Source organism: Tripterygium wilfordii, chromosome 9 (assembly GCF_013401445.1).
Source record: "Tripterygium wilfordii isolate XIE 37 chromosome 9, ASM1340144v1, whole genome shotgun sequence".
Taxonomy (NCBI): Eukaryota; Viridiplantae; Streptophyta; class Magnoliopsida; order Celastrales; family Celastraceae; genus Tripterygium; species Tripterygium wilfordii.
In genome coordinates this window covers 9,429,935-9,502,023 of record NC_052240.1, presented here as the reverse complement: position 1 = coordinate 9,502,023, position 72,089 = coordinate 9,429,935, and the positions used below count along the sequence as shown (strand labels likewise).

The 72,089-nt window shown below is 38.0% G+C and overlaps 5 protein-coding genes, 1 long non-coding RNA gene and 1 other non-coding gene across 13 annotated transcripts; 4 read left to right on the top strand and 3 right to left on the bottom strand.

Moving 5' to 3' along the window:
* The first annotated feature begins 357 nt into the window (after positions 1–357).
* LOC120006550 lies at positions 358–1,723 on the top strand. Its single transcript, XR_005470033.1, has 4 exons — positions 358–488; positions 664–738; positions 940–1,001; positions 1,680–1,723. It is a non-coding gene; the product is annotated as an uncharacterized LOC120006550 (long non-coding RNA).
* Positions 1,724–12,859: 11,136 nt separating this feature from the next.
* Positions 12,860–16,371, top strand: LOC120005365 (serine/threonine-protein kinase-like protein ACR4). Its single transcript, XM_038854964.1, has one exon. It carries the CDS (start codon positions 13,572–13,574, stop codon positions 16,335–16,337), a length of 2,766 nt encoding a protein of 921 aa, XP_038710892.1. The 5' UTR covers positions 12,860–13,571; the 3' UTR covers positions 16,338–16,371.
* A 6,831-nt stretch (positions 16,372–23,202) lies between these two features.
* On the top strand, positions 23,203–24,522 carry LOC120005995 (uncharacterized mitochondrial protein AtMg00810-like). The gene is made up of 2 exons (XM_038855872.1): positions 23,203–23,290; positions 23,891–24,522. Exons 1-2 carry the CDS (start codon positions 23,203–23,205, stop codon positions 24,520–24,522), a joined length of 720 nt encoding a protein of 239 aa, XP_038711800.1.
* A 3,973-nt stretch (positions 24,523–28,495) lies between these two features.
* LOC120005993 lies at positions 28,496–29,011 on the bottom strand. The gene has a single exon (XM_038855871.1). It carries the CDS (start codon positions 29,009–29,011, stop codon positions 28,496–28,498), a length of 516 nt encoding a protein of 171 aa, XP_038711799.1.
* A 4,521-nt stretch (positions 29,012–33,532) lies between these two features.
* Positions 33,533–50,504, bottom strand: LOC120005887. Of its 7 annotated transcripts, none has more exons than XM_038855765.1 (10): positions 50,297–50,504; positions 48,150–48,684; positions 47,710–47,860; positions 45,211–45,321; positions 42,461–42,848; positions 41,078–41,311; positions 40,182–40,251; positions 35,698–35,861; positions 34,966–35,035; positions 33,533–33,979 (listed from the first exon to the last, which is right to left on the bottom strand). In XM_038855765.1, the coding sequence occupies exons 1-10, from the start codon at positions 50,441–50,443 to the stop codon at positions 33,834–33,836; spliced, it is 2,016 nt and encodes a 671-aa protein (XP_038711693.1). In that variant the 5' UTR covers positions 50,444–50,504; the 3' UTR covers positions 33,533–33,833. The 7 variants fall into 7 exon arrangements, with proteins under 7 accessions (XP_038711693.1, XP_038711695.1, XP_038711694.1 ...); XM_038855767.1 differs by having other exon boundaries at positions 33,533–33,950; XM_038855766.1 differs by having other exon boundaries at positions 34,966–35,032.
* A 9,089-nt stretch (positions 50,505–59,593) lies between these two features.
* LOC120006740 lies at positions 59,594–59,700 on the top strand. Its single transcript, XR_005470083.1, has one exon. It is a non-coding gene; the product is annotated as a small nucleolar RNA R71 (small nucleolar RNA).
* Positions 59,701–63,277: 3,577 nt separating this feature from the next.
* Positions 63,278–67,645, bottom strand: LOC120005992. Its single transcript, XM_038855870.1, has 12 exons — positions 67,547–67,645; positions 67,090–67,178; positions 66,889–67,012; positions 66,549–66,807; positions 66,284–66,363; positions 65,939–66,229; positions 65,740–65,835; positions 64,599–64,831; positions 64,176–64,357; positions 63,565–63,596; positions 63,411–63,466; positions 63,278–63,314 (listed from the first exon to the last, which is right to left on the bottom strand). Exons 1-12 carry the CDS (start codon positions 67,643–67,645, stop codon positions 63,278–63,280), a joined length of 1,578 nt encoding a protein of 525 aa, XP_038711798.1.
* Between the last annotated feature and the right edge of the window lie 4,444 nt (positions 67,646–72,089).

The window sequence follows — 72,089 nt, the reverse complement described above, 5'->3', positions numbered from 1 at the left end:
TGTTCGGACGGGTGTCCGGACAGGTGTCCGGACACTTCATGCATCCATCAACTTTGAAGCCTCTGCCTCAATTTGTGAAGAAAGCGTGTCCGGACACTTTCTGAATCCCAGCTTCTTCTTTCAGCTCCAAAGGTGATCAATTCAGTCATTTACGCCCGATTTCCTGCAAAACCAACGGGAAACATGTATAAGAGTAAAATTACTTTATTTTAACACAAATGCATTACTATAAGCACTAGGACCTCCTAATTAGATGATATTAGGACCTCAAACTAGAGGTCCGATCAGTAGCACCCCATTTTCACAAATAAAAAAAAAAAGAAAGAAAGATTTGTTTTATAAAAAAAATAAAATAGAAGAGAAAAGGGTGGAGTAGCACCCGATTCTCATTTTCACAAAAAGACTAAAGGGTTGTCTCTTCCTTTTCTCTCCACCACCTCCAGCCAGCTGCTTTCGGCGACGTTCCGGCGAGTCTTCTGGCCGGCAAGGTACTCTCCTCTCTAAGACCACACACATGCTTCAATTTCTTACAAGAAAATAGAAGATTAAGATAATTTTTGAACTTAGGGTTGTGGGTACAAATGGGTTTTGGGGATTTTGATTCTTTGGGAGTTTTCTTTGTTCAATAGCTAAAATTAGACTCTAATCATATTGTATTACTAGATTCAAGTGTGGGTTTTGAATCAACTCTAGAGAAGAGTTTGATTTCTTGAATTGAAGACACTAACAAGCTTTAAGGTAAGTGTTATTAATTTTAATTGTTCTATTTAAGGTTGGGTTGACATGAGAAATAATATATGGTGGGATTAGATTGTTTAACCTTTGAATTTAAGGTAGAATGTGGATTTCTAAGAAATGGGTTGAATTTTAAAGTATGGAATGTGAGACTTGAGTGATTGGTGAATATGGAAATTTAATAAAGTTTATTTTATTGAATAGGTTAGTGAACTTACGTGGAGTATACGTTGCGTTTGTGGTAAGAATTTACAATTCGCTTTGAGGTAGGGAAATTTCACCCTTTGCTATTCTCTTTGAATATGTCTCCTATTAAGAACGTTATCTTTTCTCATTGTTCATTATGATTCGTTCTCGCCTTAATTGCACCTAAGGGAGAGCAACCCCACTTTGTGATTTCTTCGTTGTATGATTTGAGTTATATTGCATACCCTACTTGTTCAATCTTCCATTGAGTATGAATTATTCTTGAACATGCATCGTGTAGTATATATATATGTAGGTTGTATGTATATCCTATTGCATCGCCATGTTGGACACGCATTGTAGTTGCATGGTAGATGTCAGGTATGGACCCGTATATCTCCTAGGTTTGAGTGATGTGAAATGTGGAATGTCTGTGGGCCGTTCAGGGTTCCTATGAGTACGGGAATGCTGGTGGGCCGAGTCAGGATTCCATATGTGCTCGAAGCACCATGCGATGATGTCGTTGGTGGGTTGTTCAGGATCCCGATATGTATAGGGATGTTGGTGGGCCAAGTTAGGATCTCGTATGGTGTGGTTATCTACTTGTGTTGGTGTACATGATGTTAGCTATCATATTGTTGCATTTGTGCCTTTCTTTATTATTTCAGCCTTATATTATTCACTTACTCTTTATTATTCCCTACTGGGCCTTTTACTCACCCTTTTCCTTTTTCATTTTCGTTATTCCCTCCTCACAGGTGAGTCTAGTTCCAGTACCAAGGTTACGGATTAGGAGGAGCGTACGTGACATGGATAGGCCCCTAGAGAGTAATAGGACTAGATGGTTCTAGAATTTGATTATGTTACTAGTATTTTGTCATACTTGTTTTTTCTTGTTTGAGACATGTTGTGTGATACCTCAATTCGATGGTTGGATGGACGATTGGGAGGGTGCTCCGTGTGATCGGGACTCCCGAACCGGGTTTGTGGACTTCGTGTCCTGATAATTGATTGTGCATGCAGGATTGCTCTTTACATTGGTTGTTTGATTATACATGTTATTGTGTGTGAAAATTTATATGTGATTGTTAGGTGGCCTGAGGCCCCGCTTAGATTTGAGAACTTATTTGTGATATGAATTGTTAGATGGCCTAAGGCCCTGCATAGGATTGGGAATGCAATTGTGATATTTGCTGCGCATTGACTCCAGGTTGGCATCCTCCGTAATAGGAGAGGTGCTGCCAAAATTTTCGGTGACTTAATGATTGAATTAATTAGGAGATTGATTAAGATGATATCAAAAGTAACGTATTCCGGGTCGGGACGTTACAACCTTAGTCTTCCAGAAGATCTTATTAGTTGTCGCCTCTGTGAAAACTTTTGATTGTACCATAACTCCATAGGATTTGGTGTCTGCTTGGATGTCTGGCCTTCTGAACATCTTCCAGATTCACCTTCTATCTTAGGTTGATCAATGCATGTGGCCTATGTTGATTGAAACCATGTGAGCTCCCATCTCTATCCTTGCTCATTCCTGAAAGCTAAAATCTTCTATCTCTATCCTTGCTCATTCCTGAAAGCTAAACAATCATTGGTAAAGTAGCTCCAAGAATTCTGATACTTATAATAAATTGTCATTTGGATTTCTTTTGGAGGAGGAATTGTATGCCTAGGAGGTACCTTGATCATCTTGTCTGCTAGGAGGCAATCAAAGATATTCTTTGTTTTGGATATGTCATAAGCATAGAATTTGGCGTAGTGGGAAGATCCTGCAGCTCGTTGATTAGGAGGGTCTGACTTGACATTATGTTTACAAATTTTGGACTTCTTGCTCAGAATTTCTGCTACAGCCACCTCCTGGTCAAGATCATCATCAACATTGGCCATCATATAGTTTGAATCCATGTAGTAAGTTCCTTTGGATGAATTGGTCATGTCTTGTTCGTCCTTGATAACTCTTTCATAGCGAATAGATCTGGCAGTCAAGTGATAAAAGTCTTGAAAGTCTAAGTAGTCAAACTTCTTCCTGAATTGAACGAGCATCCCTTTCACTACCAATGCCACTACTTCTCCTTTTGGATTCTCAATGTTGGATCAAAGTCTAGCTTATTTGAATCTGGTAAGGAATGACTCAATTGGCTCTATTGGAAACTGAGTGATTTTTTACAACTCCGCTACTGTGACTTCTAGTTCTTCTTGTAGAATTGCTTATGGAAAGCCTCCTCCATTTCTGCCCATGTATCAATAGAGTTAGCAGGTAACTTGATATACCAAGAGAAGGCTATACCCGTGAGAAAGTTCCTAAATAATTTCAGTTTGTAATCATCCTCTGAGCCAACTTCACCACACTAAATAGTAAAGCGAGCTATATGCTCCACGATTGATTGGGTGTCTTTTTCGAAGAACAAAGAGAAATCATGAGGCCAAAATCCTCTAGAAAATAGAATATGGTCTACTCTCTCAGTAAAAGGTCTAGGGCCTAGCATGTCCTGAACTATGTTCATGACTTGATCCCTGTTCACCACCTACTGAGATCGCTGAGTCATCTACGACTGACGGTGATGGAGTAATGCTGTTGAAAGCCAAATGAACCCTGCCCCCAAGCTCTAAGGTTGGTGTTGCTGCTATTGTGGTTGAAAGTAATGCTCTCTCCAAGGATCTACAAAAGTTGTCACCTGAGGAGGCCTCTGGTTGTTCACATCCATCTGCTCATTCACAATTGTTCCCAACTACCAATGATAGGAATGGTAGTAAGTGGAGTTAAGTAGAGCCTGAAGGCATAACCTGAAAACTCCTATCTTGTATTACAAGATTCGAAATATTCTACATTGGAGCTAGAGGAATAGCTACAAAAACTAGATCTGAGTTGTTCACAACAAGGTGGTCATTGCTGCTACTGGAATTTGATGACGATTGACTGACCTTCAACATGGTGGCTAGCTCTGTTAAGAATTGTTACGATGATTGAGGTAGAGTTGACTACTGAATGGTTTGCGTCGATTGCTGAGGAATAGGTGCTGAAAACGTAACTTGTTGTGAGCCTTGTTGCATTAATTGAAGAACTTGTCGAAACTCCTGAGAATTTTGTTGAAGACTCTCATGATTCTGCAGGAGAGTCTACTAACAAGCTTGCTGCATGTTCTTGGCTATCTGCTCCATGGTCTCCATCAAACTGTGCTTTACCAATGAAATTTCCCGACTTAGGAGTTTGACGAGTACAGGGCTCATATTACCTTCTTATTCACCTTCGTCGGAATGAGTAGGCTGGAAGTTGTTGTGTGATTCCCTTGGTGAAGGTGGTAGAGATGGGTCTCCATCTAGTTCATCTATTTTAGCTTTTCTCGCTCTCTTTGTCATGACTGCAAGTAACTGACACATCAGGTCCCACTGCGTGTGCCAAAATTTTTGGCTGTTATGGTAACTGTTACCGTTACCAAACACGGAATACCGTTACCATACCGATACATTCAGTAAATGAAAGAATGATACCGTTACCATTATCAGTGGAGTTGGTAAACTGGTGGTCGGTATACCGATCAATTGGTAACGGTCACCGGTAATGGATAAATTTACCAATTCTTAAAACAATGGTTGATCATCTTTCAAAAACAAAATTTGGTATATCCAAATGACCAAATCAGTACCCTCAATAGGGTTTAGGACACCCAGAAACACTCAAACAACAGTATTATAGCACAACATCTATACACAACACAGTTGCTACATTCCATGAAAAAAAATGAAAATCCAAACCCACACTTGCAAATCTAAACAAATTGATAACCTATAAACATAAACACAAAAAAAAATTCGAACTGTCATCCTCGTACCTCAAACAAATTCGAATTGTCATCCATAAACAAACCCAATTAGATTTTAATAAATACGATCTAAGAAGAGAAAGAAGAGATCCAACTATCAAACAAGGAGGCACGGGAGAGGCGAAGCAGTGTAGTCGCAAAGGTTGCGGAGGCGCGGGAGAGGCGAAGCTTTGGAGTCGTCGAGGCGTAGCAGTGGAGAATGCGGAGGTCGGAACTGAGAAAGAAGGCAATGGGCTACGCACAGACCAAAGAGACGTGAGAGTGAAATCAGTGAATAAGTGAAAACCCTAAAATATCAATGGTGTAGATCTTATTACCAATAGATCTAATGGTTATCATTAAAGAAATTAAAAATAAAAATAATATTAAGTTATTAATATATATATGTTGGTAATCAGTAAAAATACCGGTGTTGAAATTTCATTACCATTACTAGTATCGATGTTATCGGTAAAAATACCATACCGACGTATTGGTAACTGTATACCAATATAAAGTGTCATTTTCGGTAACCAAAAGCTCGGTAACGGTACGATATTGGATAATTTACCGCTACCATAACAGCCCTAGCCAAAAATATGTTGATTATCTTCTGCTCTAGAGAGAAGGTCTCACAATTCTGGTTGTTAGGAATAGGAGTTTTGTGGATTTGGATGATGGATTTGTAGGTGTGTCAGAACTTGCTATCAGCCCAAAGGATTTGATAGGATTATTGTAGGATTTTGCATTGAATCTGACATCTGCACCAACGGGAATGTGCGCAGTTAGAGAACACAAGGTTGCTGGCTAGAGGTTTTGCTTCTGAAAAAAGGACTTAAAATGCCTGAAGTGTCAATATGGAGAAAAACAAGAAAACAGAAGACTATCATCGGAATGAAATGAATTTCTATTGGAATGAAATGAAAAACAACGCATTGCTGGAATGCATCAGGATTTTCATTAAGAAATGGATACATCTTGGGATGTAGACGTGTTTTACAAGCTTAAACTAAAATATAGCCGCGGAGGTTGGAAAGATAAATATAAGTACTAGTTGGTGCGGAGTCATGCTAAATAAAAGATAAGTGACTGGAGTCATGCCTATGAAAGCAATAAAGGATTGAAGACGTTGGGTCTGTGTTTGACGCGGGGTAGTTTACTGTTTCTTCTTCTTCTTCTTTTATAGTGCCAAGTGATGGACACTTCTTCTGTTCTTCTTCAAGTATCTGTCGTGACACATCATGGGGATCGTGGTAAAACACTTTCTTGCTCTTGGACGAAGTGACCAAGTTAGTGGGCTTCATAACTATAACCTTCTCTTGAACATGGGAATGATGACAGCCTTTATCTGGTCGTGCTTATTCTCTAAATAGGAAATGAACTCTTTTGAAAGTCGTGGTAGTCTCTGCTTCACGAGTCTTCAGGCTTCATGATCGAAAATATGGGAACATGACTCATGGCGATCATTTCATTGATGCTTCTGCACGAAATATTATGTAAAAATGTAACCTTCTAAGTTGTGCAGGATGAACGTGGTTTGAGTCTCGTGGAGTTGTGCTTCAATTGGAAACTAATTTTAGAGAAACTAGGACGTTTAGCTAACAGACTTTTGTTTCTCTAGGACTCTTTTTGATATAATCCTGCTAAAATCTCGATAGTTATCCAACAGAACATGCTTGAAAAAAATTTATCTGTTAAGACCAAGACTCCTTGTATTGTAGCTTTTTGGACAATGAATCTTGGATAGCCATGATTTATGGGAACTAATCCCTGAATTTCATGCCATCAACCAATCAGAAACTTGCAAAATGAACATCGGTTAGTAAAAAATTTTCCTTGTCTCCGTCACGTGTCACCAGGAGATTGGCCGCTTTTTGTGCGTTGTGTGACCTGTCTTGCCACGTGTCAGCTGACTTTAAGGATTTGATTTTGGTACAAACACAATTATAATTGGCTTCAACAAATAACAGATCTAAGACTGAATATAACAGTTGTTTCCACAAATTTTTAGTTTAGGTTTTTATTTTCCAGCAATCAACTAAAGATGAAGAAAAAGTTCGACTGATAACCCGGGAATCGAGTCTTTTCTTTTGGGTTGTGTCTCGAATCTCTAAGTTATTAATAAAATTTTGTGACAATGGATAAAGAGAAGCATTGTTGTATCTCGTACACAAATTGAGCTTTACTATGATATTTTAATTAAACCAATTATTAAACTACATTATAATCCAAAATGACATGTAAGTCATCAATTTGATAGTGTATGAGAGTCCAATATGTTTATTCCATTAATTTAATCAAAGGAATAGTTTTATTTTCACCCTTTTATCTCAGAATTCATTGTTCAAAATTTTTATTTTAATATAGATTCTATTGTTTTTTAAAGTACAACGTAAAATTCATTATTTTAGTTCTGAATTAATTTGTTTTTGAAATTCCATTGAATTTTTTCAATGGAATTAAGATTTATTCGTTTGAGAGACTTGAGCTATCACTAAATGGACTACCTAGCACTACTGCATTATAATACTAGAGGAGGGTCAACTATTTTATTTTAAAAAATTAGAAGGCAAAAAAACAAAAAAAGAGGATAGAGACATTTGTCCCCATTTTCATCTCATATTGTTGTGTTTTTTTAATGACAACTTGAACTTGCAAACATATCCCAGTTCTGTGAAACAAAGTAGGATCATTGAATAAAAAATAAGTTTATATGAAGTAGTTTAAATAGATTGTTCTTGAAGTGGCAGTTTTTGTTCCATATAGATGGACTAATACACATGATACCTATAAAGGTTTGTGGGGCTCAAGGTTAGTTATCCTTCTATCACTTGGCAATACATTTATGATATCTACCTATTACAACCAGATTAAACAATCACTAATTCGATCATGAATGAACCTGAAACCGCGTGCAACGTCATGATTTCATGGATTCTTTTCATCTGCAACAAAAAAAAAAAGAAGAAAACAAAAAAGAGATTTTTGGAACAACACAGCTGGTTATCAGCTTCGACTAAAAGCATATGTTTGTGGGGGGGTTTTTGTGGTTGAATCTCCGGTGAGAACTATTCTCGTTTGGTTTCGTGATGGATATTGGAGAACATATTGGCCCAATTTATCTATCAATAGATTGTGTGTGCAGCTTATTAGGACCGAGTTTAGGCCCAACTTGACTGCTCAAAAATAGATAAATCTATTAATACCATCGCTCTCTAGTTGAAAAAAATCACATTATTTTATTTTGCAATTTTAAGCTAGAAGCAGAAAAAAAAAACATTTATATCAATTGAGCATTTGATTTCATAATAATTAGTTTTTCCCAAAAAATGGAAAACAACAAAAGGCCCAACACAAATCATCACATTCGAAGAGGACCAGACAACTAGACAAGGAAAACAACGAGAGGTGGCTCAGTTGGTAATCGACTGGGTTAGACATATGTGTATCATAGTTTCGATTTCAATGTTAAGCATATTTCTCAGTGATATTTCAATATATATATATAGATATATAAATATAATAGTGTTTAAATTATTGACAACAAGTATATCACAATATGTCATGTGTGATAAACACTCTCTCATCTATTTTTTTAAACTTAAGATACACATCTTTCTCAAATTTCAAGGCTCTCATTAATATTTTTCATTATACAAATACAATATATTAGTATGCCTTTACGATTTTTTTTCCTTAATGAAAACACATCGAGAGAGGCAGCCCACCCCAAAACCCTCCTTGAATGATAAAATCAGGAGCAACAGGGCAAGACATCCTCGGTGAGTTATTATCATACAATTTTTATTTTACTTGCTTAATGACACAACTTTTTATTATATGTTTAATATTGTACCAAAGTCAACCCAAATTTTAATGTTTAATCCCCCAACAAGTACAAGTTGCGCACATAGACCACTTTCAATCTTGTTTTCTTGTGCAATAATTTTTTATGTCCAAAAAATAAAACAATATTTGACTTTGAAAATAGTGACCCAATTTTAAAAAATGCAAAACGCATAGATTGCACCAAAATAAAATAAATAAACATAATAAATAAACACTAAATATAGAATTACCATCTAAAACAATCCAAAATTTATAACAAAGATATGAATTAATTAATACAGCTTAGTAAAATGGGCTAGTCAAACACCCAATTACCATAGTAAAGGTAGGTGATTAAAATATTACTAAATGAAATATAATGATGAATTGAAAATTTTAAACTCAACCTCATTTTAAAAATTTGGAATTATAATTAAAATTATTGTGGTTCTTCCATTAAAGTCGGATAATTTTTCGTTATTTGGATTGCTTCACTCTCTCTAAGTTTTTTTTTTAAAAAAAAAGAGTCCAAACCTGAAAATTTGAACTTTTGAAAGAAGTTATTGTTAGCCTAACTTGACCATTCTGCTTATATTACGATTCTTTTTGATGATATCAAAATAACCTCCATGAAAATCTTTACATGTGGCACCCAAGCCCAAAATACATTAAGTCATCTTAGCTTCCTTGGATACCGAACAAGATAGAATCGAGAAAGTTAATGAGAAGAAGAGCTCACATAAAACACGATATTCGATGAGAGAATCTCAACGGGACCAAAAGGCTCCCCTCATAACAATACTGACCATGTCTCTTCGATAACTCGTAGTGACGAAATATCACAATCATCCCCCTTATCTCTAAGAAAATAATACTTGATAGGGCCTAGACCGCCCTCTCCATAGCCTCCCAGAAGAAACTCTCCTAGTGCCTCATCGACAATAGAGCTAGACTCGGGACCCAAGAGGACGAGCCCGAGGTTGAGAGGCCTGAAGCCATAGATGAAGAAGAAGAAGAAGACATAAATGTACCTGAGAATAGAAGAAGTTGTTTGATCAAGAACAAGTGTGCTCGGATGAGAGATTGCAAGATTATTAAAAGGTGAAATTGATGGCACCCCTATTTGTAAGGAGCGATCAAAACAATCAACCATCAGATTCGAGGTGACTCTTCCATCCCTTCATTTATGCCTTTGATCTTAGCGGTCAACAAGATGCCATCATACTAAATGTGAGGAATGATGACATCTTCAGCCTAGCCAAATAGGCAACTATGGCAAAAGGTGTAGAGGCATATGATGATATCAAAATAACCTCTATTAGAATCTTGACACGTGGCATCCAAGGCCAAATTTTCACCAGTTTAGAAGTCTTCTCAGATACCAAACAAGATAGAACCGAGAGAGTCAACCAAAGAAGAGCCTAGATAGGACACAATATTTGATAAAGGAATCTCGACAGGACTGAAAGGCTCCATCAAAAGAATACTGAGCATGTCTTTTCGGTAATTATCAAATACCACAAGAAAACTAAGAGTCCAATAAGAGATCGACTCCCTATAGAAAATAAATCATAATATTATTCACCTTCCTATAAACTCGCCTGATATCATGAAGAGGAGATATACTCCTACCAAAACTAGAACTCATCTTACTTATATTAAAGGGGATCACTGCTATAGGTTAATGATTTCAACTTTTGCACTCCTACATTATTATTAGCTACTTTTGAGAGAGCTTTGAGCACTGAGAACTCTTGTTTGATAGTTACTAACTTGAGCATCAGAGAGGCACCCCTGAGCTTCTCTTTGGGCACCCTATAGCTTACATGTTCTCTTGTGTAGGCCATCTTCATCAGCTCCAAAGATAACATCTGACATCAAATCTACCGCCTGATATGTGATAGAAACCAAAGATAGTTTGACCATCATCACTTTTTTTTTCACTCTTTTGAATATACTTGATGACATCCACCACTTTCTTTAGTCTTGGTACATATCAGACGATAGGATTGACGTCAGATGATATCCTCAGTACTGTTGAGGATAGCCTCTATATTAGAACATGTAAGCTTAAAGGGGCCCAAGGGTGTGCTCAATGATCTCTCCGATGCTCAAGTTAGTAAGCTATCACCTAGGGAGTGTTCGGTATTCAAAACTCTCTCTCCTTCTATAGCAAGCAAAAGTGCAGGGTTCAATATCATTTATCTATAGCGGTAAAGCCCTTTTATATGAGTAGAGAGAGTCCTAACTTTGTTAAGAATAGATCTCTTCCCCTTGATTTCAGGTGGATTTTTAGGAAAGTAAATCCAATTTGGATTCTCTTTCTAAATGGAGTTGACCTACTTCAAGACTCTAGATTTTCAAGGGTCTCTGAGGATAATGCTTGATTAGTATCGAAGGGTATCCTGCTCTTGTCGAGATGCCCGCTTCTTGGTTGTTGTGCATTGCATGGGCTCTTCAGGTGCCTTCTTCTTTGTTAAAGTTCTCATATCTACCTTGGTCGGTAGCCGAGGAGACTCCTCAGTTGAGGTGTTAGCTCGGTATATCTCGCCCCATATGTTTTTCTTTTTACAAAAAATTGTATCCACTACTTTGAGATCTATATGTTCGATCAATACACAACAGAAGGGTAATGGTTGGAGGTTCCCATGTTAGTAAAAAAAATGATTAATGTATTTTTGCATATTAGTCCAACCTTTATAGTTAGAGGATTAGTTGCACCCTTTACTTAACTAAGCATACCACATTCTAAATAAATCCAAGCAAAAACATACCATTTATGAGTACACCCCAATTTTAGTTTTTTTTTGAAATTTAACAATTTGCGCCCCATAATTTCAGTTGTTGGATCTCACCAATGGTCGAGATTAAAGAAAATTAAAAAAAAAAGTAAAATTAGACAATTCAACTTCTTCATTTAAACCCTAAATTCTCAAGCATCCTCAAACGAGCTACTTAAGCTTAAGCAATGCTTTCCTCTCGACATTGAAGAGATCGCACACTTTGTTGCTCTCCTCCTTGAATGAAATCAGAGTTTGAGGAACATTTTTCTCCTGAATATGCGTCTCTTCATCTTTATCGTTCTCAACGTCCACCACAACCTCTTCCTTGCCATCAAAAGACTTTTCCACTTCTGCTGTGGACAAATGGCAGCAATGCAGAGCCATCTCTCTACATCACATCTGCAAGTGATCTAGACTCTTTCGTAGCTATTGGTGTTGGAGGCGGCTCTTCGATCACTTTAGAATTAGAGTCCAGAACTTTTGATGCTTTTGGTGCTGGTGACTAATCCTTTTGCGTAATTGACAACAAAGGCTTGTCTTCATGTAAAGGAAGGAGGAGAACGAGAGAAGGAGAAGGAGAAGAAGGAGAAGAGAAGGAGAATCGGAGAAATGAAAGAATTTGGTAGGATCAATTGAAGTGTTATTAAATTGAGGGTTTTTTTTTTAAATTTTTAGGGTGTATTTAATTAGCTTGGGGGTGCAACTAGTCCCATTCATTATACATCTCCTACTAGTGCTTCATAGAGAACAGACCCAGGCCACCATGGCTTTCTCATCTTTTATCAATGCAGAGTCTCTAACGCTCGACTAACTGACACATCAGCAAGACCGACAAAATTTTGGACGTCATCTGATATAATTACTTAAAAAAGTAAAATAACATAATTATGGAACTAAGTTGCGAATGATGCAGATGTTTTTAATATCTTCGATGTGACAAAAGGATTAGAATGAAAATAATTGTAGTAACAATGCAAAAGAGAAATTGTAAATCTTTCAGTCACATCAAAGATATTAAAAGCATGTGCATCAGTGCGTCATTCTTGAAACACCATTATAATCTCTTTTTGTCAAATTTCAAAGAGTAAATTATCATTTTTGAAACACCATTCTAATCTCTATTTGTGGACTGGGGTTTATAAGTCTATTGATGTTGGATTTATTATCAATTACGAGATCAAAACTGTGAAGTCTTCATCCTCTAATTAGAATCAACCAGGGAAAAGAGTAATTTACTAGTGACGAAGATGATATTAAACAAGAATTTTCAAAACTGTAAAGTCTTCATCCTCTAATAGGGTTTTTATTGAGAGAGAGAAATATATATAAGAATTATGATCCAAATAAAACAATGTAAAAGAGAAATAATTTGAAACTGGTGATAAAAGTAATGCAGTAATGCAGGCACGAAAAGATCAAAGGCATTAACTTTCTCATTTAATGTCTTTCACCTACAATTGCCCTTCTTGAGAAGCTGCTGTTTGAGTATTAAATGCCATCACCCGCTCTCTCTCTCCCCCTCCGCAAGAAAAACAGCCATCAAGAAATATCTCTCACAGATTTCTCCTCTATACATTTCGTCTAAATCAACCCAACAAGAATCCTCTAAAGCTACTTGACATGAAAAGGGAAAGAAATGAACAAGCTCTTACACGATACCCATTATGTTTTTTTAACATGAAGTATAAAGAACCTCAAGTTTGCGTCTTCCTTCTTCTTTGCCAGATGTAGATTTCAAGAGACAAATGTTTGAGCAGTTTCACTGGGAAACTTTTTTTTAGAGCAGAAGCTTAGTAGGTTGATGACAAGGGGTGCACTCACGAATAGCTACCAAAGGCGGAATCTTTTTTCACTTTAAGAGGTAGGGTTCTTGAGATTGCAGGTAGTTTAATGATCTGGGTTGTGGATGAGATAAGCTCAATCATAGCTTCTTGCATGCTATCTTGGTAGCATTTTATCCTTGAAATTGCTGTTACTTTATGAGAAACTATTCTGCTGTTTGTTTTCTTTCTTCTCTGCAAAAATGGGTGCAAGGGGGCATAATGGGGTTTCTTGTGGTCGTTGATATGTAGTTTACTAAGTAGTTGTAAATATGCCTTGCTGAAAAACCACAGATGTCACAATTTCTCATCTGGGTTTGAAAAAAGTACTGAAATGCAAGTCATTGTCACTGAAATCCTTCTCCTGTGAACTTGGTGGGTGTTGTTGAAAAAACTGACCAAGTTGGCATCTTTATGTAATGGGAATTTTAAGCTGTAAGGGAAGAGATTTCCTCATCTGGGTTTTGAAGATTAGGGCATGTCAAATTGGTGTTTTAGTTCATCTCATCATTCTATCATATTTATGGTGTGGAGTCTCTGGTCTAGGCTCCATGTCTTCTATTGCAATTTCTTATGGGGAGAATGGTCCTGTTTTCTGTGGTCTGAAATCAGATGGTTCTCATCTTGTAACCTGTTACGGATCGAACTCGGCCATAATATACGGCACTCCTGCTCATTTCCCATTTGTTGGTCTAACTGCTGGTAATGGTTTTGTTTGTGGGCTTCTAATGGATTCAAGCCAACCATATTGTTGGGGAAGCAGCGGTTACGTTCAAATGGGAGTTCCTCAGCCAATGATCAATGGGGCAGAATATGTGGAAATCAGTGCAGGTGATTACCATTTGTGTGCTTTGCGAAAGCCATTGACTGGAAAACGTAGAAACTATGCTTTTGTGGATTGTTGGGGTTACAACATGACTAAAAACTACGCATTTGATGGGCAGATCCAGTCAATCTCGGCTGGTTCCGAGTTCAGTTGTGGGATTTTTTCTCGTAATAGGACTGCTTTTTGTTGGGGTGATGAGACTAGTAGCCATGTAATGACCTTAACTCCTAAAGAAATGAGGTTTCGATCGATCGCAGCTGGTGGATATCATGTTTGTGGGATTTTGGAGGGGATGAATTCCAGGTCCTTTTGTTGGGGAAGAAGCTTGGACCTTGAAGAAGAAATCTCAGTGACTCATTTGGCTCAAGGAAATGTAGATTTGCCACCAAAGGATCCATTGATTTCAGTTACTGGAGGGAAGTTCCATGCTTGTGGAATCAAGAGCTACGATCTTGGAGTGATTTGTTGGGGTTTCACCACTGAACCAAGTACTCCTGCTCCGAGTGGCATTAAGGTCTACGAAGTTGCAGCTGGAGATTACTTCACTTGTGCAGCTCTTGGAGAGAAATCTCTCCTTCCTGTCTGTTGGGGTCATGGGTTTCCTACCTCCCTCCCTGAAGCTGTCTCACCAGGACTTTGCAAAACTGCTCCTTGTGCTTCTGGTTCTTATGAACTTAGCCGTGAAAATGCACCCTGCAAGTCCCCCGGTTCTCATGTTTGCTTGCCTTGCAGTAATGCCTGCCCGGCGGAAATGTACCAAAAATCTGAATGCACTTTGAAATCTGACCGACTGTGTGATTACAACTGCTCAAGTTGTTCATCTTCTGAATGCTACTCAAACTGTTCAGCTTTGTACTCAACTGCTGCCAACGCCAAAAATAATCAGAAGTTTTGGTCACTTCAGATGCCGATCATTGTTGCTGAAATTGTCTTTGTTGTGTTCTTAGTGAGTATTGTATCAGTAACAGCTGTATTATATGTTCGCTACAAATTGCAGAACTGTCGGTGTTCAGGGGATGGATCAAAGCCTAAGAAAATCAACGGAACAGGTTCTCCATACCAAAAGGAGGATAATAAGGTTCGCCCAGACTTGGATGAGCTCAAGATCAGAAGGGCTCGGAAATTCACTTACGAGGAACTTGAGATAGCAACAGGTAGATTTAAGGACGAATCTCTGGTTGGGAAAGGAAGTTTCTCATGTGTGTATAAAGGGGTTTTGAAGGACAGGACAGTAGTCGCTGTCAAGAAGGCTATAGTATCTTCTGATAAGCAGAAGAACTCCAAAGAATTCCATACAGAGTTGGATTTGTTATCAAGGCTAAACCATGCCCATTTGCTTAATTTGCTTGGCTATTGTGAAGAAGGTGGAGAAAGACTTCTTGTTTATGAGTTCATGGCTCATGGGTCCTTGCACCAACACCTTCATGGGAAGGAGAAGGCCATGAAAGAGCAATTTGATTGGGTCCGGAGGGTCACCATTGCAGTACAAGCAGCTAGGGGAATTGAATATTTGCATGGGTATGCTTGCCCCCCTGTGATTCATAGAGACATAAAGTCCTCAAACATTCTTATCGATGAAGAGCACAATGCCCGAGTGGCAGATTTTGGCCTCTCTTTGCTAGGACCAGCGGATAGCAGCTCCCCTTTGGCTGAGCTGCCTGCTGGGACTCTTGGCTATCTTGATCCCGAGTACTATAGGCTTCACTACCTCACAACCAAGTCTGACGTCTACAGCTTTGGGGTGTTACTCTTGGAAATCTTGAGTGGCAGAAGAGCTATTGATATGAAATTTGATGAAGGGAATATAGTTGAATGGGCAGTTCCGCTGATAAAATCTGGTGACATATCTGCTCTTTTGGACCCAGTTTTGAAGCCTCCATCAGATCCCGAAGCCCTGAGAAGGATTGCAAACATAGCTTGCAAATGTGTGAGAATGAGAGGTAAGGAGAGGCCATCAATGGATAAAGTGACTACAGCTTTGGAACGCGCACTTGCACAGCTGATGGGAAGCCCATGTAATGAGCAACCCATTCTGCCAACAGAAGTGGTTTTGGGAAGCAGTAGATTACACAAGAAGTCCTCTCAAAGGTCTTCGAATAGGTCGGCATCGGAAACTGATGTGGTGGAAGCGGAGGACCAGAGGATCGAGTTCAGAGCTCCTTCATGGATAACATTTCCTAGTGTAGCTTCTTCCCAGAGGAGAAAGTCCTCGGTCTCGGATGCAGACGTAGATGGAAGAAATATCGAAACAAGAAACCTGGGGAATGTGAGCAATGTTGGAGATGTGTTGAGGAGTTTAGAGGAAGAAATAGGGCCTGCTTCACCTCAGGAAAACTTGTTCTTGCAGCACAATTTCTAAATTACCTAGTGAAACATTTGGTCTTATTGATTCTGATGGATGGAAGGCTTGCATTTTACATTCGTGGAGGATTGAATGTAAAAAATGTTGTAGAATGGGAGGATGTAATGGTCTGATTTTCTAATGCTACCACTGTATTAACATATCGCTTGTCATCTTTTCCAACTTCAAGCAGAGGATTCATGCATTCATTTCTAACAAATTTGTTGGTTTTTTTTTATTCTTGATTTTCTGTAGTTTGGAAATACTTTTTATGTTTAGGGTTTATATTCATGTCAGTTCCTGTTGCATTCTTTTTCAAATAAAAAAATAAAATGACACACCCAGGGTCGCATAAACTTACAATCTGGATTTGCCTCCACCAAACGAATATATTTGCTTCTATAGGCAGGAGGGAAGAAAATGTGTTATTGTCTGTCCAGCCCAACAATGATCGTCGACAGGACTAAAATAATCTCTGGCCATAAATTTCATCCAAAAGTGTAGTAAAATCATTTATTTCATAAAAGAAGGAGGAAAATGTCCCATAAAAGTCCATTGTTCAAGGGCATTTTATTCTTTTGAGAAATATTTCCACTTCTTTGACATGAGTCACATGCATAAACATAAGCAAAATCATCTTTGAAAAGAGTGGGCCAATCAAAATCTAATTGTAGCACCTTTGCCGCAGTCTTGTTCGCTCCATTATGGAGAATGGATTCCATCTCTTCCTCAGGCACACACCGAGAACGGCACCAAAAATTTATTACAAACAAACAAAGGTAAAATAATGCTTGCTCCAACAACTATAACCAACCATGGCGAAATCGCCCAAAGTTCCATGGAGCAATCCTCAAGATTTTGTCACACGTCCACCGGCTTTCCAAATTCAAGAGAAAAAAGCTAATATCGGATGATATGGAATTAGTCAACAATGATTTCATTCCATAATTTCATTCCTACGATTAAGGGATTGATAGTGTGTATATATGGTTACGTTACTAGTGTGTACATATCCTCAGTTGCTAATAGTATGGCTGAGACATCAATAATATAGCTAGAATTAAGGAGAGAGACGTGTGACTTTGTAACCATATGGGGATGGGAGGGGCTACAATCTATATTACAACATTCACTTGAAATTGTTTTAATCTTAACCATTCCTTTCATCCTATGGTTAAGATTAAACAAGATAAATACTAAAAAAAATAAAATTAGATAGACCCTTCGTCTCTTCCCTCTGCCGTTTTCCATTTTGTTCAATAGATCTAAATTCCTTATGTTTCTTCCCTTTTCTCTCTCCCCTTCTATTCGATTGAGGCCACCATTAAAAGGCCCGGGAGCGGATTCTCTTCATGATTCTCAAGTCCTCATTTATTTTGCCATGATTTGATCTTCCGACATAAGGTAATTTGTCTAGGGTTTTTCTCTGGTTTAGGGAATTTTGTCACGAGTCTGTTTAAGTGGCTTTGACTTAAGCGACGTTGTCTTTTGTTAGTATCTCTTTGCTGATTCCTGGAACTGCAGCCATCAGATGAGAAGAAGCAATGAAGGGCTGCGATTACTTTATGTTGTATATGTATTGTTGTTGCTTTGTAGGTTAAGTGGTTGTTGAAGTTATTCCTGTGTTAGGGTTGTTTTGGAGAGCCGCCTCTCTCTAAAAGGCGTTACCTGTGGTCACTTGCTTGGAGGGACCCTGGATCTGTTCTTGTTATGTACTTGGAGTTCATTCAGACATATATAGATATCCTCAGTTCTGGTTGGAGTTAACTGTGTTGGTCTTATTTATCTCCTAGTTACTTGCTCATTTATAGTTGTGTGACAAATTGGTATCAGAGGAACCTTCTTGCTCACGGTTAAGACGAGAGCGATGACGGACGATGACTCTCCTTCCACTATCCTGGCGGCTATTACAGCTCTTACAGCCCGTTTTGAAGCCCGTTTCGAGGTTCAGAACGCAGCGATTCAATCCCTCAACGAGCGCCTTGCTCCAGTTCAAGCACCTCCGGCACCAGCCCCACTACCACCACCAGACCCAGCCTTAGTAGTTCCTGCTCTTGAGCGTGGGAGGAATGAGAATGCCGGACATATGGCTTGGCAGAACCGCAACCCACGGTTGGATTTTCCGAAGTTCTCCGGTAATGACCCAACAGAGTGGCTCCAACGAGCTAGTCAATACTTCCTTTATTATCAGACCACGATGGAACAGAGAGCCCTGATTGCTCTTTATCATATGGAGGGCCGTGCGGCGATTTGGGGCCGGGAATTCCAAGTTTCTGGCCAACTACCGTCTTGGACTGATTTCGTTAGTGCGTTGCGTACTCGCTTTGGCCCCGGATTATTTGAGGACCCCCTGGAGGAGTTAATGCGACTCCGTCAGATTGGCTCGGTGGATGAGTATTGCCTTAAGTTTGAAGAATTGGTTGTCAAGGTCCAAGGGTTGACAGCAACCCATAAGTTGAGTTGTTTCGTGGGGGGTTTGAAGGAGGAAATTCGGTTACCAGTTAAAATGTTGATGCCCCAATCAATTTTGGCAGCCCAAGCTTTAGCCAGGATGCAAGAAGAAACTCTTCAGATCACGCAGCGATAGTTTCGTCACCCACAGTTGGAAGCAATGCCGCATCACCATCACTATCAATCCGAACTCAGTGTGGGGTCCCTTACACCGGCTTTGCCACCGCCTCCTGCAGTATTATCACTTCCCTACCCAGGTTATGGAATGCATCCGACACCTCCTACAACAACCCGTTCCCCAGTCACCTCCGAGTTACCCAAACCAAGTTTTTTGTCAAAAGGGCCTCCAGTCCAGCGAATTACAGACCAGCAAATGCGCGAGAAGAAACGGAGGGGGTTATGTTATAGCTGTGATGCTAAATGGTCTCCGGGTCACCAGTGTCCAAACCCCAAACTCTTTTACATCGAGACTCAGGAGGATAATTTTTCTCTGGCTGAAATGGGTGGGAAGGCAGAAACGGTGGCCATTGCCGAAGGAAATGAGGTCTCTATTAGTGCTATGTCGGGGTCCTCCACCCAAGATCCTGAAATTTCTTTGCATGCACTGTCGGGGTCTTCCTCACCGCGTACCATGAGAGTGGTTGGAAGAGTTGGGCAGCACCATTTTGTGGCCTTAATTGATACGGGCTCCACTCATAATTTTCTGGACCCTGCCATGTCTCACAAGTCGCACTTGGTACTTCAACAGTGTGCTACAATGCCTATTAAAAATCGCTAATGGAGATGAAGTTCATAACCAAGGAAAGCATTGTGGAGTCATTTTTTGCATCCAAAAATTGATCTTCTGTACTGATTTTTTGGTTTTGCCGTTGGGGGGCTGTGACATGATCTTGGGCATCCAGTGGCTGCGGGCCTTTGAAGTGGTGCAGTGGGACTTTCGGAAGCTGACTATGGAGTTTGTTTATCAGGGAGCACGTTGTAAACTGGTTGGCCTACAGCCTTCTTCCTCTGATCTCATATCAATGGCGAACTGTAGTACATTTCAGAAGTTCGAAAGACATGGCATGTTGTTGCAATTAGTTGAAACTGGCTCCGCCTCCTCTCTCACCTCCCCTGATGCGGAGATTAATCAATTATTGTCCTCGACCTGGCTATTTTTGCGGAACCAACTGGTCTGCCGCCAATGCGAACCCATGATCATAGAATTGTGCTACAAGAGGGTACTTCCCCTATCAATGTGAGGCCATACAGGTACCCCCATTATCAGAAAGCGGAAATTGAGAAAATCATCCACGAACTCTTAAAGACCGGGGTCATCCGCAATAGTGTGAGTCCCTTCTCTTCTCCGGTTTTATTGGTGCGCAAGACGGATGGCACGTGGCGGATGTGTGTGGATTATCGGGCTGTAAACAAGGCGACTATTAAGGATCGCTTTCCCATGCCTCCCATTGAGGAACTATTGGATGAATTAAACGGGGTGGTGATTTTTTTCAAAGTTGGATCTACGCTCCGGTTACCACCAAATTCGGGTAGTGGAGGAGGATATCCCGAAAACGGCTTTTAGAACTCATGAAGGTCATTATGAATTCCTTGTCATACCCTTTGGTCTCACAAACGCTCCATCGACTTTCCAAAGTCTTATGAATGCCGTGTTCAAGCCCTACCTTCGCCGGTTTGTTCTTGTGTTCTTTAATGATATATTGGTCTATAGCCAATCCCGGCAGGACCATTTGCACCACCTGACCATTGTTTTAGAGCTTCTGCAACAACATCAACTTTTTGTTAAGGCTTCTAAGTGCAGCTTTGGAGTCAAAGAAGTTGGGTATTTGGGACATATTATTGATAGCCATGGTGTGCGGACTGATCCTGATAAAACACAAGCTATGAGAGAGTGGCCTATTCCTAAATCAATAAAGGCGCTTCTGGGGTTCCTGGGGCTCACTGGGTATTACCAAAAATTTATCCGAGGGTATGGAGCTATTGCAGCACCACTATACAAGCTTCTTGCCAAAAATTCTTTCATTTGGTCGGATGCGGCCACAACAGCTTTTCATGCTTTGTGGGACGCTGTAACATCTCCGCCAGTGCTAGCTCTCCCTGATTTTTCCAAACCATTTGTGATTGAATGTGACGCATCTGGTAGTGGCATTGGGGCCGTGTTGCTCCAAAACGGCAGGCCCATCTCCTATTTTAGTGCTGCCTTGAAAAACAGAGCACTTAATCTGTCAACTTACGAAAAAGAGTTATTTGCTCTAGTTTCCTCTATCAAGAAATGGCGGGCATACTTGTTGGGTCACACATTTACGGTCAAAACAGATCATTCCAGCTTGAAGTTCCTCCTTGAGCAGCAAATTGGAACTCCGGCCCAACAAAAGTGGATTAGCAAGCTCTTTGGTTATGATTTTTCGGTGGAATATAAGCAAGGGAAGGAGAATCAAGTGGCCGATGCCCTCTCGCGGCAACTGGAAGTGGGCGATCCAACCCCACATTCCATCTGTGCAATCACCATTCCAACTATAGACCTCCTTACAGATATCAAGCGGTCCTATGATGGAGATCCTTGGATAGGGCAGCAATTTACATTGTTGACAGCCATTCCACCTTTGGGGTCCAAATTCAGTTTGCGGAGTGATGTTCTGGTCTATAAAAATCGATTAGTAGTTGGTAATCAAGCTAGTGTGCGTGGTAAGATTATGGACCAGATTCATAGTTCTACTTTGACGGGACATGCTGGCAATGATAAGACCCTTCAAAGAGCCCATCAGGACTTCTATTGGCCAGGCATGAAATCTGATGTCAAGATTTTCATCAAGCATTTCGAGGTGTGTCAAACAACCAAGTACCTCAATACTCAACCGTATGGGTTGCTGCAACCGCTGCCAATACCGACCAAAATTTGGGCAGATATTAGCTTGGATTTTGTGGAAGGATTACCAACATCGGGGGGAAAATCAGTTCCCTTAGTCGTGGTGGATAGACTTTCGAAGTATGCTCATTTCCTGGCGCTTTCCCACCCGTATACAGCAGCATCTGTGGCTCAAATATTTTTAGATAATATCTTTAGATTGCACGGGATTCCGGAATCCATGGTGACAGACCGTGACTCAGTTTTTACCAGCGCATTCTGGACTAAATTCTTTCACTTGCAAGGGACGAGGTTGAATTTCACTACCAGTTACCATCCTCAAAGTGACGGTCAAACCGAAGCGGTGAATAAGGCCCTTGAGCAATATCTCCGGTGTTTCGCAGGGACTCAGCCCAAGAAGTGGCTACAATGGCTTCCCCTGGCAGAGTATTGCTATAACACTACTACTCATTCGAGTTCCAAGTTCACTCCCTTTGAAATTGTCTATGGGCGACCCCCTCCTCGTCTTTGTGATTATATCCCGAACACAACAGCCATTGCAGCTGTGGATACTTACCTCCGATCCAGGGAGGACATTATGGGAGTTTTGCGACATAATCTCAATAAAAGTCAAAACTCTATGAAGCGCTTTGCTGATGCGAAACGAACCCCTATTGTCTTTGAAGTGGGTGATTTGGTTTATTTAAAGTTGCAGCCCTATCGACAAGTCTCAGTAGTCCAACGCCAAAATCTCAAGCTTGCACCCCGCTATTATGGGCCTTTTACCATCCTCCAGAAAGTTGGCACCGTAGCGTATAAATTGGCTCTACCTCCAACTTCTCTTATCCATCCAATATTTCATGTTTCTCAGCTGAAGAAATTTCTGGGCAGTGCTTCAGTTTTATCATCGACTCTGCCTCCTACCAATGCTGAGGGCCAACCATTACCTATCCCTGAAATGGTTCTTGATAGACGTCTTGTTAAGCAAGGCATGAATCCAGCAGCTGACTTGCTCATCAAATGGCAGGTCCAAGATGCTTCGGAGGCGACTTGGGTTCCTTATTCTCACTTGGCAGCACAATTTCCCGACCTTGTGGGCAAGGTCTTTTGATGGGGAGGGTATTGTCACAAGTCTGTTTAAGTGGCTTTGACTTAAGCGACGTCGTCTTTTGTTAGTATCTCTTTGCTGCTTCCTGGAACTGTAGCCATCAGATGAGAAGAAGCAATGAAGGGCTACGATTACTTTATGTTGTATATGTATTGTTGTTGCTTTGTAGGTTAAGTGGTTGTTGAAGTTATTCCTGTGTTAGGGTTGTTTTAGAGAGCCGCCTCTCTCTAAAAGGCGTTACCTGTGGTCACTTGCTTGGAGGGACCCTGGATATGTTCTTGTTATGTACTTGGAGTTCATTCAGACATATATAGATATCCTCAGTACTGGTTGGAGTTAACTGTGTTGGTCTTATTTATCTCCTGGTTACTTGCTCATTTATAGTTGTGTGACAAATTTTTTCAAGTGTGGGATTTTCTTCAATCTCTTGCTTGCTTTGGTGGCGGATGATTTTAGAATGGAGGATTACCCACTGGAGTATGGAGGTGGCTCGTTTTAGTACTAAGCCTTCTAATCATCTCACCGGAGAAGACTATGCAACCACTCTGATTCAGACTGTTTTTAGAGGCACATCTTGCTGAGAGAACTAAATGCATCCAATTGAGATCTTTATTGTCTTGTGAAGGCAAGAAGACCTCTTCGTACACTAAAACATCTAAATTACTTGCTCTTCTTTTGATGCACAGCTTACTTGCTCTTATGTTCAACGAACAAATGTCAGGACTCGTTCTTTTTTTTTTTTGGTATTTACATTGTTTAATCTTAACCAGTAGATGAAAGTAATGGTTAAGATTGAAACAATTTAAAATAAATGCTGCAATGCACATTGCAGCCCCCCGTATCCCATATGAGATGGTCTAGACAATGTCTCAAAATCAAGTAAGATGCTACAATTATTAGTTATGTGATCAGGGGCACCTAAATCTATGACCCAAAAATCATGCACATTACTTATATTAAGAGCAGTTGAAAAAGCATTCACAATATTGCATAAATCCATCTATGGATTGAAACAATCTCCCCGGCCTTGGAACACCAAGTTGAGTGCTATACTTGAAGAGATTGGGTTCACAAGAAGCAATGTCGATCATTCTCTCTTTGTTTGAATCAAATATGATGAAACGTTGGTTGCGTTAATTTATGTTGATGATCTTACTATTACTGGAGACCATGATGCAACTATTGTCGATCTTAAAAGCGTTCTTCACCAGATTTTTTCTATTAAGGATCTAGGAATTCTTAAGTACTTTCTAGGAATCGAGATGGCCACCTCTCAAAAAGGGCTTTTTTTGAATCAATGCAAATTTATGCTAGATTTGCCGCGTGAAGTTTATATGCTTGAATGCAAGCATGCTAGAACTCCTCTGGATAGCAAACTTCAATTGACTATTGATGGTGAATATCTGGAATCTCCTCAACTTTATCAAAGGTTGGTTGGAAAGCTTATTTATATTACCATTATGCGACCTGACATTACTCATGTAGTTAGTATTGTGAGTCAATTTATGCACTCACCTACTATTGCGCATACCGTTGTTGTTAAATGGATCCTTCGCTATCTCAAAGGGTCCATTGGGCATGGAATACTCATGAAGAATAATGGTCACATCCAGATAATTGGCTATATTGATGTAGATTGGGCAGGTAATACCCTTAATCGGAAATCGACTACTGGATATTGTATATTTATTGGTGGAAATTTAGTTTCATGGAAGAGTAAAAAACAACTAGTCGTTGCTCGATCTAATGCCGAAGCAGAGTACCGCACAATGGCCTCCACTGCTTCTGAACTTATATGACTAAAAATGTTGCTTGCTGACTTGGGTTTTCTTAATTCTCAACTCATGTCTCTTTATTGCGATAATCAAGCTGTTATTCATATTGCCTCTAATCTGGTATTTCATGAAAGAACCAAGCATATCGAAGTTGACTGTCATTATGTTCGAGAAAAAGTTCAGTATGAATTGATTGCCACCAAATATACTCGAAGTCAGGATCAACTCGTAGATATCATCACCAAAGCTTTATCCTCTACTCAATTTCACCGATTACTTTCCAAGCTTGGCTCAATCAATCCTCTTGATCCAGCTTGAGCGAGAGTATTGGATGATATGGTATTAGTCAACAATAATTTCATTCCTACGATTAAGGGATTGACAATGTGTATATATGGTTACATTACTAGTAAAGAATTCGTATGAATCTTGTATTATTTTACAATGATAATATGAAGTACAATATATAGTGATACAATTGCCAATAATTACGATGTACAATAGGAAACTAAATCACCCTAATGAGGGAACTAAATCAAGAGAATCACGGTAATCACAATTATGAAAATACAGTTGACTATCCTTTGATTGATGCTCTATCATGCCCCTGCAAGGGCAGGGATCCGAGAAGGATGCCAAGCTTGGACCGATGTTGTTGAAAGAGTGTTCGGGCAAGAGGCTTTGTCACGGAGTCCGCAAGTTGATAAGTAGTGTGGACATGAGATACACGAAGAACTTTACGGGCAACTTGATCACGAACAAAGTGGAAGTCAATGGCAATATACTTCATGCGAGAATGAAAGACAGGATTGGAGCAAAGATACATAGCACCGAGATTATCACAGTAAATTGTAGGAGTAGAGACAGATGGTGTTCCCAGCTCAAACAGGAGATTGGTGACCCAATTAATTTCAACAGTGGCAAAAACAGTAGCATGGTATTCCGCTTCGGTAGATGAACGAGCAATAGTTAACTGTTTTTTAGAACTCCAACTGATGGGATTTGCACCTAGAAAGACCACATTGGCGGAAGTAGAGTTGTAAGTCTCAGAATTACCAGCCCAGTCTGCGTCGGCAAAGGCATGAACACGTAATGGGAAAGTTGTCGAGAGAAAAAGACCATAATGAGAAGTACCCTTGAGGTATCGAAGAACTCGTTTAACAATAGTCCAGTGCAAGGCAGAGGGACGATGCATAAATTAAGCTAACTTCTTGACGACAAAACTGACATCCGACCGTGTGAGAGAGAGGTATTGAAGAGACCCAAGAACCTGTCTATATTTGGTAGCATCATGAGGAGGTGAGCCATCGTCCAGTTTGAGAGAATCCAAGGTGGAAAGCGGGGTGCTGATTTCTTTAGGTTCATGCATGTTGGTTTTGAGAAGCAAGTCAAGAATGTACTGCTGTTGGGACAAATGAATACCAGCTGGAGACCGAGAGGTTTGAACCCCCAAAAAATAGTTAAGTGGCCCGAGATATTTGAGGGAGAACAAGAGGAGAGTTGAGCCACAAACTGTTTGATATCAATGGAGCTACTCCCCATGAGAATGATATCATCAACATATACCAATAAATACACCGTACGAGTAGAAGTACGGGAGATGAACAAAGATGCATCACTTTTCGAGATAACAAAGCCAGAAAATAAGAGATAATTTTTCAGCTCAGTGTACCACGCACACGGAGCTTGTCGAAGACCATAGATAGCCTTCTTGAGTTGACATACGTGTGTTGGAAAATTTTTATCAATGAACCCTGGGGGTTGCTGCATGAAAACATGGTCAGACAAGTTACCCTGTAAAAATGCATTATTAACATCCAGCTGGGTTAAAACCCTGCCACAAGAAACAACTATGCTGAGAACTATGCGAATGGTGGCAGGTTTAACCATTGAATTGAATGTCTCAGTAAAATCAATTCTAGGCCGTTGATGAAACCCTTTGGCTTCAAGACGAGCTTTGTAGTGGCAATGGGCCCATCAGGGTTCCTCTTAATTCGGTATACCCATTTACACCCAACAATGTTCTGTGTGGAGGTTGAGGGAACCAAGGTCCAAGTGTGGTTTTTTTGGAGAGCAAGTACTTCGTTGTGCATGAGTGACAAGGTGGTAACAGCTAGGGAGAATGGTTTTTTTGGTCTGTAGATGTTATTTTGGGATCTGGTGACTATTTGGGTAGGTGGAGGTGGGGTTGGGTCAAGGGTAGTGTTTAGTGTAGGGGAGTCAGAAGGGTTAGAGACACATACCTGAGAAGGGGCTGAATCCGTGACATCCATGAGAAGCTGAAGGGGTCGACGGAGAAAGGTGACGTGATGTGGAGATAAGAGGTTGATTTGGAGGTAGTGGAATGGTGGTAGTGGGAGAGATGGTCATGGTGGATGGTTCGGGTGGAACTTGAGTGGGAGAAGTTTGGATAGGTAGAGATATGGTTTGGGTGGGAGTTGACGTGGTAGGGGAGGCAAGATAATTAGGTGATAGACCACCAGTGAAGAGGTTGGATAATTGAGATGGGGGTGGATTAGAGGAGGAGGGGCTGAACATATTAGTATAGGGAAATTTATCTTCAAAGAAGACAACATGAAGGGAGGTAAATATTTTGTTAGTCAAAGCAAGTAAACGCATGATGAGGTATAGAGAAACCAAGGTAGATGCATGGACGGGACCGAGGCTCAAGTTTGTGATTAGTGTATGGACGAAGCCATGGATAACATAAACAGCCGAAAGTGCGCAGAGAAGTGTAGGAAGGAGTGTGACGAAATTTTTTTCGATATGGAGTGTCATTATGAAGTATTGGTGTGGGCATACGATTGATGAGATAAGTGGCAGTTTGAAAGGCATAATTCCAAAACCGAGGTGGAAGAGAAGCTTGATGGAGTAAAGTGAGGCCCGTCTCAACTATGTGACGATGTTTTCTTTCTGCAGAGGCGACATGTTCGGGAGTATAAGGAGGAGATGTAAGGTGTTGAATTTCGAGTTTAGCAACTAGGCGAGATAAGGCTAGAAATTCACTGCCACCATCAGTGTAGATGGTTTGAATTTGAGTTTGAAAGTAGTGAGAGATAAGAGTGTGGAACTTCTCAAATGTGGAATGCACATCAAACTTGGTTTTAAGTGGGTAAAACCAAGTATATTTGGTAAAATAGTCGACAAAAATGACATAATAATGATAGTGATTGATGGAATTAACAGGAGCAGGTCCCCAAACTTCCGAATAAAGAAATTGGAACGATTTCTCACAAATAAGAGAAGACTGATGAAAAGATAATTTGTGACTTTTATTGCAAAGGCAAGAGTTGCATACACTATTGAAAGAAGAAAAATCAGAAACAGATTTATTGTTGCGAGATAAAATTTTCTTCTAAATTGGCAGAGATGGATGACCCCAGATGTTGGTGCCAGATGTTGGAGGTAAGAGCAACAGAAGTTGAAAGTTATCGGTTGGTGATTGTTGTGGAAGGAGAGAGATGCGGCCACTCATAGAGATTATTTTTGCTCCGGCCTCTGACCAAGGATGCCCTCGTATTCAGATCCTTCACAAGAAAATAATTAGGAAAAAATTCAACAGAGGTATTATTGTGCTTGCAAAATTGAGAGACAGAAATAAGATTTTTTTTAATTGAGGGTGCACATAGAATATTGTTGAGTGTAAATGAAGTAAAGGGAGAATGAATACGAGAGGAACCAATATGGGATATGGGAATACTATTACCATTACCGACGATGACATATTCGTTCCCAAGGTAATCAGAATGGACAGAGAGATTCTAAAGATCAGATGAGATGTGATGTGATGTGTGGCTCCTGAATCAAGCACCCAGTTATTGTTGCTTTGAGTGCTAGAATCTCCATCTGTATAGTGAGCTTGGGGCCGAGGCATAGAAGTCCAAGGTTGGGCCTTTGAACGACAAGTTTTTGCATTGTGTCCCGGTTTATCACAAAGTTGACACACTATGCGAGGTTGGCCCTGATATGGATTCGAATTCGAAGGAGGTTGAGCAAACTATGAATGTGAGGGAGAACCCATAACTGAGGAAAGTTGTGGTGGTCGGCCATAAGAGGAGGGAGGCCGAGCATGGGGGAATTGAGAGTTGTAGTTTGATGGTGGTCCCAAGGAGAAGTTGGAGTAACTAGTATTATTACGGTGTGAGGACTGGAAGCCACCACGATTGCCTCTACCGCCATGGCCTCGAAAATTTTGGCGTCGTTGAGTGAATTGAGCGGTGATGCGTATGTCATCCTCCTTAGGTTCACCACGATTGTGAACGAGTTCTTCATCAAGAAGTTTTTCATAGAGGTCTTCAAAAGAGATAGGAGTGTCACATACACGGATTGTGGCAGTTAGTTCTTTGAAATCATCGGCTAATCCATTGAGGGTACGAGCAAGAATTTCGACATCACTAAGATTTTGGCCGATGAGAGCAAGATCATCAACAAGACTTTTGATCTTGGTCATATAGGCAGCAACTGTTTTACCATGTTTCTTGGTATCCATGAGAGTAGATAACAGGATAAGCATGCCGGTGTTTGACCGGTTTGCAAAAGTGGTTTCTAGTTTGGTCCAGGCTGCAGTAGAGGTAGTACAATTGTTGATTGTAGGACCAATAGTGTTGTGGATTGTGGCTTGAATGGCCAACAACACTAATCGGTCTTGACGAGCCCAAAAAAGTCCTTCGGGCGTGGTTTTGTCAGGACATGGGTAAGAACCATCCACATAACCAAGGAGATAATATTCGAAGAGTAGGTTGCTCATCTGAGACTTTCAAGATGCATAGTTGCCGCCATGTTTTGTAAGTTTGAATGGTATTTGGGAGATGACATTTAAGGAGATGAGATTGCCACTGGAGGAGAAAGATGGGCCGTGTATTTGAGGAGGAGGAGTTACGATGATGGTGTCACTAGTGGAGTGTCCACCTTGAGTAAGAGATATAATTGGCTCTTCTTCATTGGTTGTGGATTTGGCAAGTGTAGTAGATATGGTGATGGACCAGATTGAATTAAGAGAAGTAAAGAAAATAGTGAGTGAAAGAAGTAGGATGGTTGGTCGTGAGAGGTTGATTGAGGAAAAGAAGAAGAGAAGGGTGGCTGGCCATGGAAAGTAGAGTAATAGGGTTAGGTCAGAGATCGATTGTGTTCGTGACAGAAAAGCTCTGATACCATAAAGAATTCGTATGAATCTTGTATTATTTTACAATGATGATATGAAGTACAGTATATAGTGATACAATTGCCTATAATTATGATGTACAATTGGAAACTAAATCAGCCTAATGAGGGAACTAAATCAAGAGAATCACGGTAATCACAATTATGAAAATATAGTTGACTATCCCTTGATTGGTGCTCTATCAACTAGTGTGTACATATCCTCAGTTGCTAATAGTACAGCTATAGTTGACTCATAGACGTCAGTAATATAGTTAGAATTAAGAAGACAAAAAAACTTACAATCATTCTCTTATTTTTCTACAACTAATGTGGATGAAGTGCTGGCATAGTTCATGAACAAAGTAAAAAACAAATTTTAGATTAAAGAAGCCGCTATGCAAAATATTAAGACATAAATTAGATAGTTAGCAGGCTCACATCTTGACTAAAGGATCGAAAGAGCAAGCACAAGCCATCACTTTACGGAATGGAAGAGATATTGGTGAAAAGGATGAAGTGCAAAAGGATGAAGAGGAAAACATTAAGAAAGCTAATGAGACAAAGTCCTTATGACAAATTCTTAACTCTTATACTCCTCCTATTCCTTTTCCTCAAAATTTCTAGATGTTTCAAAAAATTACACATTAATATTCATTTTACAGATGTGATAGAACAAATGCCAAGCTATGTGAAATTCATGAAGGAGATTTTGTCCAACAAGAGGAAATTAGGAGAATATAAGACTGTGAAGTTGATTGAAGAATGCACAGCCATTCTACAAAATAAAGTTACCCCAAAGCTAAAGGATATAGGGAGTTCTACTTCTTTTTTTTTTTTTGAAAGGCCACATGCCACACACACACTAAGTCATGCCCGAGAGACATGAAGGCCATCACAGCGGATGAAAAACTACCCAAATCCTAAACCCCCTGGTGAGAATAGAACCCTGGACTTCAAGGTCCTGGGCAGACAACCTAACCAACCAGACTATCTCCCATTCTCATATAGGGAGTTTTACTATTCCTTAAACAATTACGAATTTTTATTTTGAGAAAGTTTTGTGTGATTTAGGTGCATGTTTTAATGTGATGCATTTTTCTGTTTTAGGAAGCTAAGACTTGGGTAGCCAAAGTTATTGGAGATATGGGAATCGTTAATGGGCTAGGCCCAAATTAATGGCTCAGTATAAGAAGTACCTAATATGGGTATGTAATTTGATTAAACCCATAAGGTAGTTATTTATGATAAAGCTCAAATCTCTTAATTGGATTTGAATTGACCTTATCAATAAATAACAACTTAATCCTATTTCAAATATTAAATAGAATCTAAATACCAATTAAACTCTATCCTAAAAGGTCTCTATATTAGGACTGTTGGAGAGTTTTTGACGTACGCTTCTAAGAAGCACGTTAGCTGAAGAATTGGAGACTTCCAATTATTGAAATAGAGAGAACAAGCACTTTGTGAGAAGTGTGTTTATCAATCTAACCTGTTAAGTATGTTTATCAAGATAGAGAAAGGCAGAGAGCAATTGAGCAAAATTAAGTGGGTTTGAGCCTTTGGGTTTTGTAGATTTTGTAGAGAGAACAAAGTGGATTAGGCTTTGATCTTGTAATCTTAAGAGACCCCGAAGTTAAGTAGGTTTGGACCTTCATACTTTGGAGATTTTGCAAAGAGATCAAAGTGGATTTGTTGTTTTGGACTTTGGCCTTGTAGCTCTTTAAGGGTAAGTTTAATGAAGTTATAATAAAAGGGATTTGAAAAAATAATTGTTTAAGGGGGGTAAGATTGAAAAAATAATTGTTTAAGGGGGCAAGATTAAAAATGGTAGATTATAGGATATTTTTGAGAAATAAAGGGGCAAAATAGAAGATATTAGTACTAGTAGTGTATTTTAAAAAAAAAACAAAGGGGGGCAATTGTGCCCCCTTAGCCTAAGCATGCATCTGCCCCTAATTGTTATGGTTGCACTAATCACGCTACTACTATTGGCGTTATTGGTACTGACATGATTGTGAAAACATAATACTAATCACGTCCCTAGCAGTGGCTTGAAGTGCTACATTGGTAAAAAAATTGGAATGCATTATTATGTCGGTATATAATTATATAAAAAATGTTGTTTTTGTTAAAAAAAACTCCCTATTTGGTTGAAACCTATATGGATCAAAAATTGTCACCACGTTGGCCAAACACTTCCTTGAGCTACTAAGAGTTGTTTGGCTGGCTACTACTCCATGATTCGGCTACCCTAACCCTGAAAATAAAGACGATCATTGAGTCTGATGGTCGAAGGACGATCGCAGACATTCCAACACTCAAGTAAGTATTCAAGATTATCTCCAGTCAAATAATCACAAAATAGAGCTAGCTTAGCTTAACCTTACCTTTACCTTGGGTGTCCTTCATCCTTTTATAGTTAATGAATTTAATGCTCATTAGCATAGTCCGACTGATCAGTTGAGATTTGTAAATTAGTTACCTAATATGGCGGATAATCATACCCGGATATTATGGGGATCACTGATTATGACATGGTCAGCATGTTGACATTGCCCAATTGGGTCAAGCCACATGTCCTTACAACAAAGCAATAAATTTTCAACAGGTAGAAGATGATTGGCGATGGACGGTCTGCTTGTGGCAAATAGTTTCATGTGCTCATTAACTATCTGTATATGGATACAATAATGAAGTGTTGTGGAATGAACTACTGGGTGTGTGAAGCCCTTTTACCACTCCTTGGCTTCTCGTAGGGGACTTCAACAAAGTAGTTAATGTAGAAGATAGATGGGGATGTACAAGGAGGAGGAGTAGAGGGTATGTATCTATTTGGTGATTTTTATCTGAAATTGCGCAGTGATGGAGATACCACTAGTAGTGGTAGGTAGGCAGGAAGTTCACTTGGAGTAACAATTTTTCTATACACTCTTGTATATCTTTTTATGATTTCCTACGCAAAAATATTAATTTTTAATACATTTTGTGTGAGACTACCCTATGCTCAAACACGAAACTCAAATGAGTTTATAAGCAAACTTTGAGATGCGGAGCATCAAAATTTATTTTTCAGGTTAAGTCTGATCGTTCCAGTGGTTATTTGATAAATAAGGCCGTCCAAGAATGATCCTGAAAGACCTAGAACTTGTTAAGAAATTCATAAGTACCCTTGTCAATCCACTAGAAGCAAATTGGAGCAAACATGGAACTTGCCATGTCGGCAAGTGCGTTGGTCAAGTATGCTGACTTCCATGGATGATATGACTCATTTAATATCTTTTTCAATTATTCTGAATTCCGTGGGAGCTGAACCAAAATTGAAAGGAAGTTTGAAATTAAAAAGCAAGAATCATGGAAGTTGTTTATTCATAATAGGCAAAGGAAGGAGCTTGTGCGTAAAGGCTATAGAAGAGGTATTCTCATATTCATTATCCTCATTGTTGGAATCTGCAGAAACATTTGGAAATTGCGTCGGATTTTTTTGCTGCTTGTGTTTAATGTAATGCAGGTTTTGTGAAGTCTTTATGGAGCAGAGTTTGCTGGAGTAGGAAGAGCACTGTAGATCACATCTTTGAACCAAGCTTTGCGAGAACCAAAGTTGGTGGTGGATATGTAATTTGCTGGCTCAATGGCCCTGGTTTAGTTCCTGGATCAAACCCTGAACTCTATTAGATGTTTGATCAAATATTTTGGTTTTCATTCATAGCTAGGAGGGAAAGGAACCATGTAGCTGATTCATTAGCAAAGCAAGGTGTCCATAGGTCTTTAGATTTAATAGCCTTGTTTAAATAACTGCATATGCATTCTGATGAACTGTTTAGATTCCATGAAATGTATAGCCTGGAAAGAAGTCAGTCTCAAAACCTTCCAAAAGAACAAAGAGAATGTATTAACTGTTAACCTCGTCAAAAACGGACGGTTCACGTGACACATTTAGAACATCTGGTTCTCAATACTCTGCCAAAATTAAACAGTTTGATGTGACCAACCTCTGTTTTATCTGGATTGCTGGGTGGCACCCTTCGGCACCTTAGTAACATCTATCTTGTGTCTAATAAATAAAAAAAAAAAAAAATTATGATGCAGGGGTACGTTTGCCACATTAACTACTGAAATGATCGTTCACCTATATTATCACATAGCAATATATCCACAAAAAGAAGCTAAAGCTGACATGTCATGTTCTAGTCTTATGGGACAGGAGCCATACTCCGCATCTTGGCCAGCACCTGGGATGCAGCCGATTCTCTGGCCTTGCAAGGATCAGGAAGCACGCCACTCGCACATGAACATTTGAAATCTGCCCCCTGCAGTGTCACATTAGCCTGGAATCCACCTTCAACAGGGGAAAAAAAGGGGGCCTAAATTAGTGTTTAGGCAAAAAGTAAATGTATTTTGTACTTGAACTGCACATAGCAACATAGACTTTTCAATAACATAGTACAACATGAGATACACTATCCATAGATCTCCCTAATCTCCCTTGGATAAATAACTTTTATTTCCCAAAAGCAAAGACAATATATTTCAAATTCCAGGGGAAATAGAAAAAAAAAATCCCGGAATCAAGAATAAATATATCAAGGCACATGTTAGAGTCGTTGGCTTTTGAAATGCTCTTTGTTTTGGTCCCTATTGCAAACGCAATTTTCACATTGCACAATCAAAGAAGAGATCAACAATCCACATTTCTGAATAACATATCAGGCAAAGGGTTCAGCCGGCAACCTCTTTTTCAATGAGGTGACTTACCTGGCGTTTACTACACAAAGAGTCTTAATAAAGGAAAAAGTTGTCAAATGGCAGACCATGGAAAAAAAAAATATGATCAAGGAAAACCTCATAAAATTGTTGTGACATTAAAAAAACATCTTGAACTTTCCGAAATCCCTAGGTTCAAATAACATTCTAAATCTGCAATAGGAAATGAAGAATGTCAGATAATGGCAGGCACATTTGAGATTTAAAGCTATAAATGATGACTGGTGGTGATCATAGTGACCCGAATTGGCCTTTCCAACCATAAAAACAGAAATGGCTAAACATTCAGTAGTCTAACAATAAATACTGGAAATTTATAAAAAAAATTCTTGCTTTTTCATTTAGGAAAAAAGGTACACACTCCCGTGCATAAGGCTCCAGCACTAGGCGAGGTCGTAGATGGGTAAGATGTACACAGATCCCCATCCCCATATAATAAATGAAGAGACTATTTTCAGGAATTGAACCTATGACCTTTTTAGGTTGCAACCTTGCAACTCTACCATTGAACCACATACTCGCTTGTGCCTTTTCATTTAGAAATTGAATGTAAAATCTTACCATGTGAAGCTGAGACGTGATACGAGGGTAACATCCAATTGTTCTCGTAACATATACCATCCAGTTCCTGCTGAAAAGAACAATAATAGGTATGAAAAAGGTACATTAACTATAAACCACAAAATAATCACACACAAAGGGGTATGTTGAGAAAATTCATCTCCTAAATGAGATGAAGCTCGTCAGACCACCAAACAAAGGCTTTCTTACTGAAAGTTCGTATCTGAGAGATCACTAACTGCAGGCAATTAACCTAGCAGATTTCATGCTGAGATTTGGAAAAAAGGAGAATTGAATAGTTTAAGCTCCCATCCACATCCACTCTCTCTTGTGCAACTGTGTGTGCACATGCATGTGCCCTTTCTCAACAAATGTCAAATGTCAAGACACTAGAACACTATGACAAATAACCACCTTGTCAGAACGCTAGCAGATGTATGATGACAAACAAAAAGAGTTGCATTTTCATCATCATAAAAAAGTGATAAAGCCACCACAGATTACACTGTTTAGGCTACATTCAGAGTATAATTCAGCCAGGGACAAGTACCACACCATTAAATAGCACAATTAAAATTCACAATTGATGTGAACATGTATCTTGCTAAAAAACTCTAAGGACAACAGACAACTTCAAATCACATGGAACCAATGTGATAATTCCAAGGATTCAAATGCCGTTAAAAAATCTGTAAGTATCCAGATATTAAGAAACCAATGGCAGAAACTCGCCTGACATGGACTTTGCACATTCAGCACGGCCTCTGATAACCTCTTCCTCTTGAGATGGTGAGAGCGATCATCAAGACACTTCTCTTGGTTAACACTTCTGAGGCATGCATCATTACAACCTTCTATAATAGAATCTATTTTCAATGCCAAATCATCTTCACCACCTGCAAAACATTGCACAGAAGGATAAAAAGAGGAAAAAGGATGAATCCAAGCTAGCTTCAATATTTAAGATTAGGTGGTGGAATTTGAAAGGTGAGAAGTATGTAGCCTGTGTAGAGGAATTACTTAAGTAAACTAATGAGACTTAAGTTGGGGATGAAAACTTCATGTGGAGAAGGATGCCGCTTTGTGTCAAGAAAACAGCTAAAGCTATACTGAAGAGTCTAAGGTCAAGTATACAAAAGAAAGGAAACATGGCAGTAGAACAAAACTGGTAATGTAACTGCTAAAATAAACTGGAAATGCCATAGAAAGCTATATGAAGTAAAGATGAGCATAGACCCATGAGATTCGGTGAGTCATCCAATGGGGGTCATGGAAGAGACTTAGGAGAACTCTGTGTTTCTCTTGAAAATTGGAAAACTAGGTACGGAAGACATATACGTACATATAAGGACGGCCGGAGTTAAGGAAGCTCTTAAGAAGATGAAAGAGAATAAGGCAGTCAAACCTAATAAAATCCCTATTGAAGTGTAGAAATCATAGTTACCAGGAACGCTCATACCCCCTCGTCCCCCGAACTGAGACGCACGTCCCAGAACGGGGTACAGTAGCGACCTGGGTCGGTCGGGAAAGTGATCTAGGACACCCAAATGAGTGTCCCAAAAATCTGTGAAGAGAATGGGATTTTTTAAATTTAATACAACAATTTGTGATACTTATCTTTTAAACAGAGCAGCTCTTCCTCGAAGTTTAATGGTGCTGCAATTTCTCTTTGGATGATTGTCGGTCGTTAATGGCTTTGCTCGAATTTCAAACACTTGTTTGTCGAATGTCGACGTTGGTGGTATACTGAGAAACCCACCTAGCCCGAGTACACCCAATAACCTCTCAAAGACTCAGACTGAGCATCAAGGAGAAAGCAAACTTCCTCTTCGAAACCGGCACAGATGGCTTCAAGTAGATTTCTGGTTTTTATCGTCTGTCTGTTCTTCTTCAGTTTTGCTCAGACGCCGTCAAGATTGATAAAAAGATAATGTTCGGAGAAGTGGGCTAGGTGTCAATTGTTTGCTTGGCCTAGACCAAACATTCCAAACGAAGCATTTTGATCTTTACAAAAATGAATTGTTTTAATATTAATCATTCAAATATCATATTTTTATTTTATTTATTAGATCATTCCAATACCAACAATACATGTATATCTTGACTTCTTGCCCCTTGATAGGATTGGACCAAAGTCTTGGTGGATTGAAATTTTCAACGGAAGATGAAAAGTTAGTGTTTAAGATATGTTGGGAATAGAGAGATAAGTGCGGCTAATATTCAATGGTGATCCGAACAACTATTCAAACCGTACCACGTTCCCAACTAGCATACCAATTAAGTATACCCCCAGTGTACCACAAATTAATCAAGTGACGTACTCTGTACCCGTACCACGACCCGAAGCGTACCCAATTCCTCGTAACTATGGTAGAAATGTATGGGGGAACATAGTATGGTAACTAATCTCATAAAGCCATTCGTACGAATCCATAAAATGTCTTATGAACCCATAAAAAGTCTTATAAACGGAAAAGAAGCACCATAATGCCTATATATAAGAACAAATACTACACCAAAAGTTGCAACAACTGCAGAGGAGCCAGGCTTATGAAGCATAAAATGAACTTTCGAAAAGAGTTAAAGGAGACTGAGATAGCGACAATGTTACCAGACAACCAATTTGGTAGCATACCAAGAGGATCAACAATGGAGACTATTTCCCCACTAAGAATACTTGTAGTTAAATAGAGATGAGGAAAGAAACCCATTTAGAAAAGGCCTATGATGGCCCAGGGCAGGGAGATAATGCGGGAATCATATAAAAGAGTACTAATAACATGATGAAAGAATAATTAGTTCTTATATACACAAGCAAAAGTAATACCCAAAGTAGCAACAACTACAAAGGAATCAAGATTATGAAGCATGCAATAAAACTTTGGAACAAAGTGTTGAACGAGATTGAGATCATTAACCATCCAATCACGTTTCATGCATTGACAATCTAGAATAGGGGCTACGTCCATGCTAAGAATACTTAAGAGAAAACATATAGAGAATGAAGTACACCATAAAAGGCATCTATGAGTAATAGCTAATGCTAGCACAAGAGGATCTACAAAAGAATTTCCTATCACAATAGATACACATCAAGGACCGATGTTGGATCCTTTTTTTTTTTTTTTTGCTTTAGTGATGGATGACCTTACAAGAGATCAAGGATGAGCTCTCTAGCCTGTATGTTGTTTGCAAATAATATTTTATTAGTTGATAGAGTCATGCCCATACACGCTCAGCACCCAAGGCCCAACCGACACCCACCCACCCATATGGGCCGGCTGTACCCAAGGCCTCCCAGCCCATACTAGAAAACCTTGGGTACTAAGGGAGGCCCATACCTCCCCCTATAAACAACATCTTAGCTCCCATATCTTTCGATGTGGGACAATCCTATCAATACCCTCCCCTTCAAGACCAACGCCCACGTTGGTCGAGCACCATGGCCGACCACTCCGGCAGGCGCACCCCCGTTGGTCGAGCATGGCCGGCCACTCCGCAGGCACGGTCCCAAGTTGAAGGCACAACAGGATCATGCTTCGATACCATTGATAGAGTCATGCCCATACACGCTCAGCACCCAAGGCCCAACCGACACCCACCCATATGGGCCGGCTATACCCAAGGCCTCCCAGCCCATACTAGAAAACCTTGGGTACTAAGGGAGGCCCATACCTCCCCCTATAACAACATCTTAGCTCCCATATCTTTCGATGTGGGACAATCCTATCATTAGTTGATGGGAGTCATGAGTTAGTTTGAAGTTGGAAACACGGACACAAGCGTTGGAATCTAAGCGGTTTAGAATAAGTAGGTTTTAAACATAATATATAGTAAATTTAGCTAAAGGAGGAGAGGAAATGGGGAACCAATTAAAATAGATGGTAAAGAAGTTAAAAAAAAGTGGGATCGTTAAGTCTTGGTTCCATAATTCAGCACTAAGGTATTTATGAAAGAAAATTCTTTTGGAAGAATTACAGTTTTAGAGACAACTCTTGCAATCTGCCTCGACTGGAGGGTTACAATTTGATTTCATTTCTAGAGGAGAGACCAAAGAGCATTTAGACTTTAGAGACACATTCAGACTTTAGAGACTCTTGGTTTGGTGGATTTTTCCCTCGAAAGGGGTGATTTTACATGGTCATATTTCAGAAAGATGCCTTTTTTATTTAGGTTAATGGATTTCTGATTTCAGCAGATTAGGTGGACCTTTACTTGGGTATTTCGCTGAAATTGTTGCTGTGCCCAATTTCTGTCCACATCACATATGCTGAAGATTGGTAATATAAAGTAGCATGCAACAACTTTCATATTTGAAAAGTGGTGGCTGAAGTAGGAACAAGGGGTGGAATGACGGTGATGTCAATGATTTCGCTAGCATTGTTATTACGGAGAAATCAAGGAAAATCAAAAGGAACTTTCAAAATGGAAAAAGACTCCACGGAATCCTTCAGGTGTAATATTAGAACATTTTAAAAGGACTGATAGTTGAGGGAAAACAGTAATTGGAAGGAAACATGACCCAAAATGGGAATGATGGGGTGAGAGATGAAGGTTGAAGGACAATCTGGTCAGCCTTCTGAAGAAAGAAGGGGGGTTACTTGGAGAAAAAGATCGAAGGCGTTATGGCTGGAGGAAGAGGACAGAAATATTTCTCTTCCATAGTACAGCTAGCTTTCATTGATAATTTGATCACAGAGACAAGATTACGAAACATGGAATTCGGGATGACAATCATAGTGAGGTTGAGGAAATCATCACTTGTTTTTCAATAAAAAGCTGCTAAAAGAATCATACTCGTTGAGACCAAATTTGGATGGAATTGAGTTTGATACCATTGAGGAAGAAGATAGGAGGGGGTTAGGGAGACCCTTTGATGAACAAGAAATAAAGTAAACTTTCGGTTGGTGAAGGGATAAAGCCGTTTGGCTCGATGGTGCGTTGGCTCAATGGCCATTTTCAAGGAGTATTGGGATGTTATTAAAATTGATATCAATCAAATATTTTGCATAGTACAACAGTACATGGAAATTTGAGAACTATTTGAATGCCATATTGCAACGTTCGTAGCAATCATTCATAAAATGAAAGTACATAGGAGGTATATAGTATATACGGTATAAAGGCCTTTAAAATGAAATAGGATATGAAGATATGTGGATAAAGATCATAAAAAGAACGATAAAAAGTACAAATAGACTGACATAAATTCATACCAGTTAGAATTGTCTGAATATCCTTATCACATCGAGCGATCTCATCTTCTATATTTCGTAGCTGAAGTGACTGCAGATGCAAGACACAATGTGAAACTTTCCAAAGTTGTAAAGAACAAATAAAATAAGGCATGCTACAGCACCAAATAGCTGGAAGAAAATAAAATAGAGACAGATAATAAATTGATTAGGGTTTTTGATGAATGGGCCGGCCCTTTATTCAGCTGAACCTATCCACAGGTTTCAAGTTTGATAGAGTCCCTACTGCAGGAGTTCATTGGCTTAAAATATTGATATTCCATAAGAGCTTAATGGTAGAGTAAATGAAATTACCGAGCAAAAAGAACCAACTTTGACATTCATTTCAGTTGTACAACACCAAGGGCTTCAAAAGGGCTACCAAAAACACACATCCATGCACAAAAGGAACCAGATAACACAAATCACTCAGTTTAACAACCCACAGTGCCAAATTATTCAACTTATCTGAACTTCTGAACCAAGTTATTCAACTTATCAAACTAGAAGCCCAGATTGCACAAGCACTTGGGTAGAAATATTAGGAAATTGACCATAAATCAGAGGAAGTTACATGCAGAGAGAACTCTAGTTAGAGTTCAAGCCGAATTTCAGTTGAGTTCTTGCAGCTTGTTCATGATGTCAATATAACTCACTACATAAATATCGTGTGCACAAACACTAACTATTACGTGTCTTAAATTGATATAACCTATTTAGTAGGTTCCATACAACTACCTGAAAATGCATGTGTGGGTTCCATCTCTTTTCTCATCTACAGGTGAAATTCAGTCAAAATAGACTCTTACAAATGCATGCAATTGGCAGTAAAAATTATCGCATTTATCGTAAATGATTCAAAGGAAAGTAAATCATACCAGTCTATCCCTTTTTTGATGAAGAACTTTCAATGCGGTTTGTGAAAGTAATTTTTCCTTTGAAGCTATGGCATTCTGTAACTTTTCAAAGGTTTTAGCATTGGACTCATGAGCAACCAGTGCATGATCACCTACTTGATCAGACGAACTATGAGTGCCGTTCTTGTCTCCATAGGCAACAAGTTTACCACCATCAGTAATACGTCGTGTTACTTTTGAATCAACCTTCATGACCTGAATGGCCAGCAATATGCTCACATGATATATAAATACATAAAAGAAAAGTACAGAAGAAACTTTAATTTTAGAGAGGCTGCACAGGAACTCACTTTCAAGGAGTTGTTAGCTCAAGCTATCCACACATAACTTTAAGATATATCCACGAGAAGTCTAATTTCTAAAATTTTAGGGGTGAATTTATCAGTTTAAAACTGATTGTCAACAAAACATCCAGGAATCTACATAATAGTCCAACCTGATGTAAGAAACAGATAATTTTAAGCAGAAAACCTGTCAAATATAAAAACTTCCGAAAACCTTAGCATCATAAAATGGTGACATAGCAATTACTGTTCTGTTCTCTCGCCCGCATGCAGACTCTCCCCAACAAGGAAAAAATCCTTGAATGATTAAATTCAAGCGCGCATGAAATTGTTATTGCTCACTTATATCAATTACAAGACCATACAAGGAGATCATCTATAAAATGACCATATTGTTTTACTCAATGCAACTGCAAACAAAGCTCATAACCGGATGGCAACGGATGGGGTATCCCCTTACCCACCTCCATACCCATTTTATCATACTCCTACCATAGCCAAGTGTTACAAAATAATCCTCCATTTATCCATTGGGTATATGATTACCTACATCCACCTCCACAAAATTAGTTCAAGTAGTGGATAGGTTTGATTTCATATGACTTTTGTGTTCGTCATATTTTAAGCTTTCTCTGAAACATTATTATCTTATTTGTTATGACTGCCCATGCCCACTATCTTCTATAACTATGCACAGAGTTGTCGGTTAGCGGCCAATGGAAATATGAAGAATAATATGCTAAGGTGCATTCATTACGATCAGTAATTTAATACGGCCAATAACTCGGTAACTTTCAACTGCTGACCCATAAAGTAGATTGGAAAGCAATGCACCATCTGCTACTTCTCATAAAGTCGCTCGCATTTCAAAAATCAAATTCCAATAGAGTAGAGTTCCTTGTCTAATTAACAGCAAGATTCCTTCATTTTATAATTACTTAATATAGCATAGAGAAAACAAATGAACAGCAGTTTTGGACCTAGATATCATTAGTTGAGGACAGACACAATGCTCAACAGAAAAAGATGCTGCAGGTAAGACTAAGAAATGAACCTTAACCTTATCATGACTTGAGGCATTTAAATCACTCTTGGTACAGGGAACAATCAGTTCCCGGTAATTGTTTGGTTGTACTTCAGTAGCAATATTCACGCATCTGTCATTGCTTAGGTAATCATGTTCCACTTTATATGCAAACAAATCAGGTCCCATGCTGTATTGGTCATTGCAACCATCAGACAGAACTTTAACGCAGCTTGAATTATCGCCGGCATTCTTGGGTGATTTGAAATTGGAGCCATCGGTCTTGCTGCCGACACACCTAACTGTGCCATTACTTAGTTTAGATCTGTCAAAATGTTCATCGGGTTTTTCTGTATTCACAGAGCACACATTTATGGTTCCAGATCCTGGCAATTGATTTTGCGAACTGTTTGAAGACACTTCCCTGTAGAGAGAGGTGTGAAAAAGGGGTAGAACAAAAACAAAGAAAAGAAGCAATGCAAATTCTGTGAACCATCATTGGCAGACCATAAGTGGCAGTTGCACGATGCAGATGACATAAAGTAATGAAGAAAACCACAAAATTTTGGTTCCTCAAAATGAAACTAAACCCGAAGCCATTTCTCCAAGTTGACCTCAACAAACCCAAGATGTTGCAATTTGCAACCATTAAAGAGCTTCAGTTATAAACCATAACTGCACTACTTAACGGAAAATAAATCACCTTAAAGATAGCATGTTTATCCTACACAAGTTCATTAATCTCTATAGAAAGCAAGATTCGAGAACAAATTGTTCGTTTGAATGATGCAAGTAGAAGCAGTTTCAATTGTTAAAGCTGAATTAAATGATTTAACTGCATGTGACAACATGACATTTGTGTCATATCAACTATACTTTCAGGAATTTTAGGTGACTACATGCAGGAAACAACTCCAGTGAATACAGATGGTGCAATATCCTCAGGTAACAATAAACCACATTTGTCATAATCACTATGAAAGCAGTATTCCCAAACATTTTGGGTGAGTATATGAGTCCATAAGAAAACTTGGTTAGACTCCACTTTGATGATTCTCTATGGGCCTTCCTTCACATCTAAACTAGCTCTCAACTATCCAATAGTCTCCATGTACAAACAAACAATAGTTTTCATAGTAGTCTAATGGTTTCACTATATGTGCATGGGCACACACTCAAGCCAGAGCATGTGACACAGAAAACAAAACATCAAAAAAAAAAATTTTAAAAACTTAGTCATGTTTTACATACTTACAGAGTCCTTTCTAGATAGGTATATTTCATAATTTTTACGTTTTCTTAAGTTAATTATTAAGTCTGTTTTATTATGTTTACTTTAAATTTTTAGAACTAGGGGCATTGTTGAAATTTCCAGCTTTGCCGGTTTTTCAAAATTATTAGGAAAATGAAGTCTTTTGTTATGTTATTCTGATAAGTCCAGTCCTAGTCAGAGTTGGACTCGTGTTAGTGTCCATTTAGCAATTCTAGCATCTTTAGGAGGAAAGGCCTTAGTGGAGTACAAGTGTTAAATGAGTATATACAAATATATGAACATAAACTCTTATATCTTCTATCTTTCTTTTCCATAATACTGCCACTTTCGTCGATATGTTCGTGGCAATTTCAAGCCTTCAACTTCTTGCTTTTGCAGCACTGAATAATCCTACAACTCAAAGTTAAGCCTAATAGCCAAAATCTTCAATTTCTCCAACATTCCAATTCTCGGGTTAGTGTTCACAGCGCTAGAGAAAGTTCCAAATTTTTTCACTTCTCTCCGCATTTCATCACTCATCAACAAACAGAAACCATAATCTTTAAATATATTTTTCCCTCCAAAGCACCAAATTTAACACTCAAAAACCCAAAAGAACGCCAGAAATAACTGCTTACAAATATTCATTGTCTTATGCCGGCATGGGATGATAGACAAACTATCAAAATAATTTTGCACTCGAAATAATCAATTCCATCTTATTTCAGCACGCTAAAGAAAGCCAGAAAATCACATGAGCCTTGGTCGGCTAAAGTCACTCTGAGGACAAACCAAATCTGAAGGCACTTCCTGATGGATTATTCAATGATAATGGCCAGATTATCAAAGTCTTATGCTTTGATCATTTTTGCGAAATTAGAAACCCATTGAAGGTTTCTACTCCAAATTATTGTAACTTCACCTAAATAATTTCCATTGCCAGTTAACAAGAGTTTTGCAGGTTCTTCCACTCTTTATAGGAGTATTCTTTTTGTGAATCTTTAATATAACAATGCTTCAATTTAAAAACAAGCAATATCTGGTTATTGCCTGCATGTTTAATGATTTTGGGTAGGCTAAGCTATTTGGGAACTAGATACCTAAAAATTGCTTTTAAATGACATGTTACATCAATTATATTTACTTCACCTAAAAAAGCACTAGAAACTTCACTAATTCATTACCTACTATTTCTCAACATTTATCAATCAAATGTATTGAACATTCAAACATGTCCACAATCAAACAGCATAGCGCAGAATTCGAGACCAATGATCCCGTAAAATTTAACATAGGTGCAGCTCCATGGGAAGATATAATTGAACAGCAAAAAAATTTTAAAAAAATGACGAAACAGCGGAAGGAACCTTACGTAATATGCAAGGGAGAAGTGAACTCAACCTAGCATCCAAAATTTGAAAATACAAAAATACTCTTAGCATAGAGAAAATATAAGTTCAGAAATTCTGGGAGCCACCAAGTTACCTTCATATTGTTAAGCACACAAATGATAACTCGTAAAAATCGTACGAACCTAGAAGGCCAGTCTGACAATATCCCAGCATAAGGAAGCAGATGGAAGTACTCAACAACCTTCGTAACCTCCCATGCACCAGAATCCCTTCTAAACAAAGGGCCCTGCAAGCTATACCAATAACATTGGAGAAGTATCTACATCATTATTGAGGTAATTGTGGTCCAAAATGTGCAATGTTTGTCTGAAAATGCAATTAATCAAAGTTTCTATCAAAGTTTCTAACAAAGTTTGCATTCTGCCTTTCTATAACCACAACTGGTTATGACAAATGACGTCAATTTCACTTAATGCAAAACAACAGGTTCAACAATCAATCAAATGAAGTTTCTTAACTATGCCATCCATTTTCTTTCACCCATCTTAACATTCATGCATTATTCTTATTCATATAATCATATCATATTCAAATATAGACAAGTAAACGTAAGCCACGAAACAAAGTATCAAAAATCAAGGTTCGACTGTCGACCGGCCCTCAATTTGGTCTGGTCTATGAATTGGGAACCCCTTTTTTAGAGAACCAGCTGATTCCCTGTTAAACAGGTTGGTTCATTTGAATAAATTAAGAAAACTTATGAAAAATTTGTCATGGCAGGGTTCGAACTCAGAACCTCTTAGCCTTAAGGCGAACCAACTAAGCTATGAGACAGACTTAGTTAGTTTAAAGTAAAATTTTAATTGAATATATGTTATTTTATAAAAGTACTCTTACACATTATAATGTACATATTGTAGATATATACTGAATATGTGTGTGTGTGTACGTTGAATTACAGCTATACTGTACACACATATACAACTTGCATGCAACGAACAATAGAAAGTTTGTATTAATATTGTTGTTCAAGTATTAATCATATTATTGTGAGTATTATGAAGTATGAAAATTTATTAATTATTATTTATATTTAATAAATAATATATTATATTGAACCGGTTTGCTTCCAATCCAACCTCGGTGGAACCATTGAAGCATGAACCAATAAATTTTTCGGTCCCATGGCTGGTTTGGCTTTTCCAACCTTGCCAAAAATGTCCTAAAAGATATCTTGACAAAAAATTTAAAAATAAATAAATAAATAAGCCACTTGTACAAATATTCATCTCCTTCCAGAGATGATTCAAAAATAAACCTCTAGTAAACTAGTACTGATACAGGAAAACTATTGGATGAAGAATAGGATATCTAGGTCAACATCTGCTTGTTCCAATTACTAGCAATCATTTCCATCATTCAAATCTTTATCACTATGTTCAGTGACATTAGCATTAAAGAAGCAACTAAACCCGAGTATACATTGTACAACAATGAAGTCCAAAAGAAGGGAACATCAGAGTTCTGCTGACCAGCATAAATGAACGGAAAAAAAAGTACCAGTTCATAGGATCACAATAAAACAATAGCAATTGATGTAAGACTAATCATTCTTTTGTATCTTACTAAGAAAACAAGAAAAAATATGAAACAAGTTGATGCTTCAAGAACACGTTAATGACCAAGTTATATTAGTTTCAGCTATCTCAGTTTTCATCCACAACTTTATGGCAAATAATAACAAATCATGTCAAGTAGTAAGATCATTTGGTATCACCAATACCAATAGACCCTTCCATTTGACAAATTTAAAAGGCTGATAAGTAACGCTAGAGAACAAGATTTTGCCTATCCATGACTTTAAGAAGGGTCACCAGCTAGCAAATAGATTTCCCTTTCATATAAAGGGAAGTCCGTTGCAAAAAGACTTGAATTACTCTGGAGTTTGGAGAGATTTAGGTGAATGCCATAACGCACATAGCAAAGAGGCTGTTTTCATGGTTTGTATCTTTTAGAAGAATCAGGGTTTATTTTTCGTTTTTCAATATGGGTATTGATGTAATGACATTCGTTACCATATAACCTATATAATTGAAAGTGGCTGAGAAAGAGGAAATAAATTTATTTAGAAACCCTTCTCTTTCTTATTTTTTTATTACCTGTTATGTTCATATAATGACCTTTCTCATATTTACTCTGTTTACATGTCTAATATTCATTTATATGATCTCACAGCTAGGATTATAAACAGCCAGTTAATCTCCATATTTGATTATCAACTTCCTCTTTTGCTTCTATCATTTTCGATCAGCCTTCTTCAAAGTTATAGTGATTAGGTTCAATTGTACTAAAGTCAGTATAGTGGGCATGTGAATTTATGAAATAACGTTAAAGGTGGCAGTTCAGTGGTTGGCAGCACCACCTTGAAGGTTCCTATGATAGTTGGGTACTGCAGATAAAAGTTCAGTGAAGCATGAGAATGGTCACTATAAACTACATAGTTTGGGTTTGGTTTGGTTTGGTATTAAACATGAAAAACTGATCCAGGAAAACTAAAGTAATTAACCCAACTGTAAGAAATGCATTCTTTACACCAGACAAGACAATTAGTGTCCAAGCTTAAGCCAAATATTGAAGGGTAACAATAGTACCGAGAGAGAAGATTATGATTAGAAGCAAACCTGTTAACAGCATCTTCAACAGGTACTGAACAAACACTATCATTGCCTTGTGGATTACACTCCATTATATAAAAGCGAGCAGCTGTTTTTTCTTTACTCAGGGAATACACAACATGGCTTTCCAGAATCGTAAGATAGCTCTGATCAATGCCTGTTCAACACATAAATATCACTATCAATTATTAGCACTCCCCCGAAAAAAACAAAAAAATAGGTGACATGTAATAATTAGTTTGAAACTTCTCCCCTGAAAAATTGAAATGGCAATTTAACAGAGAATAAATGAGCCGTGCTTCCATTGGAAGCAGTGGAAAACTCTACCAATAACCTTCACAGCTTCTTTATTAATTTAACTTAGTTTGTGTAGGTTGCAAATGGAATGATATCCTTTGAAGCCAACTTGCTCAAATGGATCTTCATATATTATAAAAATATGATACCTGCTTCTTCCTTGACAGCTGAAAAAGCAAGTTGCTGAAAGCAAGGTTCATCAATAGCCGTATTGTCTCTCAAAGTTCTTCTGATAGATCTTTTATTCTTATTTATTTGCTTTCCTTCCATTGTGCGCTCCACATTGGTATCCCCGGTATCCACATCTTTTTCAATCACTGACCAAACACCCTTGGTGATGGAACCAACTTGTAAAAAGCAATTCTCCTTTCTCGAGTCTACTAAAAGAACTGTAACTTTAGAAACTGGCCAGCTCTCTATGTTTGGACTATCCTTCAATGCATCCAAACTTGCAGATATATCACATGCATTCATGATCATGTATTCTGTCAATGACAGCTCTGTTTTCAAATCATACAATTCAGTATCATTAGACTTTTGCATGAGCTTCATATGCGCTAACAGAGAAGGCTTCATATCCACAACAAACTTGCTAAATGAGGGAAAATCCAGAAATTCCATTTTCTCAGGCTGAGGATGTTGTTTCCTGTGGTAGTAGTTGTATAGTATGACGACTGCATGAATCTAAAGGAAAACAATGGTAAACGAAAAAACAAATTAAATCGACGGGTAACTAAAATGGTCATTCCAAGAGGACAAGAAATAAATCGGTGATAGCTATCCATAGAAGAAAGCATTTACTACTATATGAGCACCTTTTTGTACATAAATCTGGCCCATACAGACACAATTTGATCAACCAATTTGTTAAACTGTTAGACCAGTGTGTATTTTCCATAGATAGCGGAGCCCAACTCTAATAGACCAGAAGATCCAAACACCGCAAAGATCTGTTTAGGTTCTCCTTCCCAAAAAGAAAATATTTGCAGAACCTTGAGTTGACTTATACATGAAGGCACTTGGACTTAATTGTGTTCACCTATAGAAATCACCATTATATTTTTTAAGTTCAAAATTAGGGGATATCACATCGTGCTTAATAATTTATAATTTCATTCCCTTTGGAAAATTTGACATTATATTATTTCAAGAATTCTACAAAAACTAAATCATAGATTTCATTACAATTTACACTAAATAAGTACACAGCCCATTACTTTAATATTGAAATTAGTCACTAATCAGAACATTTACAGTAGATTCGAGCACCAAGCATTCAGCAACAAACTAGGCCACTTTTGCCTCTCTAGAGTAGAAACTGATTATAATACAGAATCCTCAGCTCAAGGGAAGAACATTATCTTTAAATTAGTTGGACCTACAAAACTGTTGATATATATTTTAACATGCTTAGTTATGCAAGCTATATGCAGCAACTATGCCATATGAAGTCATTCAAAGACTCGTTGGCTCAATGTTTAGAACTGCTTCTCTTACTTTTTCACATAATTAAAATCACAAGAGTTTTGCTGAATGATTAGAATGGAAATGGTAACAAACATTCTGACACAGATCAAATGTCAAATTATAGCTGGTTTAAATTCGAAATGTTAAACATACATTGTTGAAAAATGAAACAAGATAATGAAAATTTTGTAGATGACAATATTATTATTAATTTTATCCAGTCAACCTAAGTGGCAATGCTTCCTTAGAGGGGGTGAAATTGCACATAAAGCACTCATATTATTCATTACTCTTTCCCCTTTTTGATGTCCAAATTTTACTAAGCACAAATAGCCAGGGGAAAATTTATTCATAAAGCCTGCTTAATTTACACATACACAGAAAACAAATTTTTTGCTCACAACTACACCATTTACACACATATATGAAAATCTGCCTTCGTGAAAAGTAGAAAAGAAATCAGAATTGTTCAAAGAGACTGCAATAACATGGCCACAATGTAAACGCACTCAAAACAAAGCCTTGTCCGCATCATAAAATTCACGATAAAAGCCCATTGCATCATCCATCCAACAAATCCATGCAAGACAAAGGAATAGAAAGCTCGCTTGATCCACGATGAAAAGACATCATAAAACAAAAGAGTTATATGCATCTCAACTATTTCTAGTGACCACAGTAGAATTATAAATGTGATGGACAAGACGCACAGGTAAATTGATGAAGGGAATAAAAATTCAAGATAGAGATACAGTAACATGTCAAATGGTTGGGTAAAAGAAAATGGAATTTTTGGCTGTAAGTTCAGGTAAAATAGAGGGAAAAACACCTGTTTTGCAACTAATTCCTGTTGAGATAATGGTGGCGGATCCCGCTTAGACGATTTTGTTGATGGTAACAGTGGTTGAACCAAATATTCTATCAATGTAAAAACAGCATCCTCCATTGGACAAACATCATACCTCGTCATGGCCATTTTAGTTGCTCAAAACCCATATCAATGTTAACTTGCTATTCCTGTAGCAGCATATAAAATAATTAGGGTTATTAACACCTTGATTTATCACATAGGAAAGCCTGCTGTAGAGAAATCTAAAGGGTTTTTAAAACTCAAGTTATTGCATGTCATTAAAAGTTAACTATATATAGCTTTGCACATTAAATTACCAATACATCAGACTCACAAATGGAAACATTCAAAAACAAGGTTACCTGATGAGCCGATAGAATGCTTCTGGAAAACTTTACAAGCAGTAGGCCCATCTTTAAAAGAAATAAAAAATAAATCAGCCTTACCTACTACCGAGATTACAAACTCTTGGAACAAAGTTTTCTTGCGTATAAACTAAACATCTGTATATTCGTCTGCAGACGCTCAACCCAGAATGTGAACAAGCGATTTAATTTTTCCCATTAAAGAAAACCGACAATAAAGAATTACCTAAACGAAATCAAGCATAGACAATGACGATCCAGCAAACAAAGAGTTCTAAATAGCGTCAGTTTAACAGAAGAGCCAGAGCCCTAAACGAAGTCATTAAAAAACGCATCTTATCAAAATTGAAAAGCATAAAACCCTAACCAGAATGCATTGACACTCAAAGGGGGAGATTAGGGTTTTCTTTACGAAAAAAATAAGAACAAGTGGTGCCAGTAATTACGAGTGTGAAACGAAAAAAATAATACCATTGATACTTACTGATTGCCCCACACTGGTCCTCCACAGACGCAGCTCTCTCTCTCTTTCTTTTCCTCTCCCCTCGTAGAGAATTCCAAAGGTGTAAAAAAGGATGCTAAAAACTTATTTTACCATGAGTGTTAAAATGGAATCATCATCAATCTATATCTATATATCTATATATAAACGTATAACTGATGATCCACAAGACTTCTCCTTAATTCATGATGCCACGTGGACGTCTTTATAAAAAAGCCTACATAGACAAAATAAAATTTTAGAGTATATTAGAAAACTTTAAGACCCACAACCACACACATAAATATATTACAAAACTTTAATACCCACAACCACATTCATACACTTTAAGATCCACAACCACACTCATATAGTTAATAGTATTCAAATTATTTTAAAATTATATTGAATTTTATGGGAATTTAATGTTTCATAGGAGTGGTTTAATGTTGTTTTGGTTTCTCAAAGGTCATGTATTGCTAATTATGAGAGTCTTTTGATATTACTCAATTAATGAAATTCATTTGTAGTATTTAGTTTCAAAACATTTTGTGTGTTTTTGACATTAATTACCATCATTTTGTGGGAATTTTTGTGTGTTTTTATCATTTAGTGCGTTTTTGATGTATTTTGTGTGTTTTTGTAGTATTTAGTTGATGTATTGTGCATGTTTAGAGTTTGGTCAGGTTTAGTAGTCTGTTTGGATTGTAACATACACAACATGAGAGGCTTTTCTCATGCTATATTGTTCTAATGTGTAAATAAATTCAGCTCATTTGGTATTGGAACATGTAAGTGGTGACAGGAAAGCACGGTAGAATTCAATGAGTTGTTGAAGGTCAAAGTAATTATAGGCATAAATCTACCAGTCATACATAACATTTCAAAAATATAAATTCTAAAATCTTATTCTAAAAATATTAAGAATTTTATTCCAAAAATATCATTTCAAAAATACTACTTATGCTGCATTTTACTTTTCGATATTAAATGTCACTTTGTAGAGATTGTTGTACTAACCATACAATATTGTCTCATAAACATGTCTTTGGTGACCTATAACACTTTGTAGATACTAGCGACGCAAATAAAAATTGATAAACTCTTAGCATACCTATTCCTTATGCATCAAATTTCTTACACCCCATTAGAAAAGAAATTTCTTAGCAAATTAAAAAACAAGTATTGTACATATTTTATCTTCATCTCACAATCATCTCTATTTTCTACAATTAAAGCTCTACTGGTCTTCATGTTAGCAAAGTATCGAAAAACTTTCACACATCTCTATTTTCCAATCAAAATATGTACCGCGCGAAGCGCGGACATGCAACTAGTGCTAAAAATGTTTTTGGACCAAACCCATCTAAAATACGGAGAGTGCTGCATCTCAAACTCCTCAAAAAAAAAAAACCCATTAAAATAATTGTTGATTTAAAGAGTTAATTAACAATAGGTACCTCACATTAAAATTATTTTATTCCAATAGATCCACTCTAATTTCTTTAACCCATAAAGTCTATAAGTGAATAAGATTTATTTTATTCAGGACAAAATATTTAAAATTTCTTTTTTTATTGATCATATGTTTTACTTCTATATTTCAATAATCAAATATTTTTCTGACGTTAGTGTGTTTGTACAGTCATGACTCACTAGTTTGAACTCTGATTAAAACGATTTTTTTTTGCAATGGAAAGAAGACTCAAATAACCATATAATTGTGACTAATATATTTTTTTATATTCAAATATTTTAAAGGTCAAATAGGGGTTCAAAGTTTGTGCATCGAAGTTGTATTTATGACATTAGTATGTTCGACATCAGTGTGATCGGATAGTCATAACTCACTCGTTTGAGTTTCGGTTGAGAATATTTTTATGGCACTTAAAAGAAGACTCAGAGACCCACATATGTGCCTAATATTCATTTGGAGATTTGAACATTTTAGGGGTCAAATCTAAACTCAAAGTTTACGATCAGAACTGTATTTCTGACATCAGTGTGTTCGGACTTTCATAACTCACTCGTTTGAGTATCTATTGAGACAATTTTTATGGTGCTCAAAAGAAGACTCAAAAACTCATAGATTTATGTCTAATATTAATTTGGAGATTCGAACATTTTAGGGGTCAAATATAGGTTCAAAGTTTACGAATCGGAGCTGTATTTCTGACATAGGTGTGTTTGACATCAATGTATTTGGACAACCATAACTCACTTATTTGAGCTCTGATTGAGACTATTTTATGGTGTTCAAAAAAAACTCTAATACCCACATATTTGTGTCTAATACATATATGGAGATTCGAATATTTTATAAGTCAAATCGATGATCAAAGTTTACACTAAAGATAAATTTTTGTTAATGTTTCATCTTTTGTTGTGTTTTTTCCCATTTGGGAATGGCTTATTTTTGTTTGTCTCTTATTTCTAGAATTTTAACCATGTAGTGCAAATAAATAAACATGCAGTGTAGATAAATAATATGTAGTGCCAATAAATCATATACAGTGCAGATAAATAATAAGATATTCGGATAAATTCATATGCAGTGCAAATAAATTAAATTTAGATGTAGTGCAGATAAATTCATATGCAGTGTAGATAAATATCAATGAGAGATCTTGTTTGAAATAGTTTTCACGCTGATTGAGAATATGTAAAAAAAATTAAATTTCGTCACGTATTTTGAGAGATAAATTATTTTGAAATTTTGTTTAAAAATAAGTCAAAATTAATGATGTCATGCGTGTGGAGAAAATATGGGGGTGAGAGGCGCGCATGCATACAATTAGGTAATTTTATTAAAAGAAAATGTACATCTGTGTCATTTAATCAACTGTGTCCTTATAATTATATTTTTATTGTTCTTATTGAAACAAATCTTCCTAATTGTGGACCTATTGGTAATTGCCCCTTGATTAAAAATATACATGTAGATCTCACTTCACATACATGGAGAGTGAGATCCGATTAAGGATTTGCAGTTTGATACGAAATTGTCTGTGTTCAAATACATAATCTCCTACTTATATGAATGACAAAATCGCTTGGTGAAAAAATTGGGAACTCTATAGGAAGGATGATTGAGGTTGATGTAGATAAGGAGGGTTTCCGTTGGGGAAGATATCTACAGGTTCATGTGAGTCTGCCTCTCTCAAAACCTCTGCTCTAGGGGAAGCTAGTTCATTTTCTAACAAGGGATGTCATATGCAATTTTTGATATGAATGACTTCCCAAGTTCTATTTTAGTTTTGGCTGTATCATCCACCTGAAGGGGCTGTGTAATGTAATAATTCTCGCAAGTGCACAAGAGTCTACGAATAGTACAATGTATGCAAGTACGAGGTCGATCCCACGAGACTAGTTAATCTAATTAATGTACCTAACTTGATGAATGATTGAGATTTAGGGAAAAAAGAAGAATGATTGATGTAAATAAAATAAAAACAAAGAAATAAAATTCAGATTTTGTATTCAACAAGAGAAGAACGCTAGGGCAATGATTTCACCTAGTAATCCTATCACAAGCATCCAATTAACAAACACACAATTATGGTTCTGATTCAAAGGTTGATTCTTTCTTAAATATGTTGGTTTGTTCGTTCGCGGTGCCAACAAATATTATTAACAATGGATTAATCCTATTCGGTTCGCAGTTTTTAACCCAAGGCTAACAATTCTTTACGATCTAAAGAATTATAACAACCAATCAATCCCCTAAACCTTGTTCATGGCAGTCGACAATTGATTTCCTTAATTTCAGTTCCACTAAGACACGTGAATTCGGTTCGTTCCTTAGTCCTAACTAGATGAATCTAATTGAGCATTCAATTGGTGGCCAATCAACCAAACAAACAATAGATTATAAGCATAGAAATTAAAGACAAGAATCATGAACCAAAATTATGCATTCAATTAATTGAAGTACTTGCAATAATCATACTAGGCTACATCAAGCCCTAGCAAAGAGGTTTAGTTACTCATGTTATAAGAACACAAGGAAACTAAATATGAGAACATCATGAACCAAGAACAAAAACAAAGAGAAAACTAGAGACAATAACAAGAACAAAAGCTAGAGAATGTGGCTCTCCAATTCGTGTTATTGCACTGCCGTGCCTCCCCTTTTATAGTGACAAAAGCTTCCTTCAATTGATCACCTTGTCAAACTCGGTTTCCTTCACTTAATTTGATTCGATTTCCTTCACTTGCCGTGCAAATCTCATTATTGCTTTTGCTCTTTTAATGACCAACGGCGTCATGCGTATATTTCCTTCAATTGAATCTTTGCTTTCAAAGTCAACTAAGCTTCCCTTGATATGTGTACTTCACTGACCCATGCATATCTTCATTTAGTGATCTTCATTGATTTATTTCCCTGTATTTTGTTTGATCACATGCGGCATCTTTTTTTGTTTCCTTCTAATACTGCCTTCTCTTATGGTCAAGCTTCCCTAACACCATCCGACCATTCTCCGGCCTTTATGGGCTTTCTTGAACTCATGGCCTGATGGCTTTTTAAGTGTCCATGTCTTGATACAAAATAAGACCTTTATCACCCATTTATTTATAATGTCCTGAAAATCAAAATAAAGGAAATATTTGTAATATCCATGACTAATTCAATTAAATAGAGACAAAAATAAATGTAAAGTGAGGTATAAATATATAAAATATCATATGATCAAATACCCCCACGCTTAGCTTTTGCTCGTTCTCGAGTAAAACAAAAATAAAAATAAAAAACCTAACTCACTTTCGCAGGAATCGCGGTAGCACTTAGCATGTGACACAAGCCTTTAAACCCCTAGGTGTTCCTAGTGGACGAGTTATAGTCTCGTGAGGGTTTACCAGAACGACACCCACAAACATTTAAAATAGTCTTTCCACTCTCGCTCAAGCACCAAAGATGTCTTGTAAACTAGTCATTAGCTAAAGAATTTCACAAAAAATCATGCTCAAATATATATGTTTAGAATTAGGCCAACATCAACACAACATATCTCAATCGAAATAGTGCACATTCAAACTCAATTTCAACCTCTCACTAGGAATACTCTCAAGATTCACTCAATTTAGTGGTAGGTAAAGTGTTTGCACTCAATTAATCTCATGAAAATAGTCCTACCATATGCTTGCTTGTCCACCCATTCTACACTATCAAAAACATGTAACTTCATGAATCAAGAGGTCTTTATTCAAGGTTGTAATGGGGCCAAAGGTGAAGGTAAAGAGAAAAAGTGGTATAGGAAATCACAAAATTTCTAAAGAACTAGTAGAGCACACAAAAATTAGGGCATATTTCATCTTGTTGGCCCAATATCTTCATTCTCAATATTCAATGCTCCATCGATTCTTCACAACTTCAAGATGTCTTTCACTATGCACAAATTTTTTTCCTCTTTTTTCTTTCTTTTTTTTCTTTCTTTTTTTTTTCGTTCTTTTTTTTTTCAGAACAATGTCGAATCATACTACATATTTTTTTCTTTTTCTTTTCCCTTTTTTTTTCTTTTTCTTTTTCGACACATTAATGCACATGTGTTTGCTATCACACTTATTCTCCACCAAATAACATCCCAAAACAAATAAGAACTCCCCCACACTTAATTCTTTTCATCATCAAACTCAACATACTAAACACAATCAACACTTGAAAACTCTCATGGTATGCTCTACTAATTCCTTAGAATTAGGTAAGTAATTGTTTTTCGGGTTAAAGGGTCAAGTAGATAAGTTTCATGAATAAAAAGACTTATTTAGGCTCAAAGGGCTTTCTAGTGGATAAATACATTAGGATATAGGCAATTTGGCTATGGTTGTATCATCCTAATGCCTCAATCATATTCATGTCATCACATGTATCAATATAGTCTCAAAAAGGTTTAAAGCAAGTTCTAGAGAAACATGTAATCATGAGAGCACACAAGAAAGAAATTGGATTGATAAGCATAATGTATCAATCATATAGGCTCAAAACTCACAAGGGTAATTACGCAAGTCTACATCAAGTCTAAACATGCTTCTTTCTCAATCAACGTATCATGTTAATATTGGCCCATGAAAAATTGTAATTCAAGCTCAATTCTTGTGAAAATTCTCTTTACTAACAAACTAATTTTAGACCTAAACAATTTATGTCTCATCATCGCATTGGAAGGAACTAAAATTTTTTTTTTTTTCAAATTGTTTTTCAAAACAAGCTATTCTCACCCCCACACTTGAATTATGCAATGTCCTCAGTGCATGACATAATGTGAAAAATAACGTGGAGAAAAAGTACTGAGTTAGAGCGATACAACCTGACTGCGAAAACATTCGGGAAGTAATTCCCGCGTAGAATTCTGCACTGCGCAGCTGTTATAAAATCATCAATTTCTCCTTCATATGAGCTCGGATTCACGAACCGTAAAATTATGCAGAAACTAGACATCCGTATCTTTCTGTACATATATGGCTTGAATTCTGGTTCGTCCTGAGTTGTCCCAGAAAATTGTTTCAATCCAGCATTTTGGCATAACTTTTCTTTCTGCATTTGATGCACAAATAGAAATTCAATTCAATGTGGGATGAGTGCTCTTCTATAACGAACTAAAATAATATACAATAAAAGAAACGAATTTACCGGGTGGGTTGCCTCCCACCAAGCGCTTTATTTAACGTCTAGGCGAGACGTAACTCTTCAAGTAGCTAGATTAGTGAACTTGGAAGCCCACTTTCAGTTCATTGGGTTGTAGCAATCGTCTTCCTCTAGCAACACCCAGTTCAACATCCAAAGTATGTCTTTCGTTACCCAGAGTTGTAAGAGCAGTTGATTCCTCAAAAGGATCTGAATATCCTTTTTCCCTTTTTCCAAAAACCGTTTGTTGGAGGATTTTATCTTGGAATACTTTCACAATTGAGGGGAACAACTTGTTAGTGGATAAAGGAAATGACTCAAAGGCGGGAGTATGCTTACCTCTCTCGTATGGCATGACTCTAGGTAGATTCATAGACTCAACCTTAGTTGGATGTCCTTCTTTCTCCACAATGTAATCTTTAATAGTGAGCACTTTCTCCATTGATTTCTCACCTTGTGCTGCCTTGGGCTTGAAGGTCACTGTTTCTTCATTATTTGTCATTGTTAGTGTGCCTTTGTACACATCAATTGTCATCCTTGCAGTTCTCATGAATGGTCGCCCCAAAATCAATGGAAGTTCTTCTCCATGACCTTGGCAATCCTGCATATCAAGTACTAGAAAGTCAGCTGGAAAAATCAGTCTATGTACCTCAACGGAAACGTCTTCTAGTACTCCCTTAGGATATCGAATAGATCGATCAGCCAATTGTATGCCCACAGAGGTTTTTTTTAGCGCACCTACATTCAAAGATTCAAAGACAGAAAGAGACATTAGATTAGTTGATGCACCCAAATCCAATAAAGCATGTTCAAAGTTTTTATTGGCTATGCAACAAGGTATAGTGAAACTCCCTGGATCCTTAAGCTTTGGCGGCAACTTCTTTTGTGATATGACACTACACTCTTCAGTTAGTTGAACCACCTTATTCTCATCTACTTTCTTCTCTTCTTGCACAACAGAAGGTTCCACGTCTGTCTTCGGGGTTGTCTTTTGTACTGATGGTGTTTCTTCTCTATTTCTCCTAAGACGTCCCTGAAAAGGGATTGGAGGAACATAAGGTCTCACAGGTGGAGTAGGTTTATCGGGGTCAGGCAACCCATACATGATTGCACGACGCGACTGTTGAATCGGCTGCTCTTGTTCTTGAACTTTCTGCTCTTCCAATTTTGTAACAACTCGGCTTTGTTGCTCACCACAAAGTGTGATAGCCATGGCATACTCCCAATTATTCGGATTTATCTCAGTTTGGCTTGGAAACTTTCAAGCCTCCCTTTGACTCAATGCTTCAGCGATTTGACCCACTTGTGCCTCCAATTTCTGATGGTTAATTGCCAACTACCGCACCATATCCTCTAATATAGTGGTAGGTGGATTGGCTTGGTTTTGGATATTCTTCCAAGAAAAGTTTGGATGTGCCCGAAAACCTGGATTATAGGAGTTAGAGTAAGGATCAAACCGTGGATTCCGACTATAGGAGTTCATCATATTTTCTTGCTCTTGCACAAACTCTGGGAAATCCACTCCTTGAGTCGTTTGCCCATTCATTGCTAGAAGCATGTCCAACTTGGAAGAGATGGCATCAACCTGCGATTTTGATGGAAAAGAATCAAAATTGGAAATTTCATACACACCTGCTCGCTTACCTCTTACTTCCGAATGTTGTGTCTCAATAGCAAGTCTCTCAAATAAAGTTTGACATTCGGTTGGAGTCATATTCCTAATCGATCCCCCTGCATAATTATTAACTGCAGCTTTGCTAAAAACTGTCAGTGCCTTGTAGAAAATACGCATCAACACTAATAAAGGCAAAGCATGATGGGGACACTGAGTTAACAGGTTATTAAACCTCTCCCACGCCTCAGAAAATGACTCATCAAGTTGTTGTTCAAATTGCAAGATTTTGTCCCTGAGAGCATCAGTTTTCTGAGTTGAGAAAAATTTTTCTAAAAATTTATTTTGTACCTCCGTCCATGTCGTCAGTGAACCCGGCCTCAAACCATTAAGCCATGTCCTTGCTTTGTCCTTCATAGTGTAAGGGAAGATTTTCAACCTCAAGTGCTCCTCAGTAACTCCTGTAGACAATGACATGCTAGAAACCATATTAAAAATTTCACGAATGTGACTAAGTGGATCTTCCAAACTTAGACCATGAAAAGAAGGCATCATGTTAAAGTGTATGGTCTTAAGCTCGTAGTTCCTAGCTGCCGTCGGAAGTACGATGCAAGACGGAGATTCCGAAACAGTGGGGATCTCAAGATCACCCATTGTTTCAGCTGGAACTATTGCCGCCATCTTCTTGTCTTCGGTTGAGGATTCTTCACTAATTTCACTACCTTGATTCTTGTTCCTCAACAAACTTTCAAAGTCGTCTATGTAAGGTTGTAGCTCTCCTTTCAAAGAGCGTCTACCTTGCATAAACCTGAAAAAAATAAAATAAAAAAATTAAGTACACAATTAAACTAAACTAATCCCCAGCAACGGCGCCAAAAACTTGATGTAATAATTCTCGCAAGTGCACAAGAGTCTACGAATAGTACAATGTATGCAAGTACGAGGTCGATCCCACGGAGACTAGTTAATCTAATTAATGTACCTAACTTGATGAATGATTGAGATTTAGGGAAAAAGGAAGAATGATTGATGTAAATAAAATAAAAACAAAGAAATAAAATTCAGATTTTGTATTCAATAAGAGAAGAACGCTAGGGCAATGATTTCACCTAGTAATCCTATCACAAGCATCCAATTAACAAACACACAATTATAGTTCTGATTCAAGGGTTGATTCTTTCTTAAATATGTTGGTTCGTTTGTTCGCGGTGCCAACAAATATTATTAACAATGGATTAATCCTGTTCGGTTCGCAGTTTTTAACCCAAGGTTAACAATTCATTACGATCTAAAGAACTATAACAACCAATCAATCCCCTAAACCTTGTTCATGGCAGTCGACAATTGATTTCCTTAATTTCAGTTCCACTAAGACACGTGAATTCGGTTCGTTCCTTAGTCCTAGCTAGATGAATCTAATTGAGCATTCAATTGGTGGCCAATCAACCAAACAAACAATAGATTATAAGCATAGAAATTAAAGACAAGAATCATGAACCAAAATTATGCATTCAATTAATTGAAGTACTTGCAATAATCATACTAGGCTACATCAAGCCCTAGCAAAGAGGTTTAGCTACTCATGTTATAAGAACACAAGGAAACTAAATATGAGAACATCATGAACCAAGAACAAAAACAAAGAGAAAACTAGAGACAGAGACAAGAACAAGAACAAAAGCTAGAGAATGTGACTCTCCAATTCGTGTTATTGCACTGTCGTGCCTCCCCTTTTATAGTGACAAAAGCTTCCTTCAATTGATCACCTTGTCAAACTCGGTTTCCTTCACTTAATTTGATTCGATTTCCTTCACTTGCCGTGCAAATCTCATTATTGCTTTTGCTCTTTTAATGACCAACGGCGTCATGCGTATATTTCCTTCAATTGAATCTTTGCTTTCAAAGTCAACTAAGCTTCCCTTGATATGTGTACTTCACTGACCCATGCATATCTTCATTTAGTGATCTTCATTGATTTATTTCTCTGTATTTTGTTTGATTACATGCGGCATCTTTTTTTGTTTCCTTCTAATACTGCCTTCTCTCATGGTCAAGCTTCCCTAACACCATCCGACCATTCTCCGGCCTTTATGGGCTTTCTTGAACTCATGGCCTGATGGCTTTTTAAGTGTCCATGTCTTGATACAAAATAAGACCTTTATCACCCATTTATTTATAATGTCCTGAAAATCAAAATAAAGGAAATATTTGTAATATCCATGACTAATTCAATTAAATATAGACAAAAATAAATGTAAAGTGAGGTATAAATATATAAAATATCATACGATCACTGTGCTCGAACCCGAAGTTGTTGCGGCTACACTCTAGCCTTGATTCTACCCAATATGGCAGTTGGCTTGGGGTTGAACCTTCATTATGTAAATTAGGGCAACAATCACCAAGGTATTCAGAGGGTGAAAGAGAGAAGTTGGCAAACCAAAATGACGATTCTGACGATGGATCAAGCAATTCCTATTCCATAGAGGTGACCAATTTAGAAGATTTATGGAGGGTTGTGGAGGTACAAGATAGTCCTATTGGCACTTTTGGATATAAGGGAGTTGCTTCTAACTAGTTAGGCGATGATTTGAGCTATACTGATAAGGAGGATATTGTAACGCTCTGACCCAAAAGTCGCTACTATTTGTACCATCTTACGTCACCAATCATGGTGACCATTCCATAGACATGAATGTCTACATCAATTGTATCAAGTCTAGGTATACTACGATTTAATCAATCACCAATTCATCAAAAAATCCGACAGCATCTCCTTGTATTTCGAAGAATGCCAACCTGTAGTACAAGCGCAGCAATATCACAAAAAAATCTCAAACCTAGGCAGGGCCTCATACCATCTAACAATTCATATTATCACATATCTCCACACACAATTACATATATAGTCAAAGCAACCATCGCAAGGGGGTAACCCTGCAAGCATAATCAACATCAAAACATGCTCGATAGTCTCGATCACACGGAGCACCCTTCTGACCGTCCAATCATCCACCGAATAGGTGTATCAAATAACAAGTCTTAACTCGAGAATTCAAATACAAATAGTACTAATATCATAACCATAATACCCAACCATCTAGGTCCTATCACTTTCCAAGGCCTATCCATGTCACGCACGCTCCTCCTGGTCTGCAACCCTGGTACCGGAACTTGACTCACCTGTGGGGGAAAAGAAAAGGGGAAAGGGTGAGCAAAAAGCCCAATAGGAAATAATAGAGAATAAATAATTGATATTAGAGTTGAATTATCAAAGAAAGTACAAATGCATCAATATGATATCTAACATCATGTACACCAAAACACAAATGAATAACAACACCATACGGGATTCTAACTTGGCTCACTAGCATCCCTGTACTCAATGGGACCCTGAACAGTCCAACGACATCACCGTATAGTACACCAAATATATATGGAATCATGACCCGATCCACCGGTGTTCCTGTACTCATCGGAACCCTGAACAACCCAACGACATTCCACATTTCACACCAACCATACCTAGAAGATGTACATGTTCTTACCCAACAACCACCGTGCTACTACAATACATGTCCAACATGGTTATGCATTAATGTATACATACAATCCTACATATATACTACTACATGATGTATGTTCAAGAATAACTCATGTTCAATAGAAGATTGAACATGTAGGGTAAGCAATATCACTCATTTCATTCAACAAAGTAATCACACAATAGGGTTGTTCTCCCTTAGGCACAATTAAGGCGAGAAAGGAATAATAATGACCAATGAGGAAAATAAACACTCTCAATAGAAGGAATATAGTAATTGGAAATGGAAAGGGTGAAATTTCCCTACCTCGTACTCCAAGGACTAGCTATGTAAAGCTAATACTCGACCTTGAATTCTCCGACCACAATCAACCTATTATTCAGTAAGCCCACTCTCGAATCAACATACCAATAACTTTAATTTCACATAACTAACACAAAACAACCCAATAAATCAAGAAATCCTTACCTTTTCTTAACCCAAGACTTTCCAAGTACTTGAACCTCACCTAACCAAGTTTGTAACTCCAATCAACAATGGAATCTAGAGATACAATCATAAATAAGTCTATGTCAACCTATTTAATCACTAATTTCATCATATTCAAAGATTATCCTCAAACCCATAAAACCCTACGATTAATCTTCACCAAATCTAACCCCAAAATTCAAATACAAGGTTGTAGAGATCTTACCCAAGTGTAGATTCCTTCAATTGCACCTAAATAATAAGATTTTGATGTGTCAAAACCCAATTTCTAGCAACTAAGGAGAGTAGAAAAAGTTTGACTTAAATACCTTGATTTGGAGCTAAATGGGTGAACTAAAGGCTTGAATGAATGTTTGCCAAAAATGGTGGCTGGCCAGCGACCAGAACTGGGCGAAAAAGTGGCTGGTGGGAGGTGACAGCTGCTGGTTGGTGGAGAGTAGAAAGAAGTGAGAGCAAACACAAAAAAAGAAGAAAGAAGAAAAGAAGGAAGGAAAGAAAAGAGAAAGGGTGGCCGATTCTTTTTTTTTTTTTTAATTTAATAAATGACTAATGCGTCCTCTAAATTTCTAGAATTACAGTTTTAACCTTATGCTTGAACTAACCATTTCTTTACAATTTTTATTTATTTATTTATTATTTTATATATATTTTTTAAAATTTAGCCAATCTTAGATATTTCCGGATCGAGATATTACATCGTTTCCCCCTTAAAGAAATTTTGTCCCGAAATTTGGGGAAACGCACCTTGACTTACGAACAAATGTGGATAGTTCTCCTTTATCTTCGACTCATGCTCCCAAGTTGCTTCTTCTATGTCGTGATACATCCACAAAACTTTAATCAATGGCATCACACTTGATCGTGTGACCTTGTCCTTTCGATCCAAAATCCTTATCGGTTGAAGGGTGTACTTCCATCTTCCTCCACTTCCAATGTGGTCCAATCCAAGACATATGATGGATCCGACTCATATTTTCATAGGATAGAAACGTGAAATACATTGTGAACTTCAGCCAGCTTTTATGGAAGTGCCAAACATTAGGCTACCGATCCAACTAGCTCAAGAATCTCAAAATGACCTAGAAATCGAGGTGCCAATTTCCCTTGCTTGTTGTACCTTTCAATGTCACGTCGTGGACTAACCTTCAAGAATACCTTGTCACTAACCTCAAATTCCAATGGCCTCCTCCTTCTGTCCGCATAGGACTTTTGCCTATTTTGAGCCATGAGCAACCTATTTTTTTAATCTTCTCAATTCCATCTCTCTTCTCTTTCACCATTTTGGGTCCTGATACTATTTTCTCCCTAACCTTCACCCAACACAAGGGTGACCTACCGGTGAATCGCGGGTCTCGATTCGACACAATAGATAGTGGCACTCCGTGGAGCCACACTATCTCCTACATGTACAAGGTACTCAATGACTCTAGGTGTCTATCTTGTTCACCGGTAGGAACTGAGCTGATTTGGTCAATCTATCGACTATCACCCAAACTGTATCATTTTGCTTAGGTGTCATCGGTAACACTGTCACAAAGTCCATAGTGATCATCTCCCATTTCTATTGTGCCACAGGTAGGGGTTGTAGCAATCCCATCGACCTTTGGTGTTCCGCCTTCACTTGTTGACATGTCAAGCATCTTGCCACAAATCTAACTACATCGGCCTTCATGCCTCTCCACCAAAAATTTCTTCTCAAGTTTTGGTACATTTTCATACCTTTGGGATGCATAGCAAACCAAGAATGGTGCGCTTTTTTTCGCGAACCTCACACCTCCATCATCACCCTGAACCTATCCGGAATCCTCCTCCAATGTATCAAAAATCAGATCCCCATTTTGTGCATCGATCACCTTTTGAATCAATATCGGTCTAGAAATCATGCTACCCAAGTAAACTTTTTCCTCTACACCCTGTAACCCTAAACCAAGTTGATTTATTATCTCTATAATTTCCCACTCATGTATAAACAAACTAGCAACTTTATACTTCCTACTCAATGCATCCGCAACCACATTTGCCTTACCCGGGTGATATTGTAAATTAAAGTCATAGTCCTCTAAGTACTTCATCCACCTCCTTTGTCACAAATTCAACTCTCTTTGGGAGAATAAATACTTAAAACTTTTGTGATTCGAAAAGACCTCAAATTTCTCTCCATAAAGGTAATACCTCCATTGCTTCAAAGCAAATACAATTGCAGCTAACTCCAAATCATGAATAGGGTAGTTTTTCTCATGTGCTTTCAACAACCTAGAACCATACTCTACTACCCTATCCCTTTGCATCAACAACAACCCAAACCCACCCCGAAAGCATCGCAATACACTTGGTATCTTGCACTCCTCTTCAGAACCACTAACACTGGTGGAGATGTCAATCTACCTTTCAACTCCTTAAAATCCTTCTCACACTCATTCGACCACACAAACAGTGTACCATTCCGCGTGAGTTGCATCATAGGTGTGGCAACACATGAAAAGTCCTGAATAAATCTCCTATAATACCCTGCTAATCCTCCTAATCTCCATAACATTCTTAGGCCTCTCCCAATTCAACGCGAATTCAACCTTAGAGTAATCTATCGCAATGCCCTCTTGCTTGATCACATGACCTAGGAATTTTACCTCTATGGCCCAAAAGTCACATTTGCTCAACTTAGCATATAACTGATTATCCCTCAACGTTTGCAATACTAGTTTCAAGTGTTCCATATGCTCCTCTACCGTCGAAGAATAAATCAAAATATCATCAATGAACACAACCACAAATAGATCCAAAAATGGACGAAAGACCCTCTACATCAAATCCATAAACACTGTCGGAGCATTTGTCAACCCAAATGACATCACTAAAAACTCATAGTGCCTATATCGTGTCCTAAATGTTGTCTTCGAAATATCCTCATCTCTAATCCTCAACTGGTGATATCCTGAATGCAAGCCAATCTTAGAGAAATGCCTAGCACCTCTCAACTGGTCAAACAAATCATTTATTCGTGACAAATGATACTTTTTTTCACCATAGCCTTGTTCAGCTGTCAATAGTCTATACACATCCTCAACAAGCCATCTTTCTTCTTTACAAACAATATCAATGTTGCCCATGGGGACACACTCGGTCTAATGAACTCCAAGTCTTGTAACTCTTCCAACTGAGTCATTAAATCCTTCAATTCTGTCGGAGCCATTGGGTATGGTGGAATTGAAATTGGCTTAACATTTGGATGCAATTCAATGGCAAAATCAATCTCTCTTTTCGGTGGTAATCCGGGTAACTTCTCTGGAAATACATCCATGTACTCCTCTACTACAAGTATTGAAGTAGCCACATCACCTCTAGGCGCCGAAGTTGTCAAACTCACGACCTTACAATCCTGATATGAAGGGTTGTCCAAAAAGTGAGGACATGGAACCCCCTTCAATCCATGTAACTATATCTCCCCTCCTTCTGGTACATTAAGAGTGACATTCCTCTCCAAAAAATCCAACATCGCACGATGCTTCGTTAACCAATCCACTCCAAGGATCACATCAAAATCCTTGAAGTCCAAGACATATAAATCAACCTTTAGGGCTATACTACCAAACCGAAACACACAATCAAAGATCATACAGAGGTGAAATGCCCAAAAAAAGTGTCTACTGTGAAAATTCACCTCATTGGAGAGACTTCCAAACTCAATGCACGTGCAAGAGACGTAGAAATGAATGGTGTCATAGCGTCTGAATCAAATAACACTTTTGCCTAACAATTTGAAATGAGAAAGGTACTTCAAATAAAGTTAGGATGCTCAGGTGCCTTCTGGTGTCCTAATGCAAATGTTCGCCTATGATTCAGGGTTGGCTGCTACCTAGATTCACCTCACTCCCTCCTTCTCGATAGAACGGTAGAAGGAAGAACAGGGGTAGGAGCTGGGAGTGGTAAACCCGGTGCCTGTGACTGCCCTGGAGCTTTGCCATCTTGTGGACACTCGTTCTTCCTATGACCAATCATACCACACTCATAACATGTAATTTCCTTGGTAATGCACTGGTTCTTCTTATGGCCCTTGCGATCATACTTCAAACACACAATCTTGCCATCCCTTGGCCCTAAACCCTTACCTCGATTACCTCTCTGGCCCTTCTGGGTCTAGAACTCAGTCCTCTGTTTCTTCTGGCTGCCTCCTCCACTGCCACCAGCTGTTCAAACTGTACGACCCTTCTGCACATCCTAGTATTGGTAGGAGTTGCGATCACTTCGCTCTAACTCTAGTGTCATATCCACCGTCTCATCATAAGTCCGCACCCTAGAAGCAATCACCATCTTGCATATGCTCGAAAGTATATTGTCTCGATATTTCTCAGCCTTGCTCTCGTTATCTGATTCATACTTCTTCCCACACTTGTAAGCTCCTCGTACTTCTTAGTATATTGTTGTAGTAACCGGTTTTCGTCCGGCAGAATAATAATAGGAAAAAATAGTGAAAAAGAAAATGGAAAAGAACATAAAATAATAAATGCCCAAAAACCCGTTTCTTGGGCTCACAGTCCTACAAATATGCAAAAGCTCGTTTTTAGACCATAAGCCCAAAAAAATTCAAACCTAAGCCCAATGCAACTAAACCCTAGAAATTATCTAAATAATAAGGAAATTAAAAGATTTTGGGAAATAAAACCTTAAAAAGGAAAAGGTGACAACTTTTTAGGGTTTTGCAAAAGGAATGAAAAATACAAGAAGGGTAATTTTCTTAGGGTTTCTAAAGAGAAAAGAAAATAAGGTTTAGGGAGACTTTTTGGTAAAAGAGTAGAAATAGGGTTTTTTATGTGAGGTGGTACGGCATTATATAAGGAAGAAGAGGGAGTCTCATGGAGACACAATTGAGAGAGGGAGGAAAAGAAAGAGGCGTGAGAGCCAACAATAAGAGAGGATCAGTGGCACAAAGGAAAAGATAAAAAGGTCTTTTGTGAGAAAGAAAGAAAAGGGGAGGAAAGTAAGGCTTTGGTGGCAAAAATAAGAGAGGATTGGCCATACACCACAAGGGAGAACTGCCGACAGAAGAAAAAGAAAGAGAAAAAAAGGGAAAAGGGAGAAAAACCAGGAAATAGGGAGTAGCTACCGGAGAGAAGAACAACAAGGGAAGAGGTAGATATTGCTCAATTTGTTCATCCTTCTTTGTTATTTTTGTTCTTGGAAGGTAACCTATACACACTTATGCCATTCTTGATTTCAATCTCTCTGATTCCACTTTTTGGTGCTATTTCTATACTCTTCTGGTCCTATCTCTTTGACTCTATTTCCCCAAACATATCTAGTTTTGGTTTTCATGGTTTGAATGCTTATTTGTTCATTATATGGAAACCTGGTTTTGATATTTGATTTCCATCGTTCAAATCTTTGTTTGTTTAGTGTGATAATATCTGGGTTTTGTATATATGTGTTGGGTTTTTTATGCATGTTCGTATGCGCATGTATATATATATATATATATACACACACACACGGTGTGTGGATGTATACAGTATGTTTCTGTATGTGTAGGTGTTTGTGTGTATATATATATTATATAAAGCGTGTGTGCGTGTATAAGGTGGGTTTATGGGTATATGTATATTGTGTCGGTGTGTATGTATATATATATGTTGCATGTGTATATATGGTTTTGTTCGTGTGTATATATATACAGTGTATATGTGTGTGTATATACCGTGGGTGTGTGTGTGTATATTGTACATGTGTATATGTGTATATGTGTGTATGGGTACATGGTATGGTTGTGTATATTGTATATGTGTATATTTGGCTCTTATGTTGGGTAATTCATTCATATTGATATGTATAACTTGGGCATTAATTATTCGGGTTATTTTCTATTTATTATAAGGGTATGAGTTTAAAATTGAATGTAGGTCATTTCAATTAAGTAAATCATAAGTTGATTCCCTTTATTTGGATTATGGGCCTTATTTGATTTCATTTATGAATTTGTCATAAGTTGACAATAATAGGTTAAATTGATAGATGACTCTTTCACGAATGATTATTTATACCATAAGTTGGTAATGAAAATTTAACCTACCAAAAGTTGGTAGTATATTTTCATTAAACCTACAAAAAATTGTTAGTGTATTTTCATTAAACCTACCAAAATTTGGTAGTGTATTTCCATTAAAACTATCAAAAGTCGATAGTGTATTTTCATTTAAACGTACCAAAAGTTGGTAGTGTATTTTCATTAAACGTACCAAAAGTTGGTAGTGCATTTCCAAATAAAAACTATCAAAAGTTGATAGTAATATTCCCTTTTTCTCAAAAACTATCATTCCTTCCAAAGAGCAAGTTTCCAAAAGATAGCCATTAAATTAATTAGGGTAACCGTTTTCAAACGGGAGTTGTGGGGTGCCTAACACCTTCCCCACACTCAATCGATCTCCGTACCCCTTTTTCTCTGGTTCACAGGTCTTTACGGTGTCCAATTGCACCTTAAATCAATTGGTGGGGACTCTAAACATTTTTTCATCCTCCAATGCCGTCCACGTCGTGACCCCGGTTGCGACAACTGGTGACTTTGCTGGGGACACCAGGTTTTTTAAACCTAAGAGGGTCAAGCCCATATGATTAATTGATTGGCTATGGTTACTTCTTTTTGTATGGTTAATTGTTTATTTCCTTTATACGTTAGAGATGTTGATTTATTTTGTCGTGATAAATTATTTGTCATCTCATACATTTACACTCACTATAGCCTACCACCCGGGCTCTACCTTTAGTATTAGAGAGGGTTGACCACTATTCTCGTGAGATTCCGTCTCCGCATGGAAAGTGGAAGATATCCTCACCGGATCGACTTCCCTTAAAAGTTAAGGGAGGAGCTTTTGTCTTAATAGTTGGGATTTTAAAAGCAACCTGATCTAGGACCTCACGGAGTAGTTAGATAAACTTACCCATGCACTTTATAAAGCCCTAGATCCATGTCCGAAACCTCCAGAAATTTAGGTTACCCCATGTAATGGCATATTCTATTTTTGTGTGATTTATTTATTTCTTTCTTTGGTATTTGCTGCTGATGTTTTGTTTTACACATTCTTAATTGTAATTTCCATTACTGATTTCTTTTCCCATGGCATTCACATAGGCACAGTCATTGCAATTTGGTTTGATAATATTGTCAAAACATCTTTCAATTGAAACAGGATGGCGTCAAGAGTGTCCATATATGAAAAGGTGGATATCTATGACGTAAGAGATGAGTTGAGCAGAATGCAATCCGAGCATGGAGATAGTTTGAAAGAGGATGTCTTATTACCAAGGGTAATGAAGACATAATTTCATAGTCACACATTGCCACGTCTGATAATTTTATGGGCAAGGGTAAGTCCCCATTTGAGCCCGGAGTTCTCAAAAAAGTATGGTCTCATCGGGAGTCTGCCAAGGGTCGATACACCAGTGACATTGCTTCAAGCAGCTATTTCATATTGGGATCCGGCATATAGGTGCTTCACATTTGGGCAGATAGACTTCTCATCCACAATTGAGGAATATGCTCAGTTACTACAATTGGAGCCTCATAATACGAAAATGTGTTACTTCCATGAAAACATGTCAGCTGAAAAAATTATTGCCAAGATGTTGGGATGTGAGATTAAGAATGTCAAGAGGATGGGTTCACTCAAAGGGAGTCAAAGGTAGCAAATGGTGTTTTCCAATTGAGGAGTTGATGAAATATGTGGAGGGAAAGTCGAAGACAACATTGGGACAATCAGCATTGGCACTTGCAATATATGGAGCTATATTATTTCCTTGCACTCAAGGATATGTGGAAGGGAGAGTGATCAAGATTTTTAATCAGGTAGATCGCGGTGTGAACCCAGTTCCTGCAATAATATGTGAAACGATTCGTTCTCTCAACTTTTTTCGTCACAATAGGAAAGCAAGGTTCAATGGACGTTCTGCTTTGCTCGGAATCTGGTTAGTAAGTCATATCAAATACTGCAGGGAGCTTGATTTTCCAAAGATTGGCTTTAAGGATCACACGCGGCCAAAAAAGAGACCGATATTGGAGTTCACAGAGGCAAAGTGGAAATCTAGCCACCCGAATATTGGAGAATGGGAAAAGTTCTTGCAATCCCTGGATGTTCGTAGTGTAGAAGGAAAAACACCTTGGTTTTTACCTGACACATTTCTATATAGGTGTGGAGATTTTCCGTGGGTCCATCTTTTAGGCCTGTGGGGAGCATCAACATTAGTATTTAGGCAAATAGGGTCTAATCCTTGTATTCCAGCAGCACATGGGTTGTTAGATCTTGATTTTTCTTATGATGATGGAGAAGATCTGGGTTGATTGTACCTAGGGTACGAAAGATACTTCAAGCATGGAAAAATCTCAAGATTACGAATCGAGGCAAGCACACATCAGATGGTACCCTAATTTACTTTAAGTGGCATGAGAAGAGGTGCAAAACTATTTCAGAAGATTATATCCAAGGAGGAAATACCCATAAGGAAAGAACAAGGGTACCTCAGAATACAGTAAGCGAAAATGAAATGAGGTTTCAAGGAAATGAGCATACGAGTCACAGAAGGAAAAGGCCTAACATTGAAGAAGTCGAAGACTTAACTGTGAAGAAGATTCAGGATTTAGAAGAAGCGTTACGGAGGATGACTCAAGAAGCTGAA

What these genes read in the sequence shown, in the direction of transcription:
- LOC120005887 (XM_038855765.1), bottom strand. Translation starts at nt 50,443, where the DNA reads ATGGCCATGACGAGGTATGATGTTTGTCCAATGGAGGATGCTGTTTTT. An exon ending in AGCTGTCAAGGAAGAAGCAG is followed by an intron (nt 47,861 to 48,149) that starts GTATCATATTTT and finishes TGTGTTGAACAG; the next exon opens with GCATTGATCAGAGCTATCTT. An exon ending in TTGTCAGACTGGCCTTCTAG is followed by an intron (nt 42,849 to 45,210) that starts GTTCGTACGATT and finishes CTCTCTCTACAG; the next exon opens with GGAAGTGTCTTCAAACAGTT.
- LOC120005995 (XM_038855872.1), top strand. Translation starts at nt 23,203, where the DNA reads ATGGAGGTGGCTCGTTTTAGTACTAAGCCTTCTAATCATCTCACCGGA. An exon ending in GATTCAGACTGTTTTTAGAG is followed by an intron (nt 23,291 to 23,890) that starts GCACATCTTGCT and finishes CTATTACTGGAG; the next exon opens with ACCATGATGCAACTATTGTC.
- LOC120005992 (XM_038855870.1), bottom strand. Translation starts at nt 67,645, where the DNA reads ATGTGCAGAAGGGTCGTACAGTTTGAACAGCTGGTGGCAGTGGAGGAG. An exon ending in AGATTAGGAGGATTAGCAGG is followed by an intron (nt 65,836 to 65,938) that starts GTATTATAGGAG and finishes GAGTGTGAGAAG; the next exon opens with GATTTTAAGGAGTTGAAAGG. An exon ending in ACATTTGTTCGTAAGTCAAG is followed by an intron (nt 63,597 to 64,175) that starts GTGCGTTTCCCC and finishes TTTTGGGGTTAG; the next exon opens with ATTTGGTGAAGATTAATCGT.
- LOC120005365 (XM_038854964.1), top strand. Translation starts at nt 13,572, where the DNA reads ATGGGAATTTTAAGCTGTAAGGGAAGAGATTTCCTCATCTGGGTTTTG.
- LOC120005993 (XM_038855871.1), bottom strand. Translation starts at nt 29,011, where the DNA reads ATGCTTATCCTGTTATCTACTCTCATGGATACCAAGAAACATGGTAAA.